This window comes from Phodopus roborovskii, unplaced genomic scaffold (assembly GCF_943737965.1).
Source record: "Phodopus roborovskii unplaced genomic scaffold, PHOROB, whole genome shotgun sequence".
NCBI lineage: Eukaryota > Metazoa > Chordata > Mammalia > Rodentia > Cricetidae > Phodopus > Phodopus roborovskii.
In genome coordinates, this window is record NW_026126599.1 from 13,265,463 (window position 1) to 13,336,842 (window position 71,380).

Here is a 71,380-nt window from a genome sequence, read left to right on the forward strand (position 1 = left end):
TCTGTGCCACCATTGCTCTGGCATATCTTGTAGGCAGGACAGATTGTAGATCAAGGGTTTTGTGGATGGGTTGATGTCCAGGTTTCTCTTCCCAAAGTCTCCAGAGTACCTTCTCATGCTAAAGAGACTAGAACGTAGGGGTGAAGGCTCCATGCAGGCAACAGCTTGACCTCTCTACATGGAATGAGCTGTGTAGATGTTGTCCTTGGCAGTGAGGTCCCCCTGTTAGTTTTCATAGTGACCTTCTATCCTAGTATCAGTCTGGGTTGTTTGGGGATCTCCGTGGGACCCCTTGGCCAATAGCTTAACCAAATGCAGCTCAGTCCTGGCACTGAAAGTCTTGCCTGGCTACAAAAGATAGCCAGTTCAGATTCTGGCTTCATTACTAGGAGTCCTCAGTAGGCTCACCATCATGGATTATAGGAAGTTTTCATTGCACCAGGTTTCCACACCCACAGTGTCCCCCGATTCCAGCTGTGTCTTCCTGCACTCTCCCCACATCCCCTACCTGATTCCTCCCACTCCCAATCAGCCTCAGTCAGTCTGCAGAGTCTTCTCTATCTCCCTTTCCCAGGGAGGTTCACTGGTACCCTAGAGCCCTCCTCTTTACTTAACCTCTTGGGTCTATAGATTGTAGTTTGATTATCGTTTACTTAACAGATAATACACACTTGAGGTTAATAGATATTGTATTTATCTTTCTGTGTCTGGGTTACCTCAGAATGATTTCTCTAGTTCCATCCATTTGCCTGTATATTTCATGACTTGGTATTTCTCTTTTGCTACTTTCAAGACATTTCATTTATGTTTTAGTTATAATATGACAAGGGAGGTTCTCCTGCTCCTGTGTTCTGTTTGAAGGCTCCTGGGTCTGGATTGACATCTCTTTTCCAAACTTGTGGAAAGTTTCTGTTGTGATTATTTAAAATCCATTTCTATGCCTTTAGAATAGTGTTCTCTTGTGGGCAGAATTTACAGGTTCAGTCTCTTAGTAATGCCATCAGAATTTTGGAATTCTTATGCCTTCTTAGTATTTTAACTTTGTTCTTGCTAGACTGTTCCAATTACTCCATTTTCTCCTCAGGCACAGACATTCTCTCTTCTTCTTGATCCCTTCCTTCTATTGGTGAGACTTTCTACACATTTTATTTGGCTCCATTTTTCATTTTGAGCATTTCAAACTAGCTCTTCTCCAGTATTTTCATCTGCTATCAAATTCCTCTTTCACATCCTGCACAGCTTCCTTATTTCACTCAGCTGTTTGATTTTTTTCTTCTTCTTTGGTTTCTTTGGATATATACTCTTTCTTTTGGACAGACAGGGTGGCCTTACACTTACATATCATAGTCCATCACTGAAGAAGGCCAGGCAGAGACCTGAGGGCACAGATGAAACAGAGGTAACAGGAATGCTGTGTATAGGTTTGCGCTCCGTGGCTCACCTCTTTAAATGGTTTTACAATTATTCTTTTGAGTTCTTTGTCTGGGATTTCATCTCACTTGCTCTCATTAGCTGACCACAGATGAGGAAGTTTTGGAGGAGTTACATCGCCCTGGTTTTCTGCATTTCTTACGTTACAGCTTTGGGGTTTATACATCTGAGTTGTTTGGTTGCTTGTGGATTAAAAAAAAACCCTATATTCTTCTATTTGTAATGGTGAAATGGTGAAGTGGGATGTGGATGTTGTAGATTTGAGGTGTACAGTTCACAGAACAGATTCTCAGTCCAGGTACCTGGTATAAACTCTACCTTATCCCCTGAGAAGAATATTAATCATATTTCATGTTGGTTGATATTCTCACAATGCAGATTTTGTACTAGTCAATTAACAACAGTGGCCCTATTGACTTCAATTGCCGTTGGAGGAAACAACCAAGGGTCATATGGGATACACTCAGATTTTAGTTAATAAACTAAAATAAAACATTGAAGAGAGTGAGAATAAGGCTAAGTATTAGTCTGACTTTGAAAAGTTAAAGAAATAGGGTAGGTAAAACAGCTGGGAGGGCTGGGTGTTGGTGGCATATGCTTTTAATCCCAGCACTTGGGAGGTAGAGGCAGGCGGATCTCTGTGAGTTCAAGGCCAGCCTGGTCTACAGAGTGAGTTTCAGGACAGGCTCCAAAGCAACACAGAGAAACCCTACCTTAAAAAAGGCAAAAACAAAAAGAAACAAACAAACAAAAAACCCCAAACAAACCCAAAACCCAAAACAAAACAGTGGGGAGGGATAAGTTGAGATTTTAGAAATGGTTAAAGCTATGAAAAGTTATAATGAAGAAGTGAAAAGAGATTGGGTTCCTCACTGTATGCCCCGGATGCTGGATGGAGCAATCTGGTATATGTTGTCAACTATCCCAAAGATAACACAAGGAAAATGGATGAGACAGATGCTACCTCGGCAGAGAAAGGGAAAAGAGCAGTTCAGAAAACATCTGATCTCATAGTGCTGGGTCTCCCATGGAAAACAACAGAACAAGACCTGAAAGACTATTTCAGTACATCTGGAGAGGTTCTTATGGTTCATGTCAAGAAAGATCTTAAAACTTGTCACTCAAAGGGTTTGGCTTTGTTCGATTCATGGAATATGAAACCCAAGTGAAAGTAATGTCACATCGACATACGATAGCTGGACGATGGTGTGACTGTGAACTTCCGAATTCTAAGCCAAGCCCAGATGAGCCTTTGAGAAGCAGAAAGGTGTTTGTTGGGCGTTGTACAGAAGTCATGACTGCTGAAGAGCTTCAACAGTTCTGCCAGTATGGAGAAGTGGTAGATGTCTTCATTCCCAAACCATTCATGGCTTTTGCCTTTGTTACCTTTGCAGATGATAAGGTTGTCCAGTCCCTTTGTGGAAAGGATTTGGTCATTAAAGGAATCAGCGTGCATATACTCCAATGTTGACCCTAGGCATAATAGCAACAGACAGAAAGAAATGGAAGATCTGGTGGTAATCCCGGTGGCTTTGAGAATCAGGGTGGGTTTGGCAATAGTAGAGGGGGTAGAGCTGGCTTGGGAAATAACCAGGGTGGCAACATGAGTGGAGGAATGAACTTTGGAGCTTTTAGCATTAATTCAGCGATGATGGCTGCAGCCCAGGCAGCATTGCAGAGCAGTTGTGGTATGATAGGCACATTAGCCAGCCAGCCGAACCAGTCAGATCCATCTGGTAATAACCAAAGCCAGAGCAGCATGCAGAGGGAACCAAATCAGGCTTTTGGCTCTGGAAATAATTCCTACAGTGGTTCTAATTCTGGTGTCCCTCTTGGTGGGGGGTCAACATCAAATGCAAGATCGGGCAGTGGTTTTAATGGCGGCTTTGGCTCAAGCATGGATTCTAAATCCTCTGGCTGGGGCATGTAGGCAGTGGATGGTGGTAGGTTTGTCGGTTGATAGGTAGTTCTATAATGGTGGGATTCAAATTTTTCTAAACTCATGGTAAGTATATTTGTAAAATACATATGTACTAAAAAATTTAAGATTGTTTTCAGTGCGGAGTATTTTTGACATTTTTCTTTAGAAAAAGAGGAAAAGATAAATGAATTTTAGAAGTTTTGTTATATAAAGGGTTAAAATACTGAGAGGGTGAAAGTGAACTGCTGTTTGCCTAATTGGTAAACCAATACTACAGTTGATCTCAAAAGGTTTCTCTGTAATAATCTGTCATTGGACTTGTTAAATGGATTTGTGTGCATGTTCAGAGTAGAAACCATTGGTTAGAACTACATTCTTTTCTCATTTTAATTTGGATCCCACCCTATGAATTTTTTCCTTAGCAAAATCTCCATTTGGGAGATCATGATGTCATGGTGTTTGGTTCTTTTGGTTTTGTTCTTAACAAGTGTCTTCCTTCATATACGAAAGTCCAATGTGAAGCCTTCATTTAATCTCTGCAGTTCATCTCATTTCAAATGTTTATGGAAAAAGCACTTCATTGAAAGTAGTTCTGTAAATACTCTGCCACAGGAATATTTCTGTCTACATGCTTTCTCATCCAAGAATTCGTCGTCATGTTGCACAGGCTGCTTCTTTGATGGTGGATGTTCCATTTTTATCAGCTACTCTTTATTTCATGGAGTCTATCAACGCTATGAACACAAGGCTGTGATATGGAACCAGAAGGCTGTTTGAACTTTTGAAACCTTGTGTGGGACTGATGGTGGTGCCAAGGCATGAAATGCTAGTATGAGCGAGGAAAGGAGAGAGTGCGTGCAGAGACTTGGTGGTGCAAAATGGATATTTTTTAACTTGGAGAGATGTGTCACCCAATCCTGTGCCTTTGGTGAGGGAGTGTGCAGACAGCAATGATAGCCAATAAAGTACGAATGTTTTTGCATCAAAGGATATCCACATCTGTTGGAAGACTTAGAGTTTTGTTCTTAGAAAACCCACTTTAGTTGAATGTGTTAAGAGAAATACTTGTACTTCCCTCCCCTCTTGTCAGTTGCTGTGAATGTGGCCATGTGAGCTGAAGCTGATGGGCTGCAAACATGGATTGAGCTTGTGGTGTGCTTTGCAGGAGAATTTGGAAGCATAGTTCACCAGTGAGCTCAGGTGTCTCAAAGAGGGTGTTTGGGCATTTTTTTTGTTCATACTGGTCTTTGGCTTGTATATTATGGTTTCTGATTGTGTGTTTTTTAAATGGATTTTGATGTGTATATGTGTGTATGTGTCTTTTTGAATTATTATGGTTTGTTCGTTGTGTTGTTTGCCTGTTTGAGAGAGAGAGTGGGGGGAGAGAGAAATAGAGAAAGGGTGTGGAGTTGGATGGGTGGGGAGAAATGGGAGGGGATTTAGGGGAGGGGAAACTGTGATAAAATATGTCATGAAAATTAAAAACAATAAATAAGTCAGGTGGTGATGGCACATGTCTTTAACTCCAGCATTTGGGAGGCAGAGGCAGGTGGATCTCTGTAAGTTCAAAGCCAGCCTAGTCTACAGAATGAGTTCCAGGATAGCCAAGGCTACACAGAGAAACACTGTCTGGAAAAACCAAAGCCAAGCAAGCAAGCAAGCAAGCAAGCAAGCAAGCAAGCAAGCAAGCAAGCAAACAAAAAGGAATCTTGAAGCAAACTATTGACATAGATGTGCTAAGTTGAACAATGAAGTTCTCAGAATCCTCTGGTCTAGGAACCTTCATCTGGGGCTCTGAACAACAGACATGAATAGCAAACATTGACCTCTGTACCTGTGGGGTTCTGTGGGCTCTATGGGGCTCTGTGAGGCTATGTGGGCTCCTGGGGGCTCCTGGGGGCACTGTGGGCTCTGTGGGGCTCTGTGGGCTCTGTGAGGGCTCTGTGGGGGCACTGTGGGCTCTGTGGGAGCTCTGTGGGGCTCTGGCATATTGGGGAGAGGAACTTTCAAGCCCTTCCCTGGTAGTTCCTTTAGACCTCTTCACTCTACTTTCATCTCCTCTGGCCCTGTAGGTCAGATATAAATAAGCAGCAACTGTATATAAGTAGAAACTGTAATTCCCTTTGCTTCAGTCTGATTTGGTTTGGGGTAGCTCAGCTTCAAGGGGACTTTCCAAAGGGCTCTGATTCTCGCCCCTCCTGTCTCTTTCCTGTAGCACGAATTCTAGTTGGTATTAATAATAAAAACTCAGAGACAGATATCGGAGTTAAAGCTGAAGAACAGAGAAGCAAAGCAGCCTACCACTAGCTCTTACCTCTAGACTAAAGGGGTGATCCTGCCCTCAGATTGCATCTCCAGACTGCACTGCTCTCCACCAAACCTCAGACTGCAATGAGCTCCTGTCTTCTCCTGCTGTATATTCCTCTCTCTGCTCATATCACTCCTGTCTCCACCTCTCTAGTTCTGGGATTAAAGGTGTGAGATCCCAAGAGCTGGGATCAAAGGTGTGAGCTCTGTTTCTCTTTTAGACTGATTCACTCTCACGTAGCCTAGGATAGCCTTAAACTCACAGAAATCTGTCCGCCTCTTCCTCCTGAGTTCTGGAATTAAAGGTGTGTACCACCACTGCCTGGCCTCTATGGCTGTGGCTAGCTTTGCATTCTTAGGCACTTACTATGTATTATTTTGACTGTTTTCTTCCACTGAGTTCCAGTGATGAGGCTTCTAGTCTGTCATCTTAACCAGAAGTCTGTGCCTTCCTTTTTTGAGACAGGGCCTCTTTCTGAACCTGGATTTTCTGACCGCCACTTTCAAGGACCCTTTCTGTGTCTGCTTCTCCAGCTCTGGGATTACAAGCCAGAACCTCTGTGCACAGTTTTTCAAGTGGATGCTGAATATTCAAACTCAGCTCCTCATGCTAGGGTAACAAGCAATTTACTAACAGCACATCTCCTTGAACATTTCCTCCTTTTTCCAAGAAGAAGAAGAAGAAGTATCAACAGGCAAGAGCCTGAGGGCACTCACAGCTGCTCTGAGGAAGATGGTTAAGGGCTGTGTAAGGAGTAAGGTTTTTCCGCCAGCCCGCTTGGTCCCACTGCTATGCCAGCCCCAAATAACACACTGAGACACTGTATTTGATATAATGCTGTTGGCCAGTTACTAGTTTCTTATTGGCTGGCTCTGTCTTAAATATTAACCCATTTCTATTAGTCTAAGTATTTCCACATGGTCTCATCTTACTGGAGAGGGGCTGGCATTGTGCTCTCCCCGGTCTTTACATGCTGACTCCTCCCTACTACTTCCTCGAATCCTCCTTGTCTCCTAGTCCCACCTATCTTGCTTTCCTATTGGTCAACAGTGCTTTATTCATTAACCAGTATGAGAAACATATTTACAGAATGACATCTCCCATCAGGACTCCTGTGTTAGAAGGGTGGGATTTCCATAACAGGTACAGGTAACAAGGATACCTTTGCCACTCAGGCAACAGAACAAGGCTATATAGATCCCCAGGGAGGGAAGCAGTCATGTCATAGGGTCACAAGTCTAGGAGTGGTGATAATCTAGAGATACCTACTGGGGAGTTTTAGAATAGAGTTTCATAGTTGCTTTGTGTTGGCCCAACCTAGCTGGATCATTATTGTCTCTCACTCTTATGAAATAAGGCAATAAGGGACCCAGAATTGGTGAAAGATGGGGGACATCCTTCTGTATATATGTTTCTTTTATTGGTTGATGAATAAAACACTGATTGGCCAGTAGTCAGGCAGGAAGTATAGGCAAGACTACCAGAAGAGGAGAATTCTGGGAAGAGAGTGGGTCTCTAGGGAGACACCATGTAGCTGCTGAAGGAGTAAGAGGTCTGAGTGTTCTCCAGTAAGATAAGACCATGCAGAAATACATAAATAGTTATGGGTTAATAATTAAGAGAGAAGTAGCCAGTAAGATGCCTAAGCCATCGGCCAAACAGTTTATAATTAACATAAGCCTTTGTGTGTTTATTTGGGGCTAAACAGCTGTGGAACCAGTGGGACAGAACCTCTGTCTACAGGTGAAGGGAGCTCCCTGTAGCACAGTCAAGTTGGTAAGGGGTTGACAGATGACCACTGCTACCACTATAATTCTCAGGAACCAGAGAAACATGTCTTTCCTTGGATAGACACACACCTGGGTGCACCATGCCATCAACAAGGAGAGTAGAAATAGGGAATTCACATACTAACTGCTACCCACCATTGAATGACTAAGGAGTGTTCTTGGTGCTTTAAGTAAAGAACAAAGGGGAGATGGATAGAAGAAAATATGTGGGAATTGCATGCAATTCCTTGGGAATTAGCCATTACACATGTGTGCTACATGGTCTGAAATATGATCTGTTATAACCACTCCCCCACTTATGTGTATGGGTTGTTTTGCTTACATGTACATCTGTGCAGCATTTGTATGCCTGATACCCTCAGAGGTCAAAATAGGGTATCAGATCCCTGGGAACTGGAGTTAATGGACAGTTGTGAGAGGTCCTGTGGGTGCTGGGAATTGAACCCAGGTCATCTGCAAAGGCAGTCAGTGCACTTAGCTTGAGCCATCTCTCCAGCTGCCATACTTTTAGTTTTGAATGAATTTATTAAGAATGTGGCAAACCAAAGTAAAAGAGTAGTAGCAAGCGATGTGTAGATAAATAGACACCAAAACATCATCAAATTAAGTGCTTGAAGTATACAGTGAGAGAAGCTCCTTTAAGTCAGCCAGCTGTAGTTGCCAATAAAGGGAATCCTGGGAAGAGCAGTATCTCCCCCTCCACCTAGTCAGGGGCTTACAGACACCCAGTAGAAACTGAGGAAGCTCTCTACTAAGGCAGCCAGCTGGAGAGCCCCAATGGGTTTTCAGAAGAGCAAAGTGTCCCCTGAGCAAGGCTTTTAAAACAACAAGAAAACCCCAAACAAGCAAAACCCCCAAGTAACAACAGGTAGAGATGAGCTGTCATATTTGGGTGCTGACAAAACCATGGGAAACTTACTGGGCAGGTTGAGGCAGGCAGCTAGTTTCTTACTGAGCTGTCTCTCATTGCTGAGCTTCCCAGGGGTGAACTTCGGGCTTCTCTGCCCCACTATAAGACTTTCACATCATGGGGTAAACAAGGGCAACACCTGTTGCTTATACTCACCCTCTGGTTGTTCTCAAGGATGCAATGTGTTTACTCTTAAGCTGTTTTACTGATCTCTTTCTTCCCTGTCACCAAATTGGGTGGAGGTGAGAGTCTTTGAAGAATACAGAGGCAAAGCTGCTTTGGTCGGAAGCGGTATTACAGGGTGTGGTGGTTTGATTAGGTATGGCCTCACAGGCTCATGTGCTTGAATGACTGCCCCATAGGCAGTGGCACTATTAGGAGATGTGGCTTTGTTGGAGAAAATGTGGTACTGGGGGGGGGTAGGCTTCAAGCCAGTTCTCCTCTGGCTGCCTGAGGATCCAGATGTAGTACTCTCAGCTCCTTCTCCAGCACCACGTCTGCCTGCACACTGCCATTCTTCCCACAATAGTGGACTGAACCTCTGAAACTGTAAGCCAGTCCCAATTGAATGTTTTCCTTTATAAGAGTTGTCCTGGTCACAGAGTCTCTTCACAGCAATAGAAACCCTAACTAAGACAGAGGGCAACCTTAATCCCAGAACAAGCTTCTCTGTGAGCTCAAACAGCATGTGGCAATTTACTGATACAATGTATGTTAGAATGATATGGTAGTATAGACTCTCTGCCCTCAACAAGGAAGAAAAGGAGATAAATGGAACACATCAGTGTACCCACACAACTTTAATGTAATTAAACTCAATAGTGGAACCACAACTATGCCCATAGGAGTTTGGAGACATCCAAGGAAGGCCACCAATTGTCCAGCACCATAGGAGACTGATACATCCTAGACATAATACTAAGATCTCCACACCCATAGACAGGGAAAAGAATTGGGAAACGTACAAGTCCACTGTACAACAGGGATGTTTAGCTGTGGAAGTTGCAGAGAGGGTCTGACTATCACTTGCTGAAACAGGTAGTTGCAGATTTTTTGCAGATCCATAATTTCATGTCATCACATTTGGCATCATTCCAGCCTTCATTTCTGAATTCCACACAGTCTTGTCCCCCAATGTTGTTGGGCTGTCCTCTATTCCAATACTCCACAAAGCTGCAAAAACCATTCAGTTATACAAAATAGACACACAAAACACAAGCGGCATTCCTAATTCCCTGAGAAAGAAATCAGGGAAACAACCCCATTCACAGTAGTCTACAAATATCTTGGAATAAACCTAACCAAGGAAGTTAAAGACTTCTTCAATGAAAACCTTAAAAACCCAGAAGAAATTGGAGAAGACATCAGATGGTGAAGAGATCTCCCATGCTTAGGAGGCCATTAGGAAAATGGCCGTCATACTAAAAGCAACCTATACATTTAGTGCACCCCCCCCACCAATATGCCAATGCAATTCTTCACAGAAATAAAAGTTTGAAGTTTACATGAAAGCAAAAAAGACCCAGGACAGCCCAAACAATCCTGAATGTTGAAATCCCTGCTGGAGGTATCAGCATTTTTCATTTCAAGTCATATTACAGAGTAGTCATGGAAACAGCATGGCACTAGCATAAAAACAGACATGTTTTTGATTGGGGGAATTGAACTGAAGATCCAGATGTGAGTCCTTACAGTTAAGCCACCTGATATTTTTTATAACAAGGCAAAAAAATGCACATAGGAGAAAGGATTGCTTCCACAATGTTACCTGCACTCTATGAACCTGTTTCACAGCTCCTGGAAACTGGGTACTTGCATAGATTTCCTACGTGTGTGTGGCAGACATGTCCTGTACTGGACCTTATGATTTTCTTAGGTCACTTTGACCTTTACCCTTGTTTCCCATGCTGGAGAAGAGTTGTCCCACAGAGCACATAGCTATAAGATACAACTATCCAGTGTAAACTTCACACACCCAGTCTTCTACACTGGGCTCTTAAATTCTGGGTCAATATACACTAGTCCAGGGCTAAATACCAAACAACAAGGGACATTGTCTACACTAGAACTTGCCACCATATACCTACATCTAAATCTGCTCACCCAGCCTTTCCTACTCCTTCCCTTGACATCCAACACAGGCTCTTGCCCACAGCTAGCTCTTCTCCCCTCTGCATCCCCACTAGCCCTGGTCCTGGTGGATGTTCCCCATATGTGAAGAATGTTCCTTCTCTTAGGAGGATCTGTGAGTACGACACACTATCTTTTCATGTGTGTGCATGTGTGTGATGTATATGCATGCATGAGTACATGCATGTGTGTTATGTATGTGTGTTCATACACATGCATGCATGTATATGTGTGTGATATGTATGTATGTATATGTACATGGGTACGTGATGTATGTGGTGTGTGTGTATGTATGTGTATATGAGTGTGTGATGTATGTGGTGTGTGTATGTATGTATATATGCATGTCTCAGGTGTCATCCTTCAGGAGTCCTCAGGAGCCATTCACCCTTTTTGCTAAGGCAGGGTGTCCTACTGGCTTGGAGCTACCAGGCTAGTCTGGTTTTCCCATGAGTCCTAGCAATTTACCTTTCTCTGCCTCCCCCTGAGTTGGGATTACAAGCATACACTACCATGTTCAGCTTTTTAAAAACAAACACACATGAATTCTAGAGCTCAAACTCTTGTCCTTTCTGATGCTTGTATTCTAACCAGCTGAAAACTGAGCCATCTCTGCAGCCTGACATTCTACCCTTTAAAGGCTGTAATTCTGTGGCCTGGTGACCTTCCTTATCATGATGTCTATGATTGTACACATAGATTACCCACGAAGGCTACAAACTCCTCCGCCAGTGCTCATGATGGGACTTAAGCAGCTTCAGTCTTGTCTGAACATCATGCCCTTCCTTCTCCATCAGCAAATATTACAAAGTCTTTTACCCAGAGGGCCAGAGGATGTGGTGGCGGAATGTGGGGGAACAGGAAGGGCAGTACATGTCAGCCACAGCCCCTTCCCTCCCACTGTTCAAGTTGTTTCCTTCCCTGTGACTACCTGTCTGACAGAGGTGAGCCATCCAGCCAATACCATGCACCTTCCTTGTTCAGGTCTGACAGCCCCATCCAAGTGTAGCCATTTTTCTGGGAAGTCTGTTGCAGGAATCTCTGTGAGGGGAGAGACAGAGTGAGGTGGTAACATACCCCTATTTTCCAGCTTGTGTCTCTTCCCCCAAGGCCTCATGTTCATCAATGGATTATAAAGCATTTGTAGTTTTGGTGAATCAATGAGTTAAGTTAGGGCTTCTTACAGGAGAAGGGTTCCTTCCTGGAGCATGGGCACTGTGCCAGTGGCTACACCACAGAAGAAAGTGTCTCTGTCCCTCAGCCACTGTTAACTGCCTATAGATCCTTAGGAATGGGTGGGGCCTTGGTATCCCCCACCCTTACCCCTAGTAACTACCTATCAGTCCTGAGGGAGAGGTGGGCTGGGTTCTGTATTTGACAACATTATTTGTAGGCTATGGAAGCAGCAAAGTGTGGCTTAGATGGAGGCCACACTGGTAGTGTCTTTGGAGGAGTCTTGTGCCTGGTCCCTCCCCTCTGTCTTTCTGCTCCTGGCCACCACAAGGTGGGAGGCTTTCTTCTGCTGTGTCTTCATACTATATTTCTGTCTTGCCTCAGCAATGGATCCAGCTTACTATGGACTGAAGCCTCTGAATTAGGAGACGTAATTTGCCTCCCCAGAGCTGTTCTCAGATACTTTGTCACATCAATGAAAAGGCTAACATGCTCTCCCAATCTCTTGGCAGTGGGGTCTGCTTGGAATCTTAACCCTTTCTTATTTCTAGTATACCAGGTCAGGAGCCCCCAAGTGTTCTCAGCGTTTGCTTCTATTTCTTCGACACAGGCCTCATTGTCTAAAACTCACAGGGCTGAAGGTGGCTTTAAACTCCGAATGCCCCTGTCATCGCCTCCCAAGGGCTGGGATGATACGTGTGCATCACCACCTGGCTTATGTGACAATGAGGATTGACTCCAGGGCTTCATGTATATTAGACAAGCACTATACCATTTGAGCTCCGCCCCCAGCCTTATGCTCTTAGTTCTGAACCATTGTCCTATGGGCAAATATGCTTAGACTTCTGCTGATAGAGCGCACAGCTGGCCACCCGTGACATGTGCTTGATAACACTACATGTTTTTCTGTCTTAACGTGTTCTGAGTATGTCAACATACATTTTCTCAAGGCCAGTTTTAACATCCTGGAGCCAGATCACACCAGTTTGTGACTGTGGGTCATGCAATGTTGACATCTTTTCATGTCTTCACCTTATTGGTCACTTGAAACCAACTCTTGTGAGAATAGTTACATCAAGGAACTGTAAATGTAACTACTAAGGGTTAAAAAAAAAACCCATCAAACAACTCGTTATGTACTGACTAGCACACTCGCCAAAATCCCTTTCATTTTAAACGATTCCTGGAGCATTTAAACTGGTATGTGCCTATTTGAAAGGTGTGTGGAGCACCTGTTCACACTCTTCTTTTCACCCTTTCCAAGAGCACATAGCCTGTTTTCTAGAAGACACCATATAAGCAACCACATCTACCCCTGTTTGCCAGTAGCCAGAACAATGAGCCAGAACACTTAGCCAGTCACACCTGCTCCTCATGACTTTTGATGACAACCAGCTGGGCCCCCATCTCCTGGCAGGTAGTGATGGAGCTGTGCCAGTCCCGGAGAAGAAGTAACAGTTTCCGTTGAAGAATGTCCAATCCCAAGGGCAATGGCGACAGAGGCTATCTGTTGGTAAAGGTAGAGGTTGGATCAATATTTGAATTTTTTGTTCCTATGTTTGCCCAGCTTCAAGACCTCCAGAATGAGGCTCCCCCCTTAACATAGTACCTGGCCCAGCCATTCCCCTCTCTCCACTTCCTAAGAGAATGCAGAATATCTGGACCCATCCTCTCCACACATGATGGAAGACTGGTTTAATTGAGTGTCTGCTGTGTACAAGGCTCCCATTGACCACATTTAAAAAAAAATCACTTATTCACAGATAAGGAAGTGGAAACTCAGAGATGGCCAGCGACTACACGAAGGCCCTCTCAGTCCCAGAACGATTCAATTTTTCTCACTTACCAAGTTCAGACTTCAGCTGGCTCAGGTCCTGGTGAAATTTCTCCTGCTTTGTTTCTTCCCATTGCATTTCCTCCGAGCTGGGGATCTTGAAAACTTGACAAAAAGAAAAAAAAAAAAGATATTGCAATTATTAAACACCCACGGTGTGCCATGGATCTCACAGATACCATATTTGATGTCCAGTGTGTTATTTTTATCTCATTTAAAGATAAGGAATGCTGTTACCCACGGGCCTTCTACTGCTTGTATTCTCCCCCAACTTCAGTAAAAGTGGAGGGGCCCCAAGAAGCTACTAGCGGCTGCTGAAGGTTCCATTGCTGTTGTCTGCACCTTCTTTTGTTAGATCTGGGATACATGAGCTGAAAGGTCACCTAAGAGAGCCCCAATCTCCAAGACGATCCTGACCTTGGATGACGATGGCAGCCAGGAGTCCAGCAAAGAGAACGAGTAACAGCAGCTGCAGCACCAAGGGAATGTGGCCTCAGTCCAGAAATCCTTCAGGGAGAGGGATGGATGGATGGTCTACTGCCTGGTCCAGGGAACTCACACATAGCCTCCTCAAGTCTGAGTCCAGACCCTTAGGCTCCACCTCCCCAGGAAGGAGTCCGGAAACCAGTTTCCAATGAGAAGTCCACATTCACAACCTGCCCCTTCCCAGGACCCTAGTGTACTGATCTGCAGCTCCAGCTCTCCTGGATCCAGGTGTTTAGCCCAAACCCTCCACCTTCTCAGGACTCAGGAGTCCAGAGCCTCCCCAAGTTCCAGTGGCCCAGATCCACAACCACCACTTCCCTGGGCCCTGGGGTTTTGGAAGACAGCTTTCAGCCAGGGGCACAGCTAGAAACGCCACCTCTCAGGGACCCAGGGATCCAGACCCTCAGGCTTCACCTCTCAGGACCAAATTTTGCTGTTAGTTATCTACTCCTCATCTCATGACCCTGGGATACCACTGAATCTAGAGTTGGTAGGAACCTACAAGCTGTCTACTGAGTATCTGTTAGCACCAGGCCTCATCTGTTACTAGTTGTTCCTCATACAAGTGGGCAGAGTGCTGGCCAGAGCCTAGGTGTGCAGACCCTCACACAGGTTACTCCCCCAGCTCCCAGGCTTCTAGTGTAGTCTTACCCAGAGAGCCCATCTGCTGCACCCTCACTTTGGAGTCGCTCACAGTCATCGCTGTTCCTTGGTGCCTGGTATTGCTAGGAACAACAGCTTTTATCTGCCTTCCACTACACTGTGCCTTGCTCCTTGCAGCTACACTTTCTTAGGAAGAGAAAGGAGGAACTGGGTTCCAGCACCGGAAGAGGGTAGAGGAGGAGGAAGACTTTGACACAATATAGCAGGGGCTTCAAATTCCAAGAATTTCAGAGAGGGGCTGGGCCTGTTCTGGCCTCCATAGCAAAAGGATCTGGCTTACTCATGGTATGGCAAAGCTGTAGGATGATTTCCACGGAAATAACTTGTAACAGAAAATTATTTTAAATTTGTGTGCATCTTGTATGTGGATGTATATGTGTGCATGGATGTGATGTGTGTGCACACCATGTGGGGACCAGATGATAACTTTGGATATAATTCTTCAAGTACTGCCCATCTTGTAAAAACTATTCTTAATGGAGGCTAGAGAGATGGCTCAGCAATTAAAAGAGCTGACTTCAGTTTACCAGCACCAATGCCAGGCAGCTCACAACTGCCCGGAACTACAGGGTCAGGGGATTTGATGCTCTCTTCTGACCTCTTAAGACATTGCATTCAAGTGGCATACATACAGACACACATATACACAAAAATAAAAACTCTTTTAACAATGTTTCATTAGCATATGCTAATTTCACATAACAATGAGTTTCATTAGAGTATTTGCACACATGCACACAATATATATTTTTTTAATAATTTATTTTATATAACAAAGTCCATTTAAATGAAAACAAACATTTATAGACAATATTTTGGTATTTGGGCGTTGTTCTTTCCAAACTACTTCCTGCTGGTAAGGGGCGCTATCATGGGGGATTCGAAGAAGATTCAGGAATCCTGGCTGTAGTCTGTAAGGCTGCTTTGTCCAGCTGTTTTGAATGTAGGATCAGCTTGTACTCTGTTTCAGGCGGTCTGGCTTGATCAAACCACATTAGTCTGGAAGGAATCCACATCTTTTCATTTTCTGTGGAAACAAAAATAGAAATCCTTTTCCCCAGTAACTTGTCCTTCAACTTAAATTTTGGAGTCAAAGCATTTTTTTTTTCATTTTTTATTTTATTTAATTTTATATAACAAAGTCCAATTAAATGAAAACAAACATTTATATACAATATTTGGGAATTTGGGCGTCGTTCTTTCCAAACTACTTCCTGCTGGTAAGGGGCACTGTCTTGGGGGGATTTGAAGAAGATTCAGATATCCTGGCTGTAGTCTGTAGGGCTGTTTTGTCCAGCTGTTTTGAATGTAGGATCAGCTTGTACTCTGTTTCAGGCGGTCTGGCGTGATCAAACCACATTAGTCTGGAAGGACTCCACATCTTTTCATTTTCTGTGGAAACAAAATTAGAAATCCTTTTCCCCAGTAACTTGTCCTTCAACTTAAATTTTGGAGTCAAAGAATTTTTTTTAATTTAATTTCTTATTTTACATGTCGATCCCTGTTCCCTCTCCCTCCCTCCCTCCTTTCCTCCCTCCCTTCCTCCCTCCCTCCCTCCAGCTCTTCCTCCTTCCTTCCCTCCCTTTTACACTCTCTGCCCTCTCACATGCACTCTAACCACACTCCCCTCCCATCCCCCCACCCCAATTCCATATGTAGGGGAATGCCATCCAGTTGGGGTCATGTAGATCTGACAGGTTATGTGAAGTAGGGACTAGGGCTTCTCTCCTGTCTCTAGATTAAGGCAGTTATCCCTACATGGGGGATGTGTTCGCAAAGTCCTTTTGTGCACCAGGGATACATCCTGGCTTCACTGTCTGAGGTCTCTTAGACTGCTCAGTCCTTCTGGCTGAGACCCATATTCAAGGGGGCCTGAGTCAGTCCCATGATGGCTTCCCAGCTATCAGTCTGGTGGCCCGTTAGCTCCTCCTTGTTCAGGTAAGCTGTCTCTATGTGTTTCTGCCGCATGGTCTTGTCCTCTCCATCTGCATCTGGGTTCTAGTTCGACTCAGTGTTTATGTATGGGTGTTTGATCCTGTTTCCAACAGGCATTAGTTGAGGGCTCCATGGATAAGTTAGTTGTTGATCTCACTCTCCAGGAAGGGCATTTATGATAGCCTTTCCACAGAAGCTGAGATTGTTAGTTGGGAGCAGTCTTGTAGTTCTCTAGACCTTTCTTTGTGTTCAATTTTATCTTCAAACCAATATTGGCTCCCTCTTTTATGTTCTCTCTCTCTCTCTCTCTCTCTCTCTCTCTCTCTCCTGTCTTCTATTCCTAAGCAGGCTTAATCTTCCTGGTCACACATGTTTTCCTTTCCTCCCCCTCGTTTTCTCCTACTTCTCTCTCCATTTGCTGCCCCCCCACTTCACCTGAGCTCTGGAGGACTTGTCCCTTCCCAGTTCTGTGAGGGACTTTATATGAATCTCTTAGAATACACCTTGTATCCTAGTTCCTCTGGTGGTGTGAATTATAGGCTGGTGATCCTTTGATCTAGGTCTAAAATCCATATATGAGTGAGTACATACTGTGTTCCTCTTTTTGTGACTGGGTTACCTCATTCAGGATGGTTTCTTCAAGTGCCATCTACTTGCCTGCGAATTTCAAGATACCATTATTTTTTTTTCTGCAGAGTAGTATTCCATTGTGTAGATGTGCCACATCTTCATTAACCACTCTTCAATTGAGGGGCATCTAGGTTGCTTCCAGGTTCTTGCTATTACACATAGTGCTGCTATGAACATAGTTGAACAAATGTCTTTGTTGCATGGATGTGAATCCTTTGGGTATATGCCTAAGAGGGGGATTTCCGGGTCCTGTGGTAAACTAATTCCCATTTTCCTGAGGAACCGCCATACTGATCTCCAAAATGGCTGTATGAGTTTGCACTCCCACCAGCAGTGGAGGAGTGTTCCCCTTTCTCCACATCCTCTCCAACATAAATCATCATTGGTGTTTCTAATTGTAGCCATTCTGGCAGGGGTAAGATGGTATCTCAAAGTTGTTTTGATTTGCATTTCCCTGATAGCTAAGGATGTGGAGCATTTTCTTAAGTGTCTTTCAGCCTTTTTTTATTTCCTCTATTGAGAATTCTTTCTTCAGTTCTGTACCCCATTTTTAAATAGGGTTATTTGGTGTTTTGTTGACTAGTTTCTTGAGTACTTTGTATATTTTGGAGATCAGCCCTTTGTCGGATATAGGATTGGTAAAAATCTTTTCCCAGTCTGTGTGCTGCCGTTTGGTCTTGTCGACTGTGTCCTTTGCCTTACAGAAGCTTCTAAGTTTGAAGAGGTCCCATTTATATAATGCACACAATATATTTTTAAAAGATTTGTTTTGCTTTTAATTGTGTATTTGTGTGTGCATTAAGTGCAGGCAATTGAGGTTAGAGGTCTCAGATTCTCCTGGAGCTGGAGTTACACAGGTCATTGTGAGACATCTGACATGGGTACTGGGGACCCAGCTCATGTCTTCTGTAAGAGCACTGCATGCTCCTCACCACTGAGCCCTGTCCAGCCAACAACATATTTGGTCATATTCACCTTCTACTCTTTTCCTCTTCTTGCCTATCCTTTCCCTCTTTCCAATCACCACCTTATACTTTAATAGTAATTTGTGTGTGTATAGGTGTGTGTGTGTGTGGTGTGTGTGTGTGTGTGTGTGTGTGTGTGTGTGTGTGTGTGTGTGTGTGGTGTGTGTGTGTGTGTGTGTGTGTGTGTGTGTGTGTGTGTCCTGGAAAGTTTCACTGGGATTTGCTTACAGAAGAAGTAATGGCCAGGGTTTATTTACAGGAGCATGGGAAATCTTACCAGTGGCTACACCACTGAAGAAAACATGTCTCCCTCACCAACATTAACTGCATCCTCATGGGTACACACACACACACACACACACACACACACACACACACAAACCACACTGATGTCAGCCACAGCTACCTAGTCAGTAGCATGAATGATCTCTCACTGGCCTGGAACTCACTAAGTAGCCAGCCAACAAATCCCAGGAATCTACTGGTGTCTTCCTCCTCAGTGCTAGGATTACAAATGAGGCCTGATTTTTTTTTAAAATGTGGTTTTGGGAACTGAATTCAGGATTTTATGCTTCTGAGGCAAGCACTTTATTTCTTTTTTAATTGAGCCTTCTCTCCACCCCTAAAGTTTCTTTTAATTTCTTCTTCACCAGTGACAAAAGATGGGGCTTTGCAATGTCCGCAGTCTTCCCAGAAAACTGTGCCCTCTGACACCAGGCTATGTTGGTGCCATAAATCATGGTCATTTCTGCTGACTGGGGAGCTGGGCTGAGTCATGGCTGTGTTTCATTAATGCTCTGTTAATGGGTCAGCAAGATGGCTCAGTGGGTAAAGGGGCTTGCCACCGAGCCTGATGACTTGTGTTCAGTCTTGGAAACCCAGATGGTGGAAGGGAAGAACCAATTCCTGGAAGTTGTCCTTTGACCTCCAAAACTAAATAAATGTAACCACAATTAAAACATTACAATAGCATACAAATTATTAGGATTCATTATGATATTTTGAAATACAGTTAGTTTTTATTGATCCTCCCATCCCTTCTCCCCTGCTCCTTCCTCCCCTCCCCTCTCCTCCCACCCCTTCTTCCCCACTCCCAACTCTGAAGCCCTTCTGGCCCTGGTGGCTTCTGATCTCAGGTCACACATTCCAGTTCTCTTTCTCTCCTGCTCAGACTCCCAGTTTCACAGTCTGTACCACACTCATAGCCACGTACACACATTCAATGTTGGGATTCTCATGTGCTGTTCGAGAGAACATGCAGTGTTTGTGTTCCTGAGCCTGAGTAACCCTGACACTTCCCAGACCTATGCATTCTCCTGCAGATTTCATTTCTTATAGCTGAATAAAATCTCACGGTGTATATAAAGTACATTGTCACTATACATTCATCTGTTGATGGGCATTTAGGCTGATTCTGTCTCCTTGCTACTACTGTGAGTAGTGTAGCAATAGACATGGATGTGTGAGGATTCCCGATGGGGCCTTTTCTAAAGTGCTTTGTGTTCTCATTCATTTAACTGGTGTGCCCACCAAGTTATAGTCGGGTTGAGGAGCAGCATGGCCAGGTAATGGACCTCAGGTGTCACAGTTGGAAAAGGTAGAACAAGAAAGTGATAGAAGGGGCTCAAGAGGCCCCATCCCTGTAGGAGGAGGCAGTTAATAGCTGCTATGGCTCACAATGCCCCTCCCTCCCTGAGCATTGATAGGCAGTTAATGATTGCTGGGGATGGAGAAGCATTTTCGTCAGTGGTATAGCCAATGATTAGGTGCCCAAAATCCTGTAAAGCAAGCTCTCACCCGTGTTCTTGTAAATAATCCCTACTCATTGTGTTGCACAGAAAAGTACAGGAGACTGAATGGGAGACTACTCAAGGAAACAAGGAATCTACAATACATAGTAGGGTGTGGTGATGCACACTTTTAATCTCAGCACTTTGGAGGCAGAGGCAGGAGGATCTCTGTGAGCTCGTGGTCAGCCTGGTCTATATAATGAGCTCCAAACAGCCAGGGATACTTAGTGAGATCTTGACTCTAAAAGAACCAAACACAAAATGCATTGTTTACATGATATGAAAAGGCCCTGATAAAATACTTTATTGTGCATAATTAATATGGCCTAGTAAAACATTTAAAAAGAAAATTGTCTTAAGGGTGATGAATTTCTATTTCTAATGGTCACAAGGTTAGGGACATGGAAGATGACAACACATTTTTCAGCTGGAGTCTGAGTGCATTGTGCAGGGCATGCGTCAAGGATTCAGCTGTGGTATGAGCTGGACAGCAGGTCCTGGGACTGCAGCCTCATCTCTGTTCTGGCACTGATACAGTAGGGGACCCTTAGGTCTTGCTACGTATCTGTTGGGGTAGTGATACGCCATCTAAAACTTGCTGCTAGAAATGACTCTTTGAAAACAGCACCATGCAATGACAGCTCTTATTTCACACAGTTATTATGTGCTGCAACAAAAATGTTTGGAAGTACTGGAAAAAAAATCCTAGTTTGTTTCCACAGAGCACATTTGATTCAAAGAAAGTCACACAATCCTTAGGAGGAAACAAAAGCTACCCAGATGTATTTAGGATGGTTCCATATTTAGAACATCCATGTGGCCATCATTAAGCTGATGGAAGAAAAGTAGTGGTTCCTTGAGAGAATGATGTCTTCACAGCAGTGACAAAGATCCCAGTGAAGACAATGGCATGTGCAGATCTTCCAAGAGTGAAGCATTCAGATGCAAATCCTCCAGGAGCTGAGAGGTGACATGGTCAGTAAAGTGCTTGCTGTGCAAACACAAGTGCCCAAGTTCAAGCCTCACAGCCAGGCATGGGAGGCACAGACAAGTAGATCCCTGGGGCTTGTTAGCCTGCCAAGGTTCTGTTGCCATGTCTAAGCCAATGACAGACCCTGTATCAATAAAGAGGAAGGTTTGTGTGCTGGTGGGAGTGAGATGGCTCAGTGTGTAAAGGCATTCGCCACCAAGGGTGTTGACTTGGGCTTGATCCCTAGGACTCACACCTGCACTGTGACATGTGCATGCACCTTCCCACCAGAAAATAAGTAATTGTAAAAATGTTTTTAGGAAGGTGGACAGTGCCTTAGGAAAGGTACCCTAGATTGTCCTCTGGCTTCCTTACACATGTACATTCATGCATCCACACGTACATACGTACATGTGCATACCACACATGTGTACATATGTGCACATACATATTCACGTCCACTAAAAAAAGTCATATGAGTATATTTTACTTTTTGTTAGCTAGTTTTTTTTTTTTTGTGTGTGTGTGTGTGTAACGTGAGTGTCCTATTGGATAGTCAAATGCCTGGTAAGTGCCTTTAGAAGCAGAAGAATGAGGACCAGTAGGTGGGTTGGTTCAAGAAGGAACTGGCACAAAGTTACCCTCTAGCAATGAGCTTTATTTAGAGAGGGTACCATGATGATGGAAGCCATGAATCACACTCCAGGTAGGGGGCATTAAGAAAGCAACAGTTCATTATATCAGAGAAAACAGGAGTGGAGCCTCCAAAGGGGGCATGAGATTCTGTAAAACCTGGAGAGAAACTGCATTAAGAAAGACAGCATAAAGTGACAGGTAGCCATCATGGACAGGATGGTGGGGAGGCCTAGAACACCAGAGCTACCTCCAAGTCTGGCATTCCCATCATCTTAGTGGACCTCTGGGAAGATGGGAGGAAGTTTGGGGATGTTTAAATGAATGCCAGAAGCATGGGGGAAAGTCTGAGGGTACAGTGTTATGAGTTTTCCCCCAGCCTGTTCCCACAGCCGTGCCAACCCCAAATAACACACAGAGACACTGTATTAGATATAAAGCTGTTGGCCTATTACTAGCGTTTCTTATTGGCTAGCTCTGTCTTAAATATTAACCCATTTCTATCAATCTAAGTATCTCACATGGTCTTGGCTTACTGGAGAGATGGTCTGGAGTTCTGCTCTTTGGGTCCTACATGTTGAATCTCCTTCTATCTCCTCCGAATCCTCCTTGTCTCCTAGTCCCACCTATCTTGCTTTCCTATTGGATAACAGGGCTTTATTCATTAACCAATAAGAGAAACATATTTACAGAATGAAATCTCTTCTTTTCTGTCTAAAATAAAAAGAAGGGTTTTAATCTAAACATAACAAAATATATAACAAAACAGTTATCAAATAAGAACCACAGTTAACAATGTTCAGTTCATTAACATTTAGCAAAATTTAAAGAAAATATTTTATCACCTATCCTATCTTTGTGAGTCTAAAGTCCTATATGTAACTTATCTTTAATCCTAAGGAAAACTATAACCATAACTATCCTTCTTCAACTCCATAAAAAACCAGAAGGATAATATATAAACTCTAGAATTGACAAAGACATCTTGCCTGGTCAGTCACCCGAAGTTCTTCTGTAATGTTCCATCTTCAGCTCATAGGCCATAGTGTGTCTGGCAGACTCCTCAGAAAAGCAGGAAACTTTAAACTGTCCCACCTGTGTTGGCAGTTTGTCAGTCACTTTTCTCTGTGTCCTGCAGAATGTGTGGCGACTCTTCCACGAAGCAGGAACCCTGTAGCAATGTCCATCTTGTATCAGCAGTCACTTTCCTGTGGGTCCTGCATGTTCAGTTTATACAGTACAAAGTCAAACAGTTCAGAAAAGAGCAGTATCCTGCTATATTGGAAGCAAACTCCATAACGCGTTTCTTTGATGTCCATCTTCCATCTTCCTTTCTGGTGCAGGTGGTGTTGCCAGGAGCAGTTGTGCTTCACTGTTAAGAAAAACCCTAAACCATCTTAAATGCCATATTATGCAGGTCTTTGAAAGGTTTGAAGAATGACTATCTATCTCAAATCTATCTCTGTATATCTAGAAAACCTAACTAACTTAACTCCAAGTTTTGACTATCATAGGTAATTATAATCTGTACTTAATTATACATTACATTTCTAAATGAGCTACATAAACACAATACCTAAACAAGAGGAGAAATACATCACAAAATTGATCTTAAATTTGTATCAATAAATGAAAATCCACTCCAAAACAAAGTATACATTCTATACTGTAATCCCCTTGTTACCTTTAAAAAGAGATTGGTTGTGATTATTAACCATTTACATCCAAGCCCATTTAAATGAAAAAAAAAAACATTTATAGACAATATTTGGGAATTTGGGCATTGTTCTTTCCAAACTGCTTCCTGCTGGTAGGGGGTGCTGTCATGGGGGATCCTAAGAAGATGCAGAAATCCTGGCTGTAGTGGTCTGCGAGGCTGCCTTGTCCAAGCTGTTTTGAATGGTGGATCACCTGGGACAGTGTTTACGGGGGTCTTGCTTGATCAAACCATGTTAGTCTGGAAGGAATCCACAGCTTTTCATTTTCTGTGGAAACAAAAATAAAAATCCTTTCACCAGTAACCTGTCCTTAGACTTATATTTGGAAGTTAAAGCATTTTTAAAATATATAAATTGGATTAATCTAGCAGCATTGATAATCAAGTGTATTGTAGGAATTATTTCTTCCTTAGTAATTGAGCAATTTAAAGACAACATCATAGCATATAGTATCCAGACCCTTTGTGTGCTTTTTATCTTTATGTGGCTTTTTATTACTCTCTTTCTTTTAGTTTTATTTTTTTTTATTTATTGAGACAAGGTTTCTCTGTGTAACTTTTATCTGTCCTGGAATTAACTCTGTATACCAGGTTTACTTTGAAATCACAGAGATCTGTCTGCTTCTGCTTCCCAAGTGCTAGAATTAAAGGCATGTGCCACCATATTCAGCTACTCTCTTTTTTTGTATTTTTTTAAACCAGCTGTTCATACACATCATTGAATTGTTAGTAGCGCTTCTTAAAAGCCATGCAGTTTTTTGTTGTTATGCTGAGTCAGGAAACCTACCTTAAAGGAGCCTCACAAATCTCTCCTTGTCCAACTGAGAAAAATGCTGCTACCAAGAAGCCTTGCTTGTTTCTGATCTTTTGTTTCTAAAACCACTTTTAAAGCTTTTGTTAAGTTTTAAGTGGATATTCTTCGGTCCACATTGCAGCACTATTTTGTTACAAGCAGGTTTTCCTGCCAGCCTGGTCCCACAGCCTCACCAGCCCCAAATAACACACAGAGAGATGCTGTAATAGATATAAAGCTGTTGGCCTGTTACTAGTGTTTCTTATTGGCTAGCTCTGTCTTAAATATTAACCCATTTCTATCAATCTAAGTATTTCCACGTGGTCTTGGCTTACTGGAGAGATGGTCTGGAGTTCTGCTCTTTGGGTCCTACATGTTGAATTTCCTCCTACCTCCTCCTTGAATCCTCCTTGTCTCCTAGTCCCACCTATCTTGCTTTTCTATTGGCCAACAGGACTTTATTCATTAACCAATAAGAGAAACATATATACAGAATGACATCTCCCATCAGTATAGTGGTGCTCTGCGGACACAGTAGCATTGGGGAGTCCCAAGGGACCATGTGGGTGTGGTCATCTTGGCTTGATCAGTGTCCAAGAAAGCATGGGCCAGTTCACTGTGTTGACAGAAGCTCCAAGAAAGAAAAGGAAAGAGACAAAAAGAGAGAGAACATGGGGGACTCCAACTCTTGTTCAAGATTCTACAAGATCAAATGACAGAAATTTAAAATTATGGAGAATTAAAATATTCCAGACCAGGGATGGAGAGATGGGTTAATGGTTAAGAGCACTGGCCACTCTTACAGAGAACTGGAGTCCAATTCCCAGTATCCACATGACAGCTCACAACTGTTTGTAACTCCAGTTCCAGGGGATCTGACACCAATGCACATAAAATAAAGTTAAATAAATTTTAAAAATGTTCCAGACCAGAGCCAGATTACATTGGGCAAATTTTAGTCTTTATACACCATCCACTGCCACCCCATGTCTGACCTAACACTTTGGTGACTATAAACTTTACAGTGTATTGTTAGCAAATCACTAACTTCCTTCATTCCCAAAGCCCAGGACATCACCAGATGGCACCTGCCATCTGTAGCAGCAGTTTCCCTGATTAGGTGTGACCTGCCTAACTGTAGTCCTCACAAATATATTTGGCAAATATTTGGATTTATGACTTTCTTTGTCATATAACTAATAAAATCTATGTAGCCACTTCCATGGTAGAACACAGAATTTAGGAAACCTGAATGTGTGTTTCCAGGTCATTTGTTCATGGATGGCTCCAGAAAGAGCCCTTTCTTCTTCTTGAGATGAGACTCACATCAACAACTTGAGATGTTTTTCACACCAACAAATGCAGGCTATAGTTTCCCATCAGGATGCACACATCTCCCAGCCCCAGTGAGCTGCTGAGGAGGATCTGCACAGGCCTCTCAGGTTTAGCCGTCTTAAAAATGTTGGCTCCTTGGATGGCTGCTGGCCAGTATGTGCATCTTTGTCCCACCAATAAATTCAGCTAATACCCCATAGAACAACAGAGAGGGTACAGCACACTCCACTCTTGTTGTAGAAGTCTGGGGAAAGCAAGGCAGTAGGGACAAAAGGGAAGGAGAGGATCCCCAGGTGTGAGCCTCCTGTGGCAGCTGTGGGAAGAACAAACCAGTGCAGTAGAGAGCAGCTGCTGGTTGGAAACCCCAGCTTCTACAGGGCCCCATATGAGCAACCCCTGAAGCAGAAAGGTTCTTGTGCACCAATGCAAAGACTTCAACCGGGGACACAGGGCTGACGGAGGAGTGGAAATTATTCCTGAGACTGAGAGTGGCCAGTGAACTGAGGGAAAGGCTCCTCAATAGCTCACGATCCTCTATAGATCATTGCACAGCTGCCACTCTGTCACTTGTATCTGGGCTTTTCTTAGGCATGCTCTGTTTTGTCACCTGTAGCCCACATGGGGAAAGGCATCCAGTCTTTCTCTGCCAGAGGCTAGTTTTATGAGTCAATCTTGAGACTGCTGCCTTTAGTCCTTACTTTCTGAAAGGTTTGTCCTGTGGGGGCCAAGAGGAACGCTGAGGCAAATTGTCTTTTTGAGTAAGATGTTTATTGGCAGAGTGATTAATGCCAAGGAAGGCAGACAGACAGTATAGCAAGGGCTGTAAGGAGAGTTGGGGTCTGAAATCCACAGATAGGCAGACAACATGGTAGAGGTTGTAAGGAGAATCCAGGCCCATGAATCAGAGTGTGTGTCTGTGTGTGTGTGTGTGTGTGTGTGTGTGTGTGTGTGTGTGTGTGTGTGTGTGTGATTTTTTTATAGATCTCTGTGGAAGGTGGAAGATTTAGTAGTTGTCTCTGATTCCCCAGCCAGTGGCAAGGGAGGTGGGAAGAAGGGAATTCCAGGGAAGGAGGATGTGTCTCAATCACTATCCCCAGTAATGTCTTAGGAATCTTGGCAACCTGAGATCTGTGAACTTCCTTGGGGAAGTGAGGATGGAATCTATGATTCTCCTGGGGTCCAGGCACCTGGGTCTAGGAACTCACTGATGGCTGGTACAGGGGCTGTAGCTGTGGTCTAGTCTACACTAACACTAACACTTCCCTACAGCACCATCTTATGAGGGCTCAGCGAGTCTAGATCCTTGGTGTCCTGACCATGAGCATGGGACCAGGAAGAAGTCTGAACATGGAGATGTCAGCTCCTCAGATCAAGGCACACACAGGCTGAAGGTGACAGTGACTTAAAAGGAACTTCCAGAAGCTGGGAGACATGTTCCTGCCTGAACAAAGAGCTGGGAGAGTTACTCCTCAGGACCCAGCATGGCTAAAGGGAATGGGATATTTGTATCCTACTATTCGACATTCACTGAATAACTGGGGAAATTATTTCTTGGGTGTCTCGTTGGCTACACCAACCAGGGAAGGTTTCCTGCTGTGGTGGTTATTATTGTCAACTCACTAAGATCTAAAAATCACTGAGGAGACGGCTTTCTGGAAGGGAGCTTATAGATTTGGTTATTTGAGGTGGCAAGACACATCCTAAATATAGAGGGCACTATTTTATGATCTGTGGTCCCAGACTAAGGAGAAAGGAGAGAGTGAGCTGAGTACCAGCATCCGTCTCTGCTCTCTGAATACAGTTGCAGTGTGAGCAGTCTTGTACTCCCAAACCATGCCTTCACCTGCGATGGATTTGCACCTTCACACTGGGAGCCCAAGCACACCCCTCCCTCCTGAAGTTGTTTTTGACAAGTGTTTTGTCAGAGCAAGAAAAGTAAGATACCAGCTGAAGGGGTCAGGGGAGGTGGGGGAGGAACTGAGCAGATGCATAGGAAGTGTGCAGGGGTGTGACTGAGGCTCAGGGGAAAAGGCAGCTGTGACTTCATAATGAAAATGTGGCTGTGACATCACAGTGCAAAACGCAGCTGTGACATCATAATGAAGATGCAGCTGTGGCATCACAATGAAAAATGCAGCTGTGACATCAGAGTGAAAATGCAACTGTGATATCACAATGAAGATGCTCTGATTTTTGCAAGGAGAACAGAGTTGATTAAGGGGAAGCATTTAGGTCCTGAATGTATCCTATATCTGGTAACAATATTAAGTTGCCAAAGTAGGGGACAGCTACCACACCTGAGCCACAGGAAATCTGAACCACTCCCCACCTGGGGACAGAATTGGAAGGAGGCAGTGGACCAAACCCACAGAGGATGAGGAATCTGACTGAAAAGAACATCCAGATGCCAACAGACAAGGAAAAGGGACACAGACACCAATCGAGTTCACCCACCCGGTATTGGAGTTTGGGATGCAGAGGCTGAGATGGACTGACTTTCATTTGGTGGTGCACAATGAGGTTGAAGCTTTCTTACAGATCCAGAAATTCAGGGTATCACATTTGAGATCATTCCAGCCATCCCTAGAGAACTCTGTGCAATTTTCCTCTTCTACATTTTTGGGTTCCCCTTTATTCCAATTCTGCACAAAGCTGCAAAGTAAGTTGCGACAGTTAGTTTTAATTGTCAAGTTGACACAATCTGGAATAAGCGGGGAAGAGATTCTCAGTTAGACACTGTAAGATTAGGCTGGTCTGTGGAAATATCTATGAGAGATTTTAAAAGCCAGGTTAATTGAGATGAGACAATACCTGAATGTGGTGTATCATTTCATGAGCTGGTGCCTGAAATGAGTCAAGGAGCACAGCCATCCTCTCTCTCTGCTCCTGACCATGGGTGGACCAGCCTTGGTTCCTGCCTTGACTCCCCTGCAAGAATGGATAGAGGCAGCTCCTGCCTGTAGACTCCCTCCTTGTTTAGTTCCTGCCTTGACTTCCTTCAGTGGTGGACTACAGATGTGGAACTGTAAGCCAAACACAACCTTTCCTCCCCAACTTGCTTTTGGTCATGGGATTTCATCACAGCAATAGTAACCCTCACTAACAGAGTGTAACCTGAACTTGTGAGCCAAATAAACCTGTTCTTCCTTTAAGCTGCTTTTTCCAGGATAGTTTATCACAGCAACAAAACAACAAAGGAAGGAAGGAAGGGAGGGAGGGAGGGAGGAAGGAAGGAAGGATGGAAGGAAGGAAGGAAGGGAGGAAGGAAGGAACAAATACCAGGACACCAGTTCACAGAATATTAGTCTGCCCCAACAGCATGCTACAATCCACATTTTCAGTTTCCTGAGGCTCAATGCCTTCATATCCTCCCTCAATGCACGTGACCCCTCCCCTCATTTCCTTCCATCTTTCCTTTCTTTTTTTTGAGATAGGGTCTGACATAACCTATCTCAGACTCACTATGTAGCCAAGGATGGACTGGAATTACTGATTGTCCTGTCTCTATCTCTCAAATGCAGGGATTATAGGCATGTAACCCACCCTTGGTATATAATGCTGGGGACAGAGCCAGGGCTTTCTATACCTGTCAGGCAGCCACTCAATCAGCAGCTAACACAATCTTTTCATGGTAATAATAGTCCCCTCACCTGGTGGCCTTACTTTATTCCATATTTTCTATTAATATCCTATATTAAAGTCTACACACTTCAGGGGGAAGCTTCTCGCTGCTTTGATGGGGGGGGGATTTGCTGCTATTCTGTCTATGCATGGGTAGGAAGACCTCCTTCTATCAGCAAATATGGCAGCTCTTACTCCTAAGGGGCCAGGGAGAGCTCCAAAGCTACTCAAGCAAGATTGCCAGAGACCCCCATACCACTGCACAGAGTGTACCTTTCATTCTCTACCTACCTGGGTGACAGAGGTGAGCCATCCACCCAGTGCCACGTGGCTTCATTATACAGGTCTGACAGCCCCATCCAGGTTGGTCCTTTAGCCTTAGAAGTCTGCTGCAGGAAGGTCTGGAGTGGGGCAGGAGGAAGGAGGAGAGTGTTTATCTCCCTGAACTCTTGCAGAAAGTTCTACTTGCAATCTGACCTTCTACCATCTGTTCTATTGAGCCATGGGCACTCATGGGTACCTACGTGGTTTCAGCTGTTTGCACACACACACACACACACACACACACACACACACACACACACACACCTTACAGGCAGACAGACTATGGCATATACACATACATAGCTTGTTTTCCTTTGAACATACAGCGCTGCTGCAAGACTCTGTCTTGGGAGTTCTGAGAACATCTGCAGGAATTCACTCATGACTGGCTTTAATGTGATGGAAGCATTCGTATCAGTTCATGGTTGCTAAACATGCATACCGGCCCTGTCCAACTCTGCACTGGGTGATGTCCCATTGATAAAGATAAACACCAAGGAAACAGGAAGCACTATTCATTATGTATGTATATGTTGTCTGTATGAATGAGTGTGTGTCCATATTTGTGGCATATGTGAGTCTGGGTGCATGTGTAAATGATTATGAAGGTCAGAGGTCAGCATTTGGTGTCTCCTTCAACTATTTCTTGGATAAATTTCTCATTGGAACTGTAGCTCATCAAATCAGGTTGCCTAGCTGATCAGCAAGACTCATGGATATGCTGTCTCTGCCGCCCCAGTACATGTCTTAAAGAAGGGTCTACTAGCTTTCAAAGTCCCTGGTAGTGCTATCCAGGCTGCTAGAGGAGAAGTGTCAACAACAGTCTTACCCATCCAGTTAACACCATTGCTGCAGAAATGGCCAGCCTGGCAAGACATACCTGTGGATGCAGCGTCAGCATGAATGCTATGGGGGAAACCACCTGCTTTCTGCTTGGATTTAAGGCCCACTCCACAGGGAAACAGATGCTTGGCGCTCTAAATATGGCCAAGAACCCGGGGGTGGGGAGCTTATAGGCCCCAGGGGGTAAACCTATTACTGTTATCTTGCTAAGGGAATACTGTCAAACTGTCATCTAAATTCTCTATATCTATAGATTGGTGCAACTCTCAACCTTTATCAGAGAAGTGTGCACCCACTGTGCAGTGGATGGTGGCTAAAATAAAATCTCACCACTGGTCAAAGTGCAGGGGATAAGTGTATGTGGCATGCACAGCCCCAAATGGGACATCTCTGGGAGCTTCACAGAAGAGGGGGGCAGAAAAATTGTGAGAGCCAGAGGTTGGAGGGTACTTCTGGGCATAACAGACTACTGCACTTATGAACTTGCAGCAGTTATGGTTGTCTGTACAAGATCAAGCTCTCCAACATTGCAGTATGCAGAGGGGAGGTGTTCATGATGTCCTAGGACAGTTGATGTCTTCTGGGAGAGGAGGGAAAGATGGTTTTCTTTAAAACTGATAGGCTGGCCAAGCTCTAGTGGATGGTTCCAAGTGCACGAGTATCTGTGCAACATATTGTACCCAGTGGGATACACAAAAAGGGAGGGGGCATGAAGTTGGGAGGGGATGGGAGATGGATTCAGGGGGAGTTAAAGGGAGAAGTCGGTGTGTGTGAATAGGATCAAAATGCATTGTAAGCATCTATGAAAATATCAAATAATAAAAAAATTTGAAAAAATGTAGGCACGATACTTCCCCCCCCCATGTGTGTATGTATAGTGTATGTACATATGTGTGTGCAGGTGTTTGCAACCGTGAGTGCGCATGCAGAGCCGTAGGAAGATATTAGGTATCTTTCTGTGTTGCTTTCCACTTAGTTCTTTTGAATGAGGATTTCTTATTGGGCTTGGAACTGGGATGGCAGTCAGCAAGTCTCAGGGATCCTCCGTCTGGTCTGCAGTACTCATGCCCAATATTGGGCTTAGGAGCACATGTGACCATGCTTGGTTTCTTCCCATGGCTGCTGAGGCTTCTAACTCAGGCCTTCATGCCTAAGCAGCAAGCACTTTCACCCACTGAGATGTTGCCTCCAACACCATGGGTAGCTTTCAAAATGTGGTTTTAAACTCAAGTCCTTGTGTTTGCAAGACAAGCATCTTCCTGACAGACATCTCTCTAGTTTCTACTAGCAGGGCATCTATCGGTCAGAAGAGATAATGTTGGATACCCTGGAACTAAACTTATAGATGATTGTGAGCCACCATGGTTATGCTAGGAACCAAACCCAGGTCCTCTGGAATGACTTCTGAACTAACTCTCCAGTCCTAGGTTAATAACCTTTAAAGGCCAGGAAACTGAACACCCAGAGTAGGGTGAATCACTAGGAAACTGAAGCCACAGCTCTTTCCTGTGTCCCTGCTCTCCTTTCCGGTATACCAGAGATGAAGGAGATGTCTCTGAGAAGTTGCTAGAAGCCACCAAAAGTTGTGTTACTAACTTGTACTCCCATCTTTCCTTTACAGGCTCTAGGGCCACATCAGAGAGCTGAGGCCTCCATTGTGCCTGACCTAGGCCAAGAATGGAGCCCAGCCAGGAACAGGAAGGACAGTAGCTGCAGGACCAAGGGCTTGCAGCTATGCTTCAGATACTCTGCAGGAGAGAAGGTAGTGTTATTAGTCATAGTGGCCCTGCCTCAGCCTGGCCCAGGACAGACTTCCTGCCACCACCCTCCTTCTGCAGGGCACGTGAGTCTGGACTCTCAGCCTCTACCTCCTTATGTCTCAGGGTTCCACCCCAGCACCCATCTCCCCAGGACCGAGAAGTGTAGGGTCCTGACTCCAATTTCCAAGGACCCACTTCTGGGAAGGGTTGTCTGTGTTTCCTCAGCCACTCACCATTGCTGTACCTGTCAAACTTTTGATTCCAAAATCTGGTCGTAGCCCAGAGCTGATAACAGAATATCTGGTACCACTGATCAGGCTCTCTTTATCCTCTGGGGGAACAGAGCATCAGTCAGGGCCTGGGCAGGCTCAACCAGGAGCTAGCTGCCCCTCAGGACTCCCCCTCTGAGTCCCCACAGTCCCAGCCTGTCCTCACCCGGAGTGACCAGTTGCTGTAGCCTTGGCTTTGTGGTGTCACCCATGGTCATTGCTCTTGCTTCGTGTCTGGAACTGCTGGGGACCACAGCTTTAATTTGTTGTCCGCTGATGCCTGTTTCATCGACATTCTGATGGGAAGAGAAAAAGGAACTGAGTGTGAGTGAGGAAGAGCTGCAGGGAGGGGATGCACTCCTGACATGGCACATCTGGTGCCAGCTAACCCAGGGATTTTAGGGAGAGGTTTGGGAAGTTTTGGTGTGTAGCAGGAAGATTTGGTCTATTCAAATTGTGACAATTTATGGGGTGCTTCTATCAAAGCCAGAAGCCCATAGAGAACACTGAGGTGGCTGTACCCTTTCCACTTGTGCTGAGAGCCTTCACCCACTTTGCACTTTCTTTCATGCTTTGCTGGCATCCTGACTCACTGTGATTTCTGCTGACTTCGATGCTCTGGTGAAATCAACCTTCTCCTATTCATGTAATGCCTGCTGCAGATGTACCCATTTTACCCCCTATGTTGTAGCACATGATCTGCTTTCCATTTCTGCACAGTCAGATTATGAAACAGACCCATAGTCATGCAGCTATTTAAAATAGTCGTGGGGGGGGAGTTTCCTAATGGTCAACACATACTGAGTGGAAAAGACAATATAATTTTGTTATCTCACAAACTGGAATAGTCTCCATGGGTAGCAAAGAAGCCCATGGAGACTGGGAGTTGGTTCTCTCCTTTCACCATGTGGGATCTGGGGGTCAAATTCGGGCCATCAGGATTAGAGGCAAGTGTCTATCCATTGAGCCATTGTGCTGACCCATTTCACAGGTTGTCATGGAACCTTGAACACACTGACTCAGATTGGCTGTCCAGTGAGCCTGAAAATCCTGTTTCTGCCTCCTCAGTACTGGGATTACAGATGTAATCCTGCCATGCCTGGATTTTTACTCTGGGGGGGGGTCCAAACTCAGCTCATCATGCTGTGTGGCAAGCACTGCTGACTAAGCCATCTTCCCAGCCTCTGATCTTCACTATTAATTCGAAATGGAGATGACATTAATGGGTAGGACAGAGACTGACCAGGTGGCTGAGGTACAAAAAGACCCTAATATTATGGGAATATTTGTCATTTTTAGTGGAGTGTTGTAGAGCGTGCATACAAGTGTCTAGGTGGGCACGAAAGCCTCCACATTGCACTTAAATATTAGCACTGGAGAGCAGGCCCATGAATCATGATCAGTGAGTATATTTTCTGGCCGTGTGTTTATTTTATGAACTTAAAATAAAATTTATGTTAACTTTTGTTGTCTTAAAAATATAGCACTCACCTGGAAGGGAATGGGAAATAGAATAAGCTATCTGGAGTCAAATATGCACGACCATGTCCCAGGAGCACACACTCTTGCCCTAAATACCACGTTGTACTGAAGTAGTGGCCATGTGAGCTTTTACTAGTTGTAGAACAAAGACAAGGTAGGGAAACACAGGTAGGTGGGTTCCAGCTGAAACAGAAAAGGGAAGATATGGTCATTCAGAAGCAAATACCAAATGATACGGTGACCATGGATATCTGATTATTCTTCTTTATTACATTTACTTGTGTGTGTGTGGGCGTGTGTGCATACATGTATGCCTTCCTACACCTGTAGAGGCTGCAAAACATCCAGAGGATAAGTTGTGGTGAATTAGTTTCTTTCCTTCCACCAAGTGGATCCCTGAGGTTTGAACTTAGGTCCTCAGTTTTGGTGACAAATGATGTTATCCAGTGAGCCATCTCACTAGCCCTGGATACTTAATTACAACCAAAAAGCTAGAATACATGAAGGGGGCTTTGGAGAAATAGGCTCAGGGCCTCAACAGACAAGGGATGGCAGAGGCACTCTGAGATCTAGTCTGGAGCTGAAGACTGGGCATTGGGAACATATTGGTTGGCTACATTGGTGATGTGTTGGGAATACATTGGATATAGGATGACTGTGATAAGATTATGATAAACAGATTGCTTTTTGTGGAATATCATGTTAATACAGATGATGGATAGCATAGAAACAAAACGAAGCTACTTGTCATAATTGCAAGAGAGAAAGGAACACATTTAAAAAACAAAACAAACAAAAAACAGGCTAATGAAGTGTCTGACTACTCATCTTAAACAGCGAAAAAGCTGTCATGATGACTCCAGAGGCAGGGGACAGGGAGGAGAACACACAGGTACTGAGGTGATTCATGGTGCAATCAGATTGTTATATTCACATGTGCATGTAGGAAGGGACCGATTGTGACTCAGGGAGCTAGTGGAAAGCTATGCATAAGAGTCCTTCAGGTTCAAACCAGATGACGGCCCAGGATTGAGGGGGGATAGTGGACACAGGATCCCACCCCTAACCAAGAAGGTGTTTGCAACTGTCACCCACTAGCAAAGAGAAAAATCAGTTTTCTCCAATGGAGTGTGTGTGTCTATCAGCTGCACTTCCGGGCAGGCTCTTGCCCAGAAATAGATGATCAACACAAAACAAACTGTTTCGTTTTACAATTATTTTGTCGTACTGGTCTTTTGCTTATGTGCTATGACAAGTTGGGTGAGTAGAGAGGTGGGTGGATTCTGGGAGGAGTTGGGGGAGGGGAAACAAGATCAGAATATAGTGTATGAAAAAATTTTAGATTTCTTCAGGGGTCGCTAATCCATGGTTTGCTGGCATCGGAAGTTTGATCATTTTTAAGGCCAGGAATGCAGAGGTAGGGAGGGACTTTGTTTATAGGTTCTGCCAGTCCCAGAGTCCTTAGGGATACCCCTAACCCCACCCCACCCCTGCTTCAGGCAAGGCTTGACTGGGTCTCCTTTGTTTTGGGATTGCATCTTCCCTCTGAGAGTTCTGCTCTTCCCAGCCAAGCTGTGTTAGGAGTAGGTTTTCCCTGCCAGCCTGGACCCACCATGGCGCCAGCCTCAGTTAACACACAGAGACTCTGTATTTGATATTATGCTATTGGCCTGTTACTAGTTTTTTAATCGGTTAGCTCTGTCTTATTATTCACCTATTTCTATTAATCTAAGTATTACCACGTGGTCTCATCTTACCGGAGAGTAGGCTGGGACCTCTGTTCTCTCCAGTCTCCCCATGCTGACTCCTCCCTACTACTTCCTCGAATCCTCCTTGTCTCCTAGTCCTGCCTATCTTGCTTTCCTCTTGGCCAACAGTGCTTTATTCATTAACCAATAAGAGAAACATATTTACAGAATGACATCTCTCATCAAAGCCGGACAGCCAGAAGGGGGAGGGGCCTGGTTTCCTGAGGCTGTTAGATCTTGAGGCATTTTAGAGGCACAGGTCCATCATCTAACACAACAATCCCCATGGGTGATACCAGGAGGACTACTTGGGACTGAAGAGAAAGAGAAGGTACATCCAAGATACCACAGGGAAAAAGTAATGTGCACGCATGTATTAAGAAAAAGAGGGACAGAAAAGACTACAGCGTTCAAGGAGTCTCACATTGAAGAAGGCATTTCCTGGCTGACTGGTAGCAGCTGCCTTCAACACACTGCCTATTGTCAGGGAAAACAGTTCTCCACTGAGGAGAAATCTGGGGGATCCTCCCACAATCCACCATGGCATCTCTAAAAGAAGAGAGAGCTGGTGTGTTTATTACTTTGTTTAATTTTTAGGGCGTGTGTGTATGTGTGAGAGCCCGCCTGTGCACGCATGCACACATATTCACATGTGTACCCCACAGAGGCCATCTGAGGGTGATAGATTCCTCCTGGAGCTGGAGTTTCATCAGACATTGGTGTTGAGAGCTAAGCTCCTCTGGAGAGAGTGCTCTTAACTGCTGAGCGATTTCTCCAGCTCCTGAGCTGATATATTTGTATGACAATGCTTGGAAGTCAGGGGTGGATAGGAAGAATTATCTCCTTCATGCTTCAGTTTGCCTGATAAACTACAAGACAGGGAAGGCTCCCAACCAAAGGACTTCAAAAGACAAGTTGCAGATGCAATGAAAGTATACAGGGACAGGATCAAACCTCAGGGGACAAGGAAGAGGAGATATGATGTAATGGTTAGCTTTAATTGTCAATTTAACACAGCCTAGAAGAGTTTCATCAAGGGCTTTTCTATTTTGGGTGAGCTTTCAGGAATTTCTGAGGGGCTTAAGTCAGCTGAGGAGAGACCCATCATAACATGGGCAGCCCTGGTCTCTAGGGTTGGGTGACCGTGGAAGAATAGAAAAGTCTAGGCATGTGTACATTTATTCTCTCTACTTTAGGATGTGGTGTGATTAGTTTCCTCAAGTTCCTGCCTTGATTTCCATGTAGTGATAAGCTACAACCCAGAACTGTAAGCCAAATAATCCCCTTTCCCCTCAACTTGCATTTTGTCAGGATGTCTTTTTACAGCATCAGGAAATGGGAACACTGGACAAGGGACCAAGGGCTGGGTAAGAGAACAGCTGTGCAAGAGGGCCTGAGCTTGCACTCCTAACACTTGCAAAAGGCCAGGCATGGCCACCTGTGCCTGCAGCCCCGCTTAGGGAAGTGACTGGAGACAGGAGGATGCCTGATCTTTCAGGCTGTCAGCCTTGCTGAAAAGTAGTGAACTCCAAGTCCTGTCTCAAGGGAATAAAATGTACACACACACACACACACACACACACACACGTATACACACACACACACACACACAGAGGTTGTGAATGCATCCCATATCTGATAATTATATTGAAGTGTTAAGTCAGAGACAACCATGAGCCCTAAGCTCAGGGATGCCTGAAAGCCATAAAGCCAGTCCCATTGGAACAGTTAGCTTCACTTGTCAACTTGACAGAACCTAGAGTCACCTGGAGAGTCTCAATGAGAGATTTCATACATTGGCTTGGCCTGTGAGCATGTGTGTAGGGGAATTGTCTTAATCAGACAATATGCAGCCAACTGTGGATGGCACCATTCCCTAGGCAGAGGTCATAAACTGTATGGATGTGGAAACTGAGCTGAGCATAATCAAGCAAGTGAGCATATATGCATGTATTTCTTTCTATTCCTGACTGTTGGTGTGATGTGACCAGTTGTCTCACGCTCCCACCATCCCGACTGCCCTTCAGTGATGGACTGCCACCTCGAATGTAAGTGCTTTTTGTCAAAGCATATTTATCACAGAAACAGAAATGAAAGCAGGATACACACAGAGGATGAGGAATCTTATGAAAAAAAAAAAAAAAAGAATTGCAGTGCTTTTGTCAACACACTGAGGCCAACAGGTAGGGAGAGGAGTTGGCATGATTGTGAGACATGTCCATCCACCTGGCAGGCAGAACAGTATGGAAGCAGCAACGGAGACAAGCTGGATCTCAGCTGGCAGTGCACGGGGCTTCAGGCTTCTTGCAGATCCAGAACTTTTGAAGTTCACATTTGGAGTCGTTCCAGCCATCCCCAGAGAATTCCACACAGTCTTCTTCCCCGATGTTGTTGGGCTCCCCTCTATTCCAATACTTCTGGAATCTGGATAGTCAGTCAACAAAACATTAGTCTGCCCCAGTGGCATGCTGGGAACCATGTTCTTAGCTTTCTGGAACTCAATGTCTCACATCCTCCCAGAATGCATATGGTAGACTGGCCTTGTTCTGAATCCAGGGACATGCCCGAGTCAGGTGGCTTTGGGTTCTGACACTAGTTATATATTGAAAGAGTGGTTTTCAGGTGTAAACCCACCAATCTTGACTCTTCCTTCCGTACTGTGTTCTTGCACTCTAAACAACAATGCACCTGCCCCATGCCAAGCACCAGTCAGCTAGGGATCGGGACCTTAAGGGCAAGCTAATAAATGCTAAGCCTGTCTCTTCTGTCCCTTTTCACGGATACAAAAATGAAGGCTCTTTCTTCCCTTATATTCTGACTTATTGTGGTTTCTCGCCATGCTCTCTGTGTTGTGTCTGTGTTGTGCTGTGAGCATCTTTTTTTTTTTTTTTTTTTTTTTTTTTTGAGACAGAATTTCTCTGTATTGTTTTGGAGTCTGTTCTGGAACTAGCTCTGTAGACCAGGCTGGCCTTGAACTCACAGAGATCCTCCTGCCTCTGCCTCCTGAGTGCTGGGATCAAAAGTGTACACCACCAATGCCCAGCGAGGGAGCATCTTTATAAACTCCCTTGAAGCGATTTTTGTCCTCCTCACCTTCCATTCCCCCACCCTCTTTTCCCTATATCACCCTTCCTCCCCCTTTCCTTTTTGAGATGGGGTTTCATATAGTCCAGGCCGGCTCAGAACTCAGTGTGTAGCTGAAGATACTATTGAACTTCTGATCCTTCTCCTGATACTACCCAAGTGCTGGGGTTACAGGCATGGACCACCATACCAGATTATGCAGTGCTGCGGATTGAACCCATGGCTCCATCATGCTACTGTATAAACATACTTCTATACCTAACCCAACATGACATCTTCCCATGGTAATAGTCCCCTCACCTGGTGGCCTTACTTTATTCCATATTTTCTATTAATACCCGACATTAAAATCCACACTCTTCAGGGGGAAGCTTCTTGCTGCTTTGTTGGTGGGATTTGCTGCTATTCTGTCTATGTGTGGGTAGGAAGACCTCCTTCTATCAGCAAATGTGGCAGCTCTTATTCTCAAGGGGCCAGAGAGACAGCTCAAAGACAGCTCAAGTCAGAGCATCAAAGACCTGTCTTGCACTCCACTCAACAGGTTATTCCCTTTTCCCTACCTGGATGACAGAGGTGAGCCATCTACCCAGAGCCACGTGGCTTCCTTGTTCAGGTCTGACAGCCCCATCCAGGTTGGTCCTTTAGCCTTAGAAGTCTGCTGCAGGAAGGTCTAGAGGGGGAGAGGATGGGAGTCACCCCACTTTCAGCTTGTGCATCCCCAAACTCTTGCAGGAAGTTCAGCTTGCCATCTGATCTTTCTCCTTCCTCTCTTAGGTCATGAGCACCCATGTGTGCTTTAGATGACATCAGCTATTTTTTACATCTGGAGAGTATGGGTTCATGTACTCTGGCACAGGGTGGTACCCTGCTGATTGGACATAGAAGCACATGCCTTTAATCTCAGAACTCCACAGGATCTCTGTGAGTTCCAGGCCAGCAGAGCTGCAGAGTGAGACACTGTCTAAAAAATAACACCACCATATTTTTTAAAAAGGAAACACACAGCTGGCTACCCTACACACACCTGCCAATGTTGCATGATCTCTCTTAAGAATTCTGAGTATGTCTGTAGAATTTCCTCATGATTGCCTTTAATGTGCTGGAAGCAGATCATACTAATTCATGGTTGCTTAACATGTATACCCCCTCTTTTCTGCTCTTCAGTGACATCCCATTATAAATTTGATATTACCCCCAGTGAGAATATCTATACTTGGGAAATTGGCAAGCACATTGTGTGTGAGAGTTGTGTGTCTGTGTATGTATGTATATATGTATGTATGTATATATGAATGTATGTATGTACTTATATGCATGAATATGTGTGTATTCATATGTATATGTGGGTATGCATGCCACTACAAGTATGTAGAGGTGAGGGACAACTTGTAGGGGTTGTTTATTTCTCTCTTTCCACCATGGGGGTCCAGGAGATCAAACTCAGGTCGCTAAGCTTGGTAGCAAGCACTCATTCCTCCTTTTTCTTTGGATTTGAACTCAGGTCCTCAAAATTATGATGCAGCCATACACCAGGGCTTTTTTTTTCTTTCTTTAAATTAAATCTACTTATATGTGTGTTTGGATGGGTCATGCGAATGCCATAGTGCAGCTATGTCTGCCAGAGGACAACTTCAGCGAGTCAGTTGTCTCCTTTTACCATGTGGATCCTAGGAACTGAACTCAGGCTGTGAGGCTTAGTGGCAAGCACCACTGTCTTCTAAGCTATCTAATCAGGCTGCCCATCAAGACCTTGTCTCTCAGAGAGCAGGTGGCTAAATACTGACCAGCACAGAACTTATGGTTACTACATTCCAGGTGTCCCCCAAACACTCACAAATGTTCAGTACACAATTCTACACCATTTCTACGCTTCTTCCCCTCACATAACTCTGGCAAATTGTCTTAATTCCAGGTTATCAAGGAGCCACAGACAGACCTGGATGGCCCCCACCACATGTACCTGCTCTTCATCACTGTCGATGATGACTAGTTGGGCCTTTACCTCCTGGCAGGCCTTGACAGCATTGTTCCAGTTCCGCTGAGACTTGGAGATGAAGTAACAGTTTCCTAGGAAGAACGTCCACTCCCAGGGGCAGGGGCGACACAGGCGGACTGTTAGAGAAGTGGGTTAGGATGCTCTCACACCCAGATGCCTGTGCTCCTGCTTGGCCTTCAAGCTCTCTAGAGCCAGAGCCCTTCCTTGACAGCAGCTTGGTGAACCATTTCCTTCCCACTTTCTATGCCCCTTTGCCCACCCTAGGGGAGTCCGAGCCCCACTTCCTCCAGACTGGAAGAAGTAGGGGCTTAGAGCTCAGAACAGAGGCCAGGAGATGGGTTCATGGCCTTTGTGAATACCAACTGCTTGTGTGCTCAACTGCTATGGACACCCAGTGTCCACTCCATGCACAGCCATTGTGAACACGAGTGCCTGCTTTGTAAATGGTTCCTGTGAACATTTTGTGCTCGCTGTTTGCATGACCCCTATAAACACCAAGTACTAATCTGGAGGGTTCAGAGATGTCTGAGGACTCGAGTGAATTGGCCCGCAGGAAAGACCAAAGACCTCTTGTTTCTGTTCACTCACAGAGTTCAGCTTTCATCTGTACCAGTTGCTGGTAGATCTTCTCCTGCTTAGAATCATTCTGTACCTGGAAGCTGGGGCTCCTGGAAACTGGGCCAAGAAAAAAGAGAGGGAACTGCACAATTACTGTGAACATTGATTTGAGCTGGGTCCCTAGGGACATTATGCCATTTCTCTTTTGAGATGTGTATCACTCTGTGGCCATAACCTCTCAGACTCCTGGGCAGAAAGGTACATCATTCCTCAGCTTCCGGAGAAGCTTGGACTTCGGGCATGTGCCACAACCCAATGTCAGGGGTTCCTCCTCTGTGAAGATTAGGATAGCTAATACCCAGGAGCCTTGGCCCCACTTCCTCTTCTAGATGGTGAGAGGTAGGGGCTTGGAGCTCAGAACAGAGCCAGCAGATTGGCTTAACTGAGTGCCTACTGTGTGCATGCCCCTGTGAACACTGAGTGCCTACTGTGTGCATGCCCCTGTGAATACTGCATGTCTACTGTGTGTGCCTACTGTGTGCATGCTCCTGCGGACACTGAGTGTCTACTGTGTGCATGCCCCTGCGGACACTGAGTGCCTACTGTGTAAATGTCCCTGCAGACACTGAGTGTCTACTCTGTGCATAACTCTGTGATCATTGGCTGCCTACTGAGTGTGCAAATTCAGTAAAGATGGAGTCCCTCCTGTGTGCATGGCACATGTGATGTTTAATGGGTTTGGATCTGGAATGAACCAAGAGACATGGCTCAGAGCCTCTGGTTTCTGGTCACTTACGGAGTTCAGTCTTCAGCTGGGTCAGTTGTCCAGAGATCTCCTTCATGGACTCATTCCACCCGTGGTAGGTGGAGATCCTGGAGACTGTACCAAGAAAAATAAAGAACTACCATTATTAAATACCTACTGTGTGACATGACCCGCCCTGGGTCCCTGGGGATCTTAAGTCATGTTTTATGGGCCCCACTGTGTCACAGATTGTCACAACTTTCCTGGCACAAATGAGCATTCCCTTTCTAGTTCCCAAGTGGCTAGGTACTTCAGGTACAGGCCACTGCCCCAGCTTCTAGGATGGTTTCTGATTGATGCCTTGTTTAATCTTCTTTGGAGACTGAGAAACTAAACACCTAGAAGGGCGTCTAATCCCAGGGAAGGGTGGGTCAGGATGAACTCACACTTAGATGCCCATGTCCTTTTTCTGCTCAACCTTTGGACTCTCCAGAGTGAAGATCTTCCCTCAACACAGTACTCTGGGGGAACTATTATCTTCTTTGCTTCCCAAATCCTTCCCAAGGAAAGCCCAAGAGTCCTCATCTATTTCCTCTGCCTAGAAGGAATAGACTTAGAGCTCCGGGCATTTGGACACCAAGAGATTGGCTTAGTTGAATATCTAAAGCACTTTGAACATTGAGTTCACACTGTGTATATGAACATTAGGAGCCTCTGAACATTAAGAGCCTGGTATATGTATGGCGCTTGTGAGCATTGAGTGCCCACGCCGTGTACAACCTCTTCAAACTCAAGTGCCCACCGTGTGCACAGTCCCTCTAGCCAGCACATGTTATCCTTGTAGCTACTCTGTGATCTTACTCCGCAGATGAGGAAACTGAGACTCAGATGGCCCAAGAAAATTGACTGCCTACAGAGATCCAAGGCCTTGGACCTCTGGTTTCTCACTCACGGAGTTCAGTCTTCAGCTGTGTCAGCTGCTCAGAAATCTCCTTCATGGACTCATTCTGCCCCTGGGCAGTGGGGATCTTGGACACTGTGCCAAGAAAAAAAAAAAAAAAACCACGATGTTACTAAATACCTACTGTATGCCACAATTTGCAGTGGTTCTTCAGGGACATTGTGTCATTTTAAAGTGTGTGTGTGTGTGTGTGTGTGTGTGTGTGTGCATGGAAGTCAGAGGACAACTTGTAGGAGTCAGCTCTCTTTTTCCACCATGCAAGTTTGAGGGGTTGAATTCCCATCACCAGTCTTGGAAGCAAAGCACTTTTACCTGCTAAGCTACTGCACCAGCCATGTGCCATTTTATTTTGGAGATAAGTCTCACTTGGTGTAGTGCTTTTCACACTCCTGTGGATAAACGACCATCCCTCCCTTAGCTTCCCAGTAGCTCAGAAGGGTGCTACCACTCCAGCACCCAGGACAGTTTCTTATTGATGTCTTGTTTAATCTTCTCTGTGGAAAACTGAACACCCAGAAGACAGTCTGGTCCCAGGAAGGGGCAGCTCAGGATGAAGCCACACTTGGATGTCCACGTTCTTTTTCTGTTCAACCCTCGGGCCCTCTAGGGTGACAGAGTATTCTGGGAAGCCATTTCTCTCTCCATGCTTCCTCCCCTGCCCCAATCCCAGGAGGCCCCTATATTATCCCCCAGACTGGGAGAATTGGAGCCTAGCAATCAGGGCAAAGACCAAGAGAATTATTTAATTGACTATCCACTGGTTCCACGGGCCTTGTGAACACTAAATTCATATGTGGATGACCCCAGTGAACATGTAGTGTCTGTTGTGTGCACGCCAATATGTGCATGTCCTCTGGGGACCCTGAATGCCTATTATGTACAGGGCCCTTGTGAACATTGCTTACTGTGTATACAGCCTCTGGTAAGTACCAAGTATCATTTTTTAAAATTGTTTTCCTGTGGTCTCAATTCACAGAGGAGAGACCTGAACCTCAAAGAGATCTGACAATTTAAGAAAATTGACCCCTTTCCCATGGAACCCTCCTGAAGCACCAGCACTTCTGGTTTTTGGTCACTCACAGAGTTTATTAGTCATCTGGGTCAGTTCCTGGTACTCTTCACATTTGGATTCTTCCTGCCCCTGGGTGTTTGGGGTCTTGTAAACTATGAGGAAGGGGAAAAGAGTTTCATTATTAAATTCCCTCTGTGTGCCAAGTCATGTACTGGATTCTCTGAGACATTGTGTCATTTTTAATTTTTTTTTTTTTGAGATGGAAGTATAGGCACATGTCAGTACCCCAGAGTCAAGGACAGTTTCTTACTAATGTCTTCCTTAACCCGGTTAGAAGACTAGAAAACCTACCACTTAGAAAAAGCTGAACCATAAGAACAAATGGATCCAGGATCTGGGATCCGTCCATGTCTCTTTGCTCATTCTGTCCAACACCAGAGATGAGGACACCCTCAGAGGACATGCCACACACTTGCACTCCCCCCTTCCCTTCATGACCTGAAGAGCCTGGTGAGAGAGCGGAGGCCTCCCTTGTGCCTGACCTTGGACAAGAATGACCAGCAGGAGCCCAGCCAGAAACAGGAAGGACAGCAGCTGCAGGACCAAGGGGATTTGGTAGCGTCCCAGGCGTCCTGCCAGAGAAAAAGTGGACTTCTAAGTATGATGATGTCCCTACCTTATGCTGATTCCAGAACAGGTACCAGCATCCTTCTGCCACCAGCGATGAATCCAGACTCTCGGAGTCTACCTCCACATGGCCCATGCTTTCATTCCCTGGCCTCAGTCTCCTCATAGCCTGTGATTTTCTGCTTCATCCTCCACCCCTCCTCACACCCAATTCCCTACCTTAGTTTCGATTTCCCCAAGACCCTTAATTTCTAGCTGTTCTGTCTATCTTCTCAGGACCCTCAATGCCCTGTCCCAACTTCCACTTTACTATGACCCAGGTTTCCCTATCCAAGTCTCCACTTCCCCATGGCCCATGATTCTCTTCTGTCGCCTTCTCTTCCCACAGCATGCCATCTCTCCCCTAGCCACCCGCCCCAGCCTTCATGGTGGCCCACCATTCCCTGCCCTAGCCTCTGTCTCCCCAGGAAACAGAAGTGTAGAGTCCTAGCCTTCTCTCTTTAAGACCCATTCTGAGGAAGGCTCTTCACTTTCCCTCAGGCCCTCGCCCTGCTGTACCTGACAAACTCTTGATTCCAGAATTTGGTCGTAGTCTGGAGCTTTTATTAGAGCACCTGGTATCACTGACCATCCACTCTTCATCCTCTGAGGGAACACAGTATCAGTCAGAGCCTGGGCAGGCTCAACTCCAAGCCACCCCCTCTGCTTTCCCTCACCATGCTCGCACAATGCCAGCCCAGCCTCACCCACAGAAACCAGCTGCTGCATCCTGGCTTCTGTGGAGTCACTCATCGTCACCACTGTCCCCTGGTGCTGGGGACTGCTGGAGACCACAGCTTTTATCCCCTGGTGTTCTTTAAGTGTCCTTTCATTCAGGAAGGGGAAAAAAGGAAGCCCATGAATTGCGGAAGAGCCTGAGGGAGGGACTGCACCTTTCACACGGCCTATCTTGTGCCAGATAACTAAAGGTTTAGGTTTCTTTTTTAAGGGAGAGGTTGTAAAGTTTGGGGTTCCATAGCATAAAAATCTCGTATGTTCATGGTGTCAAATTATGGGTGCCTTTTCAAAGTCAATAGCTTATACAATGAATCCTCTTTGTTATACCCTTTCCACGTATGCTGAGTTAAGAGAACATCACTCCATCTTCCAAGTTTTTCTCTAATCTAGGCGCTCTTGCTTTGCTGGCTCTTGATTCCTGGACAGCTTGCTGACTTTGCTATCCCCATGCTTCTGTCAATTGAGTGCCTGCTGCTGTCAGGACAGCAGACTGCTGGTGGACTCAGTCCTCAAACTTCCCACAAAGTGGGAGCTGAGAAACTGCATAACCAGATTAGGTAACCGTCGAATAACAATCACACAGCTGGTCATGGTGAACCTGGGATTCGAACAGAGGCAATCCGCCTCTTTAGGGGAATCCAACAGTCCCAAGGAGGAAATAAAAAGCTCACTAGATATGTCAGAATTGTAGAATTTTGAAAAACCAAGCTGGTGAGGTGGCTCACTGGGTAAAGTGCTTGCTTCACAAGCACGAAGATCTGAGTGCAGATCTCAGCACTCAAGTAAAAAGCCACACGTGGCAGCACACACCGGTGTCTCCAGTATTGTGGGGCGTGGAGGCCGGATGAGCGTGGAGCTCATTGTTCCACAAACCTAGTCAAAAATGATAAGTTCAGGTTCACTGAGAGACCCTATCTCAAAACATAAGATGGACTAGATGGAAGTTGACACTGATATAAGCCTTATGCACACACTTATACAACATGTATATGTAACACACACACACCACACACACACACACACTTGTACATACACACACACACACTTGTACATACACACAGTTATGATAAAGTGTGTGGGGGACCTTGACGGATTCCATGGCAGGCCAGGGTCACTGAGGCTGGGGACAAACATGCCAGGAAGACAGAGCTTAGTGAGAAGTTTTATTAGAAAGGGGAGGGAGGGTGGGGGAGGGGAGAGGAAAGAGAACAGAGGTAAAGAGACACAGAGACAGAGAGAGGACAGAAGAGAAGAGGGAGACAGGAAAAGTCCTGTCTGCCCCAGGGGACTATCAGGAAAGAGAGAGCAAGTGGGTGGGGTCTTTCTTTTAAAGGGGTCCTTTGCACCTGCATGCTGGGTTGACCAGGGCACTACCTGAGTGCATTCTGCCAGGTGACAGGGGCAGGCCAGCATAATGCCTGAATCCTTATATCCACACTATAACCATAGCTAAAAGGACACATGGAACATAAAAGAAAAGAGACCGGGCAGTTTCCATGCAGGGTAAGGGTTACTGAGGGAGCTGGAGAGGTAGGGGTGATGTAAAAGAAACTCTAAGCAATAGAATTGATTATTAATGCTTCACTAATAGATTTACTTAGGAGATAGTAAACCACGTAAAGCAGAATATAGCTAAGGGAAGCCACCTCCAGAAAATACCTCAGAAATGTAACATGCTAACCAGGCCAATTAGAGGTAAGCTAAATTCATGATTTTAGGATTATCAGCCATTAGACTCCTTTCCAGAACAAAGGAGACAACCCTGACCTACAGCAGCCATTAGTCCCATCCCTATATCAATGCTTCTATGGTAGCTCGAAGAGGCAGCACAAGGTGACAATCAGTGTTAAGTCCTGACCTGCCTTAAAGTCCCTCACCCTCTTCTTTTTTTTTATTATTATTTTATTTAATTTTATATAACAAAGTTTAATTAATGAAAACAAACATTTATACACAATATTTGGGAATTTGGGTGTCGTTCTTTCCAAACTACTTCCTGCTGGTAAGGGGCGCTGTCTTGGGGGATTCGAAGAAGATTCAGATATCCTGGCTGTAGTCTGTAGGGCTGTTTTGTCCAGCTGTTTTGAATGTAGGATCAGCTTGTACTCTGTTTCAGGCGGTCTGGCTTGATCAAACCACATTAGTCTGGAAGGAATCCACATCTTTTCATTTTCTGTGGAAACAAAAATAGAAATACTTTTCCCCAGTAACTTGTCCTTCAACTTAAATTTTGGAGTCAAAGCATTTTTTAAATTTAATTTCTTATTTTACATGTCGATCCCAGTTCCCTCTCCCTCCTTCCCTCCCTTCCTCCCTCCTTCCTCTCCTCCCTCCCTCTCCCCATCCCTCCTTCCCTCCTTTCCTCCCTTTTACCCTCTCTGCCCTCTCACATGCACTCTAAACACCCTCCCCTCCCATCCCCCCACCCCAATTACATATGTAGGGGAATGCCATCCAGTTGGGGTCATGTAGATCTGACAGGTCCTGTGAAGTAGGGACGAGGGTTTCTCTCCTGTCTCTAGATTAAGGCAGTTATCCCTCCATGGGGGATATGTTCACAAAGTCCTTTTGTGCACCAGGGATACATCCTGGCTCCACTGTCTGAGGTCTCTTAGATTGCTCAGTCCTTCTGGCTGAGACCAATATTCAGGGGGGCCTGAGTCAGTCCCATGATGGCTTCCCAGCTATCAGTCTAGTGGCCCGTTAGCTCCTCCTTGTTCAGGTAAGCTGTCTGTATGTGTTTCTGCCACATGGTCTTGTCCTCTCCATCTGCATCTGGGTTCTAGTTCGACTCAGTGTTTATGTATGGGTGTTTGATCCTGTTTCCAACAGGCATTAGTTGAAGGCTCCATGGATAAGTTAGTTGTTGATCTCACTCTCAGGGAAGGGCATTTATGATAGCCTTTTCACGGAAGCTCAAATTGTTAGTTGGGAGCAGTCTTGTAGTTCTCTAGAACTTTCTTTGTGTTCAATTTTATCTTCAAACCAATATTGGCTCCCTCTTTTATGTTCTCTCTCTCTGTCTCTGTCTCTCTCTCTCTCTTTCCTATCTTCTATTCCTAACCAGGCTCAATCATCCTGGTCACACATGTTTTCCTTTCCTCCCCCTCATTTTCTCCTACTTCTCTCTCCATTCACTGCCCCCCCCCACTTCACCTGAGCTCTGGGGGACTTGTCCCTTCCCAGTTCTGTGAGGGACTTTATATGAATCTCTTAGAATACACCTTGTATCCTAGTTCGTCTGGTGATGTGAATTATAGGCTGGTGATCCTTTGATCTAGGTCTAAAATCCATATATGAGTGAGTACATACTGTATTCCTCTTTTTCTGACTGGGTTACCTCATTCAGGATGGTTTCTTCAAGTGCCATCCACTTGCCTGCGAATTTCAAGATACCATTATTTTTTTTTCTGCAGAGTTGTATTCCATTGTGTAGATGTGCCACATCTTCATTAACCATTCTTCAATTGAGGGGCATCTAGGTTGCTTCCAGGTTCTTGCTATTACAAATAGTGCTGCTATGAACATAGTTGAACAGATGTCTTTGTTGCATGGATGTGATTCCTTTGGGTATATGCCTAAGAGGGGGATTTCCGGGTCCTGTGGTAAACTAATTCCCATTTTCCTGAGGAACCGTCATACTGATCTCCAAAATGGCTGTATGAGTTTGCACTCCCACCAGCAGTGGAGGAGTGTTCCCCTTTCTCCACATCCTCTCCAACATAAGTCATCTCTGGTGTTTCTAATTTTAGCCATTCTGGCAGGGGTAAGATGGTATCTCAAAGTTGTTTTGATTTGCATTTCCCTGATAGCTAAGGATGTAGAGCATTTTAAGTGTCTTTCAGCCTTTTTGATTTCCTCTATTGAGAATTCTTTCTTCAGTTCTGTACCCCATTTTTAATAGGGTTATTTGGTGTTTTGTTGACTAATTTCTTGAGTTCTTTGTGTATTTTGGAGATCAGCCCTTTGTCGGATATAGGATTGGTGAAAATCTTTTCCCAGTCTGTGGGCTGCCGTTTGGTCTTGTTGACTGTGTCCTTTGCCTTACAGAAGCTTCTAAGTTTGAAGAGGTCCCATTTATTAATTGTTGATCTTAATGTCTGTGCCCCTGGAGTTATGTTCAAGAAGCGGTCTCCTATACCAATTTGTTCAAGGGTACCTCCTACTTTCTCTTCTAAGAGGTTCAATGTGGCTGGATTGATGTTGAGGTCTTTGATCCATTTGGACTTGAGTTTTGTGCATGGCAACAGACATGGGTCTATCTGCAGTCTCATCCAATTGTGCCAGCACCATTTGTTGAAGATGCTGTCCTCGCTCCATTGTATAATTTTAGCTGTTTTGTCGAAAATCAGGTGTTCATAGGTGCGTGGATTAATATCAGGATTTTCAATTCGATTCCATTGGTCTACCTGTCCAATAAACAACAGCCTCTAGCATTTCAGGAACTCTCTGTCCTTGGGCAAGGAGCTTGCAGATCAGAGGCATCATTTTGTTTAATGGATCTCTTAGGCATAGGAATTAAAACTTAAAATGTAATGTTGGATCTTAATTCCCCATCTTGAACTGTATCCTGAGTGAAATCCTTGACTCTTTGATGGGTCCATGTTTACATTGTGATCTAATAACCATCAGTTTAATGGTACCCAGACAGGAATTATCACTTAGTTGAGGCATCAATGCTGTAAGAGCTAACAGCAATTAACAAAGGCAGAAGGGCCAAACACCCTGTGATGGTTGACATCAGAGTTACTATCCAGGAGGAGGCACCTGAAAATGAGACTGGTACCAGGTATTTACTTAATCTTAGGTCCCCATTTTTTTTTTCAATTTTTTCCTGTAGTGCAGTTAGATTATTTCTAATGATTCCGAGTGGCTTCTAAAGAAACAACTATGTTCTCTTAAAGCTATACAATAACCTCTTTCTTTTTTTCCTTTTTCTTTTCTTTTTTTTTTTTTTTCATAGAGCCGAGAACTATTTCAGCTAATGAATCTTTCTGTTGATAGGTCTGGGTCTATTGGACTCTAACAGCTACCTTTCCTGCTATGCCAATAGGCACTATTTTGTCCCCTATGGCAGGAACTTTCCCTTGGCTCTGACATTCCAGCCTGTTGACATGGCAAACCTGTCCACCTTTTCCCTATAGGAGACCTAGTAGCACTAGAAGAAGCAAGGCTTGGTTTGTACATATGAAATAAACTAACAAGGTGGCTGTAGCCTTGGGGAGGGATTTGATTGCCTGATGCTGCTAAGCTGACAAAGTTATGGTAGCTTAGTTGTCAATACCATCAGAGATCTGAAAAGGATAAATTATAGCAGAAAATATAACAAATGGCCTGTTAGTTCACCATCTAGATAACAATATCAGGCTCCTGTGGTCTCTGGGGGAACTGGGGGGGGGGCAAAGGCACAAAGATAGCATCAATCTTTGGCTGTCAGGCCCCGAAGGAGAGAATTTTTCCTGTGAAGGAGGGTCATGGGGGAGACTGACCTTACTTTGTCTAGGCAATGGGGCAGTTAATTCCCCAGTGTCCTGCTTGATCACTGGTTAGACTGGGTTCTGGTGGCAGGTGCTGCATTGGGGCATTCTTGCCAAGTGGTCAGCATTACCACAATCCAGGTGTCATCGTTGTTGTCATCTTCTTTGGAGACCTTGGGGTCACTGTTAGGAGCTGAGAGTCTCTCTCTGTCATAGTAAGCCTTTTCCATTAAACATTTTCAATGCCATATTTATCATATTTATGACAAGTGTGAGGACCATTATCTATTAAGTATATCTGAAGTAAACAAACCTAAGCTTAACCTACAAGTTTGACCACAAGTTTGGTTACTATAGATGACTATTAACCTGTATTTCTTAATTATATATTACATTGAAAACAAGCTGCATGGGTACAATACTTTAAATAAGAGGAGAGATATGTATATGTGCATATATTATATATTATATATTATGTTTGTATTATTATATAAAAATCCATACCAATGTAAAATATTTGAAACTAGTAGTTGTTTTTTAAAAGTAGATTTAATAACCTACCTTTTTACCTTATCATTTTTATTTTAAAAGTAGATTCAATTATCTATCTTTTCTTATAACCCCCCAATTGTTTTGAAAAAGATCCTTGAATCCAATCTTGTTTAGTTTCTTTCCTGACCATAACCAATAACAACTTGCAACCAATCTCCTAAAGAATGACAAACATCCACCAAATGATCAAAACCATCCACCCCACCTCTTGGGAATGTAGGCATCATGTTCTATAGATTGCTTTCTTTCTGTTGTCTGGGGGCATTGACATGGGGACAATGGTCAAATCTTGGGAACTATTTGTAGCATTTGCTGTCCTGTCTCAGAACTGTTCCTATGCAGAGGGATCAATACATACATCACTAGTCTTGTAGTTTTCCTTGGTTTATTTCTTTTTGGGGGGGTGAGACAGGGTTTCTCTGTGTAGCTTTGTAGACCAGACAAGCCTCGAACTCACAGAGATATGCCTGCCTCTGCCTTCTGAGTGATGGTATTAAAGGCATCCGCCACTGCCCAGTCTCTTGGTTTATTTCTTTATGTTTGTAGCCAAGATTTTCCAGAGGATCCCCTATCAAACCTGATCTCTATTAGTCATGAAAGAATCCACAGGCAACAAAAGCATAACCTCTTCCCCAATGTAATACATTTTTCAACTTCCATTCTGAATCCAAGACATCCCTAAAGTATACAGGCTGGTTTAATTTAGCAGTTCCTTTTATAATCAAATGTCTCTCAGCAGCTACCATTTGCTCATCAGCATTTAAAAATTCAAAGTCAACAAATTAACACAAAGGATCCAGATGCTCTGTGTACTTTCAATCCTTATATGGATAATCTTCATTCTTTATTGTTTCTTTAAAGACTTTAAAGACTTTAGTCAGAATTTTCTTAATTATATTTAATAGCTTATAATAATTTATTAGCTTTCATGGGCTAGGACTTACTGGAGTAGGGCTTGTGAGCAGGAACTGAGGGAGACTAGAGGCTAGTATTACACTTGACAAGTTCCAAGGCACCACAACCATATATTAATAGAAGGTCCACAAGTTCCTTTTGCCAGAAATAAAGAGAATGACTCCATTTTTAGCAAGCAGGAACTTAATCCAAGCCCCTAAGGGAATAGGAGCTTTATCTAAATGCTTGACCTTGAGAAAAGGACTTATAACTTTATCTCTGTTAAGTCTGAGCCTTAAAAATATAACATTTTCTCAACTGAAGCTCCATTTAACATCAAAATAAAACTTTTAACTCATAGACACAGTCCACAGAGAGACTAGGAAATACCCTGATCCTTTAAACCATTACACACTATAGCAGTTTTTTATATGACTCGGTTTATCAAAACTTTGTGAGTTTAACAAAGCGAACAAAGACAAGGAGGCTAGACATACATTCTTAAGTGAGAAGACATTTTCTTTCTCTTTTTAAAATTTATTTTACTTACCAACCACAGTTCCCCACTTCCTTTCCCCCACCTCCTTTCTACTGTACCCATCCACTCCTCAGAAAGGTGAAGGCCTCCCATGGGAGTCAACAAAGCCTGGCACATTAAGTTGAGTCAGGACCAAGCCCCTCTCCCCTGCATCAGTGCTGAGCAAGACATCCTACCATAGAGAACAGGTTCCAAAAGGCCAGCTCATGCACTAGGGACTTATCCTGGTCTTACTGCCAGGGGCCCCATAAACAGGTCAAGCTACACAAGTATCACCCACATGCAGAGGGTCTAGGTAGGTCCCATATAAGCTCCTACCTATTGGTCTAGAGTCTGTGAGCTTCTATGAGTTTGGGTCAGCTGAGGAGACATTTTCTAAGTCAGCATTTCTCAACCTTCCCAGTGTTTCAATCCTTCAATATATTTCCCCATGTTGTGGTGACCCCCAATTACAAAATTATTTCTGTTGCTGTTTCACAATTGCAATTTTGCCAATGTTATAAATCTCAATGCAAACATCTGACATGCAGGTGGTCCTAGGCTACCCATGTAAAAAGGTCTTTCAACTTCCAAAAGGTTGAGACTTATGGGTTGAGAAGGTGCTTCAATTATTTGCCAGACTGCTGAAGTCATTGTCTTACTGCATCATAAGACAGGAACATTCCAGTTTGTGGTGTTCAGTATTTGGTGCTCATAGCTGTGACCTTAATTTTTAGCCTTTTATTTAAAGTTTAAATATTAACGGTAAAACACATTTTATACATTTAAAGTGTCTCATAGTCTTACAAATTTAAATATTTTAAAAGCTGCTTTTTAAAAAGTATCCAGTTTTCAAATTTTTCTGTAAAAGTTTAAAATTTCCCCTTTAAAAAGTTTAAAATAAGGGCCTGCTGCTCCACTGCTCTGGTTGAGCATTGGGCCAGAGTGCAGGTCCAAAATCCCTCCACCTCCACAGAACTTCATGGGTCTGCTCTGAGCACACTGGACCCGCCTATACATGCAGGACCACCCTGATGCCCCACCTGCCTGATCTTTGGACCCCATCTCTGGGCTTCTACTGGAGGTGAGTCTGGGACCAGTTCAGGACAAATCCCCCTCCCCACACAAACACACTTCCCTGGGAACTCCCTGGGTTAGCCCTGAATCTTGCTTCCCCCTATATCCTGTCCCTGGATAGTATAGTCCTAGTACTCTGCTCCATAACCACCCAGAACCTGCCCTCCCCCACCCTGTGCCCTACTGGGTCCCCTGCTCCACTGCTCTGATGGAGCATTGGGCCAGAGTGTATGTCCAACAACCCCTCCACCTCCATGGAACCTCCTGGGTTTGCTCTGAGAACACTGGACCTGCCTATCCATGAGGGACCACCCTGAAGCTGCACCAACTTGATCTGTGGACCATATCCCTAGCCCTCTGCCAGAAGAGACACCTCCTGGAGAGCTGGGAGCATCCAGAGTTACAGACATCAAACTCCGGACCCACCTACACCTGCTGGGAGAGTAGGGTAGAGCGAAAGAATCCACCTGCATCCACTGGAAGAAGCGATGGGAAGAAGGCAATACAAGATAACACCCAACAATAGAAAGGCAAGCATGGCACCACCAGAATCTAGGGACTCTACATCAACTAGACTGCAACACACCAAAGCAGATGAAGCAGAAGAGAACGACTTAAAAATTAACTTCATAAAAATGATAGAGGCCTCAAAGACGATATGAGAAAATCCCTTAAAGATATGGAAGGAAAAACAAACAAACAAACAAACAAAAAATTAGACGAAATAGAGGAAAAGACCAAGCAAAAAATTCAAGAAATAAACAAATCTTTTAAAGGAAGTAAGGAGAGCCAAGAAAAAAAAAATCACAGATGAAAGAAAAATTCAAACAGTTCAAGACTTGAAAACTGAAATAGAGACAATAAATAAAATACAAACTGAGGAAATGCTGGAAATAGAAAAAACTGGGCAAACAATCAGGAACTTCAGATGCAAGCATAACCAACAGAATGCAAGAGATTGAAGAGAGAATCTCAGGTGCTGAAGATAAACTAGAGGAAATAGATTCATCCTCCAAAGAATATCTTAAATACAACAAATCCTTAACACAAAACATCCAGGAAATGTGGGACACCATAAAAAAAGCCAAACCTCAGAATACTAGGCATAGGAGAAGGTGAAAAAGTCCAGTTCAAAGGTGCAGAAAACATATTCAACAAAAGCATTGATGAAAACTTTACCAATCTGAAAAAAATAAGACATGTCTATGAAAGCACAAGAAGCACACGGAACAGCAAAAAAAAAAAAAAAAAAAAAAAAAAAAAAGGACCAAAGAAAAAAGACCCCTAGACCCATAATAACCAAAACACCTTACATACTTACATACAGAATAAAAAAGAATATTAAGGGCAGCAAAAGAAAAAGGCCAGGTAACACAAAAAGGCTGACCTATCAAAATTACACCTGAATTCTCCATGGAAACTCTCAAGGCCAGAAGGTCCAGGATAGATGTTCTACAAGTACTAAGAGTCCAAGGATGCCAGCCCAGGCTACAATACCAGCAAAATTCTCAATCACTATAGATGGAGAAAACAAGATATTCAATGACAAAGCCAGATTTTCAAAATACGTATTTACAAATCCAGCCCTACAGAAAGTTCTGGAAGGAAAACTCCAACCCAAGGAAGTTAACTACACTCACAAGACCTAGGCAGTATATAATTCCACTTCACCAGAACCCAAAAGAAAAAGCAGAGCAATTATACTCACTATACCACCGCCAACAACATATCTAAAACAAACAAGAATTAACAATTAATGGTCCTTACTTTCCCTCAACATTAATGGTCTTAACTTGCCTATAAAAAGACACAGGCTAACAGAATGCATAGGAAGACAGAATCCATCCTTCTGCTGTATACAAGAAACACATCGAAGCTTCAAAGACAGACATTACTTCAGGGTAAAGGGTTGGGAAAAGATCTTCCAATCAAATGGACCCAAGAAGCAAGCAGGTGTGGCTATCCTAACACCTAACAAGTTAGACTTCAAACCAAAATCAACCAAAAGGATGAAGAAGGTCATTTCACATTCATCACAGTAGAAATCCATCAATACAAACTCTCAATTCTGAACATTTTATGCCCCAAATACAAAGGCACCCACATTGGTACCAAAAAAAAAAAAAAAAATGATACTAAAACTCAAAGCTCACATAACCTCACACACTCATAATGGGAGACTTCAATGCGCCACTCTCACTCCTAGACAGGACCACCAGACAGAAACTTAAGAAACAAAAGAACAAACAGAAGTTATGTCCTAATTGGGTTTAACAGACATCTATAGACTATTCATTCCAAACACAAAAGAGTATACTTTCTTCTCAGTTCTATATGGAACTTTCTCTAAAATTGACCACATACTGGGCAACATAACAAACCTCAACAGATACAAAAAAATTGGAATAGTCTCCTGTATCTAATCAGACTACCATGCTTTAAAGTTGGAATTCACCAAAAAACACAAAATGCAGAAACCCTACAAACTCATGTAAACTGAACAATGCACAATTGCACCATTCCTGGGTCAAGGAAGAAATAAAGAAAGAAATTTAAGATTCCCTAGAATTCAACAAGAATGAATACACAACATACCCGAACTCATGGGACACTTTGAAAGCAGTGCTACCAGGAAAGTTCATTGGACTAACTGCCCATATGAAGAAAAGGGAGGATAGTCACATTAGAGAATTAACAACACAACTGAAAGCCTTAGAACAAAAAGAAGCAAACTCATCCTGGAGGAGTAGATGCCAGGAAATAATCAATTTGAGGGCTGAAATCAATAAAGTAGAAACTAGAAAAACAATACAAAGAATCAATGTAACTAAAAGTTGGTTTTTCAAGAAAATCAACAAGATAGACAAATCTTTATCCAAACTAACCAAAAAGCAGAGGGAGAACATGAAAATCAACAGAATTAGAAATGAAAAGGAGGGACATAACAACGGACACTGAGAAAATCCAGACAATTTTCAGGTCATACTTGGAAAACTTGTACTCCACAAAATTTGAAATTTCAAAGGAAATGGACAATTTTCTGGATAGCTGTCCCTTACCAAAATTAAATCAAGAACAGATAAGCAACTTAAATAGACCTATAATCCCAAATGAAAGAGAAGCAGTCATCAAAACCTCCCAGCCAAAAAAAGTCCAGGACCAGATGGCTTCAGTGCAGAATTCTACCAGAAATTCAAAGAAGAGCTAATACCAATACTCCTCAAATTGGTCCACACAATAGACACAGAGGGTTCATTACCAAACTCTTTTTTTACAAGGCTACAATTACCTTGGTGCCCCAGCCACACAAAGAAACAACTAAAAAGAGAACTACAGACTTCATGAACATTGATGCAAAAATACTCAACAAAATACTGGCAAATAGAATCCAAGAACACATCAGAGAAATCATCCACCATGACCAAGTAGGCTTAGACTTAGACCCAGGGATACAGAGATGGTTCAACATATGAAAATCTATCAATGTGATCCTCCATATAAACAAACTGAAAAAGAAAAATCACATGATCATCTCACTAGATTCTGAGAAGACAGTTGACAAAATTCAACACCCTTTCATGATAAAGGTCTTGGAGAGATCAGGGATAACAGGAACATACCTAAATGTAATAAAGGCAATATACAGTAAACCAACAGCCAACATCAAACTAATGGAGAGAAGCTAAAAGCTATTCCTCTAAAATCAGGAACAAGACAAGGCTTTCCATATCTCAACATTGTACTTGAAGTTCTAGCTAAAGCAATAAGACAACAAACAGATATCAAGGGGATACAAATTGGAAAGGACGAAGTCAAACTGTCATTATTTGCAGATGATATGATAGTTTACATAAATGACCTGAAAAACTCTATCAGGGAACTCTTATAGCTGATAAACACCTTCAGCAAATTAGCAGGATACAAGATAAAGTCAAAAAATCAGTAGCCCTAGTATATACAGAAGACAAAGAGGCTGAGATAGAAATCAGAGAAACATCACCCTTTACAATAGCCACAAACAACATAAAGTATCTTGGGGTAACGCTTACCAAACAAGTGAAAGACATATATAGCAAGAACTTTGTGTCTTTAAAGAAAGAAATTAAAGAAAATACCAGAAATTGGAAAGATCTCCCATGCTCTTTGATAGGTAGGGTAACATAGTAAAAATGGCAATCTTGCCCAAAGCAATCTACAGATTCAATTCAATCCCCATCAAAATCCCAGCACAATTTTTCACTGACCTTGAAAGGATAATAATCAACTTTATATGGAAAAACAAAAGACCTAGGATAGCCAAAACAACCCTGTACAATAAAGGACTTGAGGAGGCATCACCATCCCCGACTTCAAGCTCTACTATAGAGCTAGAATCATGAAAACAGCTTGGTAACAGGTAGACCAATGGAACTGAATGGAAAATCCTGATATTAACCCACATACCTACAAACACCTGATTTTTGACAAAACATCTAAAAGTATACAATGGAAGGAAGAAAGCATCTTTAACAAATGGTGCTGGCACAACTAGATGATGGTGTGTAGACCTCAACATAAATCCAGCCACACTGAATTTCTAAGAAGAGAAAGTGGGAATTACCAGTAGCACAGACACTAAGATCAACAATTAATAAATGGGACCTCCTCAAACTGAGAAGCTTCTGTAAGCAAAGAACACAGCTGACAAAACCAAGCAACAGCCCACAGACTGGGAAAAGATTTTCATCAACCCCACATCTGACAGAGGGCTGATTTCCAAAATATACAAAGAACTCAAAAAAGTAGTCACCAAAACACCAAATAACCCTATTAAAACGTGGGATACAAAACTGAATAGAGAATTCTCAGTAGAGGAATCCAAAATGGCTGAAAGACACTTAAGCAAGTGCTTAACATCCTTAGCCATCAGGGAAATGCAAATCAAAACAACTCTGAGATACCATCTTATTTCTGCCAGAATGGCTAAAATTAGAAACACCAATGACAATTTTTGCTAGAGAGGATGTGGAGAAAGGGGAACACTCCTCCACTGCTGGTGGGAGTGCAAACTTGTACAGCCATTTTGGAGATCAGTATGGCGGTTCCTCAGGAAAATGGGAATCTCAGTCTACCACAGGACCTGGCAATTCCACTCTTAGGCATATACCCAAATGATCCACATCCATGCAAAAAGGATATCTGTTTAACTATGTTCATAGCAGCATTATTTGTAATAGCAAGACCCTGGAAGCAACCTAGATGCCCCTCAACTGAAGAATGGCTAAAGAAGATGTGACACATTTACACAATGGAATACTACTCAGCAGAAAAAAAATCAATGGAATTTTGAAATTTACAGGCAAATGGATGGTACTTGAAGAAACCATTCATAGTGAGGTAACTCAGTCACAAAAAGAGGAACACAGTATTTACTCACTCATATATGATTTTAGCCACAGAGAAAAGGATCACTAGCCTATAATTCACACAGCCAGAGAAACTAGGATACAGGGAGGAACCTAAGAGATTCATACAAGGTCCCTCACAGAAGGGGAAAGGAACAAGATCTCCTGAGCATATTGGGAGTGTAGGAGCAGTGAGTAGAGAGGGATTTAGGAGAAAGAGAAGGGGAGGAGAGGAGAGCATGTGGGACTAGGAAAATTGAGTCAAGGGATGAATAGACATGAGTGGAAAAAAAAACAAAAAAACAAAACAAAACAACAACAAAAAAGAGATACCATAATAGAGGGAGCCATTATAGGTTTGAAGAGAAAAATGACTCTATAGAAATGTCCATAGACCTACAAAAATGACCCCAACTAACAATCTGAGCAACAGTGGAAAGGCTACCTTAAATGCCCTTCCCTGGTAATGAGATTGATGACTAACTTATCTGCCATCCTAGAGCCCTCATCCAGTAGCTGATGGAAACAGAAACAGACCCCCCACAGCTAAACACTGGGCCAAACTCCTGTAATCCAGTTGCAGAGAGGGAGGAGTGATAATAAAATGGGGGCAAGACCAGGTTAGAGAAACCCACAGAGACAGCTGACCCGAACAAAGGACCCCCAGATTGATAGCTGGGAAACCAGCATTGGACTGACTCAGACCCCCTGAACATGGGTCTCAGTTAGAAGGCCTGGGCAGTCTAATGGACCCCTGACAGTGAAACCAGGATGTATCCCTGGTACATGAAAGGACTTTGGGAGTACATTCCCCATGGAGGGATACTCCCTTAGCCTAGAGGCAGGAGGGAGGGCCTAGTCCCTACTCAAAATGACAGATCTTGTTGATCTCTCCTGGAAGGTATCATTTTCCCTGTGTAGTGTGGGGTGAGGAATGGGATGGTAGGAGTGACAGGGGGCATGGGAAGGAGGGAAGGAGGGAACTGATTGATTGTAAAATAAGAAAAATAATAAAAATTTTAGTTAAAATAAAATAAAAACATAATAATAAAAACAAAAATACTACTACCAATAAAAATTTTTAAAATCTTTCAACTGTATATTCCTGCTATATAAAAAATAAAGTTCCCTCACCTTTTTTTCCACTTCAATAGAGATTAAACAGGGTATAACCACAATCTGTATAAGGTAAAACCAAGCTCCAACATTGCAAACAATGGAAATCTCAATATAGTTCATTCATAATACTTTGTGTTTTCTTGAGGGGCTTGGATCACCTCTTTGGCCTCACCTTCAGCAGCATACATACCCTGCCTTCCAGATCTCAATCTGCTCAATGTCACTGTGACTGGTGTTTCTTGTGACTCTCATGGCACTGGCATTTTCAAAACTGCTAAGGTCCACCATTGCAACTGGCCTCGCTTTAGGAACTGAGACCTACCATACATTTGCAAAACTTAGCTGTTCCCCATGATCCCTTCCTGTCTTTAAAACCATTATCACCTGGGTGACTCTTTAATTACAAAGTTTAGCTACCAGAGCAAGGTATATTCTTGCATATAAAGGCATGGAGGTACAGCTTTAATACATTATTAAACAAGCATTGTTTTAAAATCCCATCTTTTACAAACCTTGTTTTCAGGACAGGACCGAAATTATCATACAAAAAATCCATCCTAATCCAAAATAACTTATAGACCTATTGTTGCCTCCTTGTAGGTCCACTCCACATGGTCACCTTTAGTCATGATAGTGATGAAATCATATGACATCTGTCTTCTTCATGCCCAAAGATAGGGAAGTCACATGGTATCCACCCTCTCCAACCTAGCAAAGATGGCTGCAGGCCATGTGGCTTTGGCTCCCACACTGTTTCTGTTTAAAATGTGCAAAATGTAACCTGAGGCCATGACCTGTAAGACATTTAAGGATGCTGGTGGGTGTGGAATGCCTGTGTCTTAGGTGTGTTTAAGTTAGTAAGATTCTTCTTGGAGCACTAAGTGGAGCTGGACAAATGCTATTGAAGAGCCCTTCCTTCATTACCACTAAGTGCGCATTTCACAGAGGTCAGAAGAGAGTATCAGCTTCCCTGGAAAGGGAAGTCTAGTAGAGAATACTCTGTTGGGAAATTTCTTTCTTTCTTTCTTTCTTTCTTTCTTTCTTTCTTTCTTTCTTCCTTCCTTCCTTCCTTCCTTCCTTCCTTCCTTCCTTCCTTTCTTCTTTCTTTCTTTCTTTCTTAATTTAATATTTTTTTAATTTAAATCTGAAACAAGCTTGTTTTACATGTCAATCCCAGTTCCTGCACCCTCCCTTCCTCCCTTGTCCCCCCATCAATCCCCATCCCCTTCCCTTTCTGCTCTCCAGGGAGGGTGATGCCTTCCATGGGGAATCTTCTAAGTCTGTCATATCATTTGGGGCAGGGGCTAGGACCTCCTCCATGTGTCTAGGTTGAGAGAGTATCCCTCCATTTGGAATGGGCTCCCAAAGTCCATTAGTATAAAAGGGATAAATACTGATCCACTACCAGAGGTCCCATAGACTGCCTAGTCCTGCTAACTAACATCCACATTCAGGGGGTCTGGGTCAATCCTATGCTGGTTTCCCAGCTATCAGACTGAGGTGCATGAGCTCCTCCTTGTTCAGGTCAGCTGATTCCATGGGTTTCTCCAGCCTGGTCTTGACCCCTTTGCTTATCACTCCTCCCTCTCTGTAACTAGATTCCAGGAGTTCAGCCCAGTGTTTACCTGTGGGTGTCTGTTTCCATCAGCTTCTGCATGAAGGCTCTAGGATGGCACATAAGGTAGTCATCAATACCATTTTAAGGCAGCCTCTCCAGTATTGCTTAGAGTATTAGTTGGGGTCATCCTTGCAGATCTCTGGACATTTCCCTAGTGCCACATTTCTCCCTCTATTATGGTATCTCTTTTCTTGCTCTCCTCTATTTTTTTCTGTGACTCAATCTTCCTGCTCCATCATGCCCACCTCTCCCCTACTCTTCCTCCTAACTCCCTCTCCCCTCCCTCCATGCTCCCAGTTTGTTTGGGAGATCTTGTCCCTTTCTGCTTCTCCAGGGGACCATGTATGTCTCTCTTAGGGCCCTCCTTCTTTCCTAGCTGTTCTGGTGGTGTAGATTGTAGGCTGGTAATCCTTTGCTCTATGTCTAAAATCCATATATGAATGTGTACATACCATGTTCGTCTTTTTGTGACTGGGTTACCTCACTCAGGATGGTTTCTTCAAGTTCCATCCAATTTGCCTGCAAATTTCAAGATTCCATTTTTTTTTTCTTCTGAATAGTACTCCATTATGTAAATGTACCATATTTTCTCCATCCATTCTTCAGTTGAGAGGCATTTAGGTTGCTTCCAAATTCTGGCTATTACAAATAATGCTGCTATGAACATAGTTGAACAGATGTCCTTGTTGTATGAATGTGCATCTTTTGGGTATATGCCTAAGAGTAGAATTACTGGATCTTGAGGTAGTCTGATTCCCATTTTCCTCAGGAACTGCCATACTGATTTCCAAAGTGGCTGTATGAGTTTGCACTCCCACCAGCAGTGGAAGAATATAGCCCTTTCTCCACATCCTCTCCAGCATAAACTGTCTTTGGTGTTTTGATTTTAGCAATTCTGACAGGAGTAAGATGGTGTCTCAGAGTTGTTTTGATTTACATTTCCCTGATGGCTAAAGATGTTGAGTACTTTCTTAATGTCTGTCAGCCATTTTGGATTGCTCTGTTGAGAATTCCCTATTTAGTTCTGTATTCCACTTATTAATTGGATTATTTGGTGTTTTGGTGACTAGCTTCTTGAGTTCTTTGTATATTTTGGAGATCAGCTCTCTGTCAGATGTAGGGTTGGTGAAGATCTTTTCCAATTCTGTGGGCTGCCGTTTTGTCTTGTTGATTGTGTCCTTTGCCTTATAGAAGCTTTTCAATTTTAGGAGGTCCCATTTATTAATTGTTGATCTCAGTGTCTGTGCTATTGGTGTTATGTTCAGGAAATGGTCTCCTGTACCAAGTTCAAGGGTACTTCCCAGTTTCTCTTCTAAGAGGTTCAGTGTGGCTGGATTTATGTTGAGGTCTTTGATCCATTTGACCTTATTTTGCATATAGTGATAAATATGGATCTATCTGCAATCTTCTACACATTCCTATCCAGTTATGCCAGTACCATTTATTGAAGATGCTTTTTTCCATTGTATAATTTTAGCTTCTTTGTCAAAAATCAGGTGTTTGTAGATGTGTGGGTTAACATCAGGGTTTTTAATTCAATTCCATTGGACTACCTGTCTATTTTTGTGCCAATACCAAGCCATACTCAGGACTATAGCTCTATAATAGAGCTTGAAGTCTGGGATGGTGTTGCCTCTGGAAGTTCCTTTATTGTACAGGGTTGTTTTTGGCCATTCTGGGTCTTTTGTTTTTCAATATAAGGTTGAACATTGTCCTTTCAAGGTCAGGGAAGAATTATGCTGGGATTTTGATGTGCATTACATTGAATCTGTAGATTGTTTTTGGCAAGATTGCCAATTTTACTATGTTGATCCTACCTATCCAAAATCATAGGAGATCTTCCCATTTTCTGGTATCTTCTTTAATTTCTTTCCTGAAAGACTCAAAGTTCTTATTATATATGTCTTTCACTTGTTTGGTTAGCATTACCCCAAGATATTTTTATGTTGTTTGTGGCTATTGTAAAGGGTGATTTTTTTTTCTGATTTCATTCTTAGCCCCTTTATCGTCTGTATATAGTAGGGCTACTGTTTTGGTTTTTTTTTTTGTTTGTTTGTTTCATTTTTTGAGTTAATCTTGTATCCTGTTACTTTGATGAAGGTGTTTATCAGCTGTAGGTGTTCCCTGTTAGAGTTTTTTTGAATCAGTTATGTAAACTATCATATCATCTGCAAATAGTGACAGTTTGACTTCTTTCTTTCCAATTTGTATCCCCTTGATCTCCTTTTGTTGTCTTATTGCTCTGGCTAGTACTTCAGTACAGTATTGAAAAGATTGAAGAGATATGGAGATAGTGGGCAGCCTTGTCTTGTTTCTGATTTTAGAGGAATTGCATTGAGTTTCTCTCCATTTAGTTTGATGATGGCTGTTGGTTAGCTGTATGTTGCTTTTACTATGTTCAGGTATGTTCCTGTTATCCCTGCTGTCGAAGACCTCTATCATGAAGGGGTCTTGGATTTTTCAAAGGCTTTTTCAGCATCAAGTGAGATTATCATTTAGTTTTTCTTTTTTAATTTGTTTATATGGTAGATTACATTGATGGATTTTCATATGTTGAACCATCCCTGCATCCCTGGGACTAAGCCTACTTGGTCATGGTGAATGATTTCTCTGATGTGTTCTTGGATTGGATTTGCCAGTATTTTATTGAGTATTTTTGAATCAATGTTCAAGAGGGATATTGGTCTGTAGTTCTCTTTCTTAGTTGTGTCTTTGTGTGGCGTGGGCAACAAGGTTATTGTGGCCTCGTAAAAAGAGTTTGGTAATGACCCTTCTGCTTCTATTGTGTGGAACAATTTGAGGAGTATTGGTCTTAGCTCTTCTTTAATTTCTGGTAGAATTCTGCACTGAAACCAGCTGAAGTTTTTTTTTTTTTTTTTTTTTTTTTTTGTTTTTTTTTTTGTTTTTTTGTTTTTTTTGGTTGGGAGGCTTTTGATGACTACTTCTATTTCATATGGGGTTATATGTCAATTTAAGTTGCTTATCTGTTCTTGGTTTAATTTTTGTAAGTAATATCTATCCAGAAAATTGTCCATTTCCTTAAAATTTTTGAATACTGTGGAGTACAGGTTTTCCAACTATGACCTGAAGACTCTCTAGCTTTTCTCAGTGTCCATTGTTATGTCCCTTTTTTTATTTCTGATTTTGTTAATTTGCATATTCTCTTTCTGACTTTTGGTTAGTTTTATAAAGGTTTGTCTATCTTGTTGATTTTCTTGAAGAACCGACTCTTTGTTATGTTGTTTGTATTGTTTTCATAGTTTCTACTTTATTGATTTCAGCCCTCAAAATGATTAATTCCTGGGTGTTTATTCCTCTGGGTGAGTTTGATTCTTTTTGTTCCTCAGCTTTCAGTTGTGCTGTTAATTCTCTAGTGTGGCTATTCTCTGGTTTCTTTATGTGGGCACTTCGTGCGATGAACTTTCCTCATAGCACTGCTTTCTAAGTGTCCCATAAGTTGGGTATGTTGTGTCTTTGTTCTCATTGAATTCTAGAAAGTCTTTAATTTCTTTCTTTATTTCTTCCGTTACCCAGGAATGGTGCAATTGCACATTATTCAATATCCATGAATGTGCAAGGTTTCTGCAATTTGTGTTGTTGTTGAATTCTAACTTTAAAGCACCCTGGTCTGATATGATAAGCGGGTTATTCCAATTTTTTTTGTACCTATTGAGGTTTGCTATATTGCCGAGTATGTGGTCGATTTTAGAGAAGGTTCCATGTGGTGCTGAGAATAAAGTATGTTCTTTTGTGTTTGGATGGCATGTTCTATGAATGTTTGTTAAACCCTATTGGGTCATAACTTCTGTTAGTTCTTTTATTTCTTTGTTAAGTTTCTATCTGGTGGTCCTGTCTAGTATTGAGAGTGGGGTGTTGAAAGTGTGTGAGGTTTTATGAGAGATTTGAGTTTTAGTAATGTTTCTTTTATGAATGTGGGCGTCTTATATTTGGGGCATATATGTTCAGAATTGAGACCTCATCTTGATTGATTTCTCTTGTGATAAATAGGAAATGACCTTCTTCATCTCTTTTGATTGATTTTAGTTTAAGGTCTAATTTGTTAGATATTAGGATTGCTACATCCGATTATTTCTTGGGTCCATTTGATTGGAAAATCTTTTCCCAACCCTTAACTCTCAGGTAACATCTGTCTTTGAAGTTGAGGTGTGTTTCTTGTATGCAGCAGAAGGATGGATTCTGTCTTTGTATCCAATCTGTTAGCCTGTATTTTTTTTATAGGCTAGTTAATATCGCATGCGCGCGCGTGTGTTTGTGTGTGTGTATTCTGTTTTTTTTTTTTTGGACAGGGTTTCTCTGTATTGCTTTGGAGCCTGTCCTGGATCTAGGTCTGTAGACCAGGCAGGCCTCAAAATCACAGAGATATATCTGCCTCTGTCTCCTGAGTGCTGGAATTAAAGGTGTGTACCACCAACACCCAGCTAAGACCATTAATTATTGAGGGATATTAATGACCATTGATTGTTAATTCTTGTTTGTTTTGGATTTGTTGGTGGTAGTATTGTGTGTGGATTCCCCCCTCTCCCATATTTATTTTGACATTTGGCAAAGTGGGAGTATCTATTGCCTATGTTTTTGTGGGTGTAGTTGACTTCCTTGGGTTGGAATTTTCCTTCCAGAACTTTCTGTAGGGTTGGTTTAGTGGATATATATTGTTTAAATTTGGTTTTGTCATGGAATATTTGGTTTCTCTATCTACAGTGATTGAAAGCTTTGCTAGGTATAGTAGTCTGGGCTGGCATCCGTGATCTCTTAGTGTTGGTAGAACATGTATCCAGGACCTTCTGGCCTTTAGAGTTTCCATGGAGAAGTCAGGTGTAATTGTGATAGGTTTGCTTTTATATGTTACTTGGCCTTTTTCCTTTGCTGCTCTTAGTATTTTTTTCTTTATTTTGTATGTTTGATGTTTTGATTATTATTATTATGTGGCAAGGGGACTTTTTTGTGGTCCACTCTATTTCGTGTTCTGTTTGCTTCTTGTACTTTCATTGGCTTGTCTTTCTTTAGGTTGGGAAAGTTTTCTTCTATGATTTTGTTGAATATATTTTCTGCACCTTTGAGTTGGGTTATTTTACCTTCTTCTATACCTACTATTCTTAATTTTGGCCTTTTCATGGTCCTATATTTCCTGGATATTTGTGTCAGGGATTTGTTGGACTTATGATTTCTTTGGTTGATGAATCTATTTCTGCTAGTGTATCTTCAATGCCTGAGATTCTCTCTTCCATCTCTTGTATTCTATTGCATCTGTAGTTCCTGATAATTTGCCTAGCTTTTTTGTTTTCTATTTCCAGCATTCCCTGAGACTATTTTTTTTGTCTCTGTGTCAGCTTTCAAACTTTGCACTGTTTGAATTGTTTCTTGCAACTTTTTGGTTTGTTTTTTCCTCCATTTCTTGATTTTTTTTTGTTTTTTCTTCCATTTACTTAAGGGATTTTCTCATTACCTCTTTGAGGGTCTCTATAATCATCATAAAGTTGTTTTTAGGGTTGTTCTCTTCTTCATCTGTGTAGAAAGGTTCAGGTCTTGCTGGTCCCTAGACTCTGGTGGTGAACTTTCTGTTGTTGACTGGCATCTACCCATTCCGTCTTCCAGTGTGTACCGGTAGGGTCTCCCCATCTCCTGGTAGGTACAGGATCAAGGTTCTCTTCCAGTTGGTACAAGCAGGTCCAATACTCCAATGACTCTCTTCTAGTGGGCGGTGGCGGGAATCCTCCCTTGGGTGGAGGTGGGACCAGAACTCTGGCAGTCTCTGGACAGGCCAGTTGCCAGGGCGAGCTCCCTTGAATGCAGTCCCCAGTCCTCAGGAGACTCTGAGCAGGGCACAGGAAGGTGGGCTCCTTCCATGTTTGGAGGTGGGACCAGGACGCTGGTAGACTCCAGATGGTCTGGTCCACTCTGAAGAGCAGGGCACCTGAAGGCAGGCTGGACACAGCCATAGGAAATTTCTAGAACCTAGTATGCTAATTTAAATGAAAAAAATATGTCAAGCTGCCCTTGAGCCTCTCATACTCTCATAAGTAATCCTAATAAACTCTTGGTTCACTGGTCTAGACTTGGGTGGAATTGTTTCTTTTATTACCTGGGGTTGATAAGAGTCAGAGAACAGACCCACCTGGGGTCAACCACCATTCTTAGTGTCACCACTACTAGTACTGTTGTCAGTGTGTCAAGGGCTACAGCGTGCCCTCAAAGGACTTGATTCTCACTTTCCATCTTTATGTGAGTTCCGAGAATCAAATCCAGGTGTTCAGGCATCCAAGGCAAGTGCTTTACATCTCCCCCCAAACCCAAGCCATCTTGCTGCAACCCCTCCCCCCCACAGCCATTCTTGTCCTGCCCTCCTATTGGGAGTCCAGCCCCCTAAGTGACTTATCACCAAGGAGGCAAAGCTTGGTGCACTGACTGAGGTGAGATGCTGTGTTTCTCCGTGTACATACATCCTGAGCAAAGAGCCAGCCTTCCATCTGTTCTTCAGTAATTTCTTACACATATACAATGTATTTAGATCATATCCACACTCCTATCCTTGCCAGCAGCTCTTCCCAGACTCTCTCATTCCCTTCTCTACTTTACTTCCTCCTTCTCTTTTTGTAGCCCACTGACAGCTAATGCTAAGTAGGAGATTGGGTGTGACCATCTGATATCAGAGCTGGGGTGGGAGTGGGGACAGGAGGATTGAGGACATCTCTGTCTGCCAGCCTCGCTGAAAAGGAGGTCTTCTCCATTCACTCAGAGGAGACTCTGTTTCCAAGGAATAAAGCAGGCCATGGTAGAGGGGGGACACTGGTCTCCACATGCATGTGCTGGATGTGTGCACCCGCACACACACAGGTACACACACATGAATCACGCCCCTCCACACAAACACTCACAGAAACCATAGAGAGCTTTGTTCATATTTCAAAAAAGTTACCAGAATTCTCCTTGAAATAAGGAAGAGGAATAAAGAGAAACTCACAGATGGGAGAAAATGCTTACACATGATGAATTCTGTAGAGACCCATGTCCTCCGGCTGGGGATACTGCTTAGCTGGTAAAGTGCTTGCCATGGGAGCACAAGGAGCCAAGTTCACTCCTCAGAGCTCATGTAAAAGACCAGGCATGGTAGTTTGTAGTGATACACTGTTTATGATCTAACAAAGCTTGCCTGAAGATCAGAGTGCAAAGCTAGTCACAGCCATAGAGGCCAGGCAGTGGTGGCACAAGCCTTTTATCCTAGCAGCCACACTTGTTAGCTATAGAAGCTGGATGGTGCTGGTATATGCCTTTAATCCCAGCACTAGAGATACATAAGACAAGAGCTCAGGGTCTCATTCGTGTATTCAGTATTTACCTTCAGCATTTAGTTTCCAGTTACGGTGAGCACAAGATTGCCCCAGCTTTGGTAGGGGTAAGAATTGGTGGCTGGCTGCTTTGCTTCTCTGATCTTCAGCTTTTACCCCAATATCTGTGCTGGGTTTTATTATTGGTGCTATAGTAGAGCATGCTCGTGATCCCAGACCTGGGAAGGCAGGGACAGGAGAATGGCTGCTGCACTTGGTCCGGCCTTACGCAGCCTATACCGCCTACGTAACAAGCTCCAGGTTCAGCGAGAGATGCTGGGACTTAATTAAGTTTCCTGTTGCTGTGATAAACTACTCCAACAAAAACCCTTTAGAGGAGAAAGGGTTTATTCAGTTTACAATTCCATGTTAGTCCATTATTGCTGGAACTTGACCAGCACAGAGAGCATGTCTGTAACCCTCCACTCCCAAACTGATCAAAACCTTCTTTCTTTCAAAAGCACCCTCATGATTGTGCTCATAGACCTGTCTCTTAGTTGACTGGAGATTGTTGGTTTACAATCAGGCTTAACCATCACACAAACAGTGGAATGTTATTTGGGAGTGAATATGAAAAAGTTGTGATAGACTCTACACTGTGGGCCTTAGGGATATTGTGCCAAGTAAAACAGACTAGTTGCGGAAAGAAAGGCGTTGCAGAATTTTGTTTGCAGGAGGACCCAAAAGTGGTGACTTGTACAGAGATAGGAAAGGGGATGTAGATTTCCAGGGGGCTGTGTGAGCTATTGTTTAATGGGTACAGTTTTAATTTTGTTCTGATAAGGAGATAAAAACTGGCCAGTTGGGGCAGGGTCCTCCAGTGCAGCAGTTTCCAGGATGTCCTTGATGGAGGCCAGAAATGCCAGAAGGGAATTCTGGGACCTGGTCCCTTCTTGTCTCTCACCCTTGTCTGGAAGCTACGAGGACGTGACTGAGTCCGAGAGGCACCTGATGCCTAGTGGGACCAGCTCACCCCTCTTATGCCCCACTCCAGTTTCTGCCATAAGTCCTCTGAAAGACCCCCCCCACACACCTAGCAGTTCATTTGTACCCTATTTCCAGGATCCCTCCTGCTACACAGTACTCACCATTACTGTGAATCATCAAATCTGTGAATCACCTGCCCCCCTCCATTTTAAAAGGCTTAGAATGTTGCCATGTGTTTCCAATGCAAGCTCTGAAAAAAGCAGAGATAGGATTTCTAGAGTGTGCTGGCCAGCTAGCCTAGCCAAGGTGGTGAGTACCAACAAGGTAAAAATGAGAGACTCTGTCTCAAATATGCAAGATGGATGTCAGTGAAGACACCTGAGATTGACCATTGGTGTGCTTGTGCATATGTGTGCACGCACGCGCGCGCGCGCGCACACACACACACACACACACACACACACACAGAGCAAACGAGGAAGCAGCTGTAGTTAAGATCTTCATGTTCACAGAAGAAGGAACTGGCATACACTGTGGATTAAGTTCAGTCACCCTGCAGGGTCATTTTGGCAACAGGTGTTAAAGACAGATGAGACATCATTTTCTGGTGCAGGTCATAGCAGTCTTCTTGCAGATCCAGTATTTCTTAACTGTGCACGGGACGTCATTCCAGCCATCATCTCTAAATTCTGCGCAGTCTTCTTCCCCTTCATTGTTGGGCTCCCCTTTGTTCCAATATTTCATGAAACTGCAAAACCAAGTGTAGTGGTTTGATGAGAGTGGCTCACACTGGCTTGGTCTCCAGTAGGTGGGACTAGGGTGTGTGGCCTTGTTGGAGCAGGGACCATCATGAATGAGGGTGGGCCTTGCGGTTTCAAAAGCCCATAACATTCCTACTTACCTCTCTCTGTCTTGTGCTCATGGACCAAGACGTGGACTCTTAGCTAGTTCTCCAGCACCATGCCTGCTTTCCTGCTGCCATGCTTTCTGACCTGATGGTCATGGTCTCTAACTCCCTTGGAACCATGAACCCCAATTAAATGCTTTTGTTTTTCATAAATTTCCTTGGCCAATGCCCATCAAAGTATGAGAATTAGTCCCACCTCCCCTTCCCCCCCACCATGTTTCTCCCTTCCACCTCTCTCTCCCGTGTGTGTGTGTGTGTGTGTGTGTGTGTGTGTGTGTGTGTGTGTGGTAGCATTACACATTAATTGTACATGCAGAGGCCAGAGGTTTACCCCAGACATCTTT

The 71,380-nt window shown here is 43.5% G+C and overlaps 3 protein-coding genes and 2 pseudogenes across 4 annotated transcripts in view; 1 reads left to right on the plus strand and 4 right to left on the minus strand.

The window, feature by feature from the left end:
- Positions 1-412: 412 nt before the first annotated feature.
- Positions 413-3,950, plus strand: LOC127237080 (TAR DNA-binding protein 43-like; annotated as a pseudogene).
- A 5,270-nt stretch (positions 3,951-9,220) lies between these two features.
- LOC127237229 (CD209 antigen-like protein E) lies at positions 9,221-14,742 on the minus strand (annotated as a pseudogene).
- Positions 14,743-27,912: 13,170 nt separating this feature from the next.
- LOC127237082 (CD209 antigen-like protein D) lies at positions 27,913-32,443 on the minus strand. The gene is made up of 6 exons (XM_051205116.1): positions 32,398-32,443; positions 32,207-32,293; positions 31,869-31,950; positions 30,240-30,336; positions 29,327-29,436; positions 27,913-28,066 (listed from the first exon to the last, which is right to left on the minus strand). Exons 1-6 carry the CDS (start codon positions 32,441-32,443, stop codon positions 27,913-27,915), a joined length of 576 nt encoding a protein of 191 aa, XP_051061073.1.
- Positions 32,444-37,618: 5,175 nt separating this feature from the next.
- On the minus strand, positions 37,619-45,325 carry LOC127237219 (CD209 antigen-like protein B). 2 transcript variants are annotated; one of them, XM_051205333.1, is made up of 10 exons: positions 45,191-45,325; positions 45,003-45,089; positions 44,360-44,449; positions 43,886-43,969; positions 42,797-42,880; positions 41,896-41,979; positions 41,130-41,216; positions 40,506-40,657; positions 39,106-39,215; positions 37,619-37,885 (listed from the first exon to the last, which is right to left on the minus strand). In XM_051205333.1, exons 1-10 carry the CDS (start codon positions 45,234-45,236, stop codon positions 37,735-37,737), a joined length of 975 nt encoding a protein of 324 aa, XP_051061290.1. In that variant the 5' UTR covers positions 45,237-45,325; the 3' UTR covers positions 37,619-37,734. The 2 variants fall into 2 exon arrangements, with proteins under 2 accessions (XP_051061290.1, XP_051061291.1); XM_051205334.1 differs by lacking the exon at positions 41,896-41,979 and having other exon boundaries at positions 45,191-45,312.
- Positions 45,326-70,667: 25,342 nt separating this feature from the next.
- The window catches only part of LOC127237210 (CD209 antigen-like protein C), a 6,032-nt gene continuing 5,319 nt past the window's right edge, over positions 70,668-71,380 (minus strand). Inside the window, exon 6 of the mRNA XM_051205322.1 lies at positions 70,668-70,877. Within this exon, the coding sequence (XP_051061279.1) occupies positions 70,727-70,877 (151 nt within the window). The 3' untranslated portion in view covers positions 70,668-70,726. The remainder of the gene's footprint in view (positions 70,878-71,380) is intronic.

Excerpts from the sequence above, each read along its gene's own strand:
- LOC127237219 (XM_051205333.1), bottom strand. The coding sequence starts at position 45,236 with ATGAGTGACTCCACAGAAGCCAGGATGCAGCAGCTGGTTTCTGTGG. Across the intron at positions 39,216-40,505 it reads TCGACAGTGATGAAGAGCAG|ACCTTCCTGCAGCAGACTTC; the intron begins GTACATGTGGTG and ends CTCCCCCTCTAG. Across the intron at positions 37,886-39,105 it reads GGCTCACCTCTGTCATCCAG|ATTCCAGAAGTATTGGAATA; the intron begins GTAGGGAAAAGG and ends CTGACTATCCAG.
- LOC127237082 (XM_051205116.1), bottom strand. The coding sequence starts at position 32,443 with ATGGGTGACACCACAAAGCCAAGGCTACAGCAACTGGTCACTCCGG. Across the intron at positions 31,951-32,206 it reads TGGAATCAAAAGTTTGACAG|AGTATCTGAAGCATAGCTGC; the intron begins GTACAGCAATGG and ends TCTCTCCTGCAG. Across the intron at positions 30,337-31,868 it reads GGGCTCCATTCTTGGCCTAG|AGCGCCAAGCATCTGTTTCC; the intron begins GTCAGGCACAAT and ends GGCCATATTTAG.